This window comes from Aegilops tauschii, chromosome 3 (assembly GCF_002575655.3).
Source record: "Aegilops tauschii subsp. strangulata cultivar AL8/78 chromosome 3, Aet v6.0, whole genome shotgun sequence".
NCBI classification, from domain to species: domain Eukaryota; kingdom Viridiplantae; phylum Streptophyta; class Magnoliopsida; order Poales; family Poaceae; genus Aegilops; species Aegilops tauschii.
Genome location: NC_053037.3, coordinates 57,818,883 through 57,890,971, shown reverse-complemented (window position 1 = coordinate 57,890,971; position 72,089 = coordinate 57,818,883). Strand labels below are relative to the sequence as shown.

Genomic DNA, 72,089 nt, shown 5'->3' with positions numbered 1-72,089 from the left:
AAGCAAGCACAATATGATATAAGTAAGTGCTAAGAGACAAGTAACCACAAGTAGAGAGTTAGGGTTAGGAATAACCGCAACTCCGGGAGACGAGGATGTATGCCAATGTTCACTTCCTTGGAGGGAAGCTACATCACCGTTAGAGAGGTGGATGTTACCACGAAGGCACACCAACGCCACGAAGCCTCACCCTATTCTCCCTTTGAGACAACACCACGGAGGCGTTTCTCAACCACTAGTGGTAGACCTTGTGGTGGTCTCCAAACCCTCACAAACACTTCCGGGGGTAATCACAATGGTCGATTCCTCTCCGAAAGACTCCTACCGCCTAGGAGTCTCCAACCTCCAAGAGTAACAAGAACGATGGGTAAAAGCTCAAGACTTGCTCAAATCACAAATTCCTTTGGTGCAAAGAAGGGGAAGGAGTGGATCTATCACTTGATTGGAGAACTTCTCTCAAATGTTCCCAAATCCTTGGGGATCTAGGATTTTGTGTAGGGAAACAAGAGCGGGAATGAGATGTGTTCTTAGAATGCTCAAAGTGAATGGTCAACCTTATCCCGTGGGGGGAAGAAGGCTATATATAGTGGACGTGGAAAAGTAACCGTTTGAGCCACTTAAGTGCACTGTAGAGGTCGGACGTCCGGACAGGACCGGACGTCCGGTGGCACAGATAGGTCCGGATGTCCGACATCCATCGGTCATACGGTCGCTGGAGATCCATAGGCCACGAAACAGCACACATCCATCGGACGTCCGGAACGTGCCGGTCGTCCGGGGACCGGACGTCCGGAAAAGACCGGAAATCCGTAAATAATGTTCTGTTGAGAAAGTGTCGGACCTCCGGAGGAAAACGGACGTCCGGCGACCGGACGTCCGGAGAAGCTCAGATATCCGTAAATATCGTTCTGTGAAGAAACGTCGGACGACCGTGAAGAGCCGGAAGTCCGGGAAGCTGCGAGGGATCGGACGTCCGTAGAGTACCGGACGTCCGGTGAAAAATGGAGTTGGTGGGTTTTGAGCAAATATTTCACTAGATCCAACAATCCCCTCTTAATAGTGCAGGATCCCTATACTCAAGAAACAAAGTCGTAAAGGAAGAAAAGCTAAAGCTATTTTCTTGTAACTCTGATCTTGAATGATATGCATTTGTCCCTAGTTATGATCCACACACGCCCTTGAGACTTAATCCTGAGATATACTTGATAAACATGATTAGTCCCTTGTATGCATGTTGTCATCAACATCAAAATAAGATTAAGGACATGATTGCACTTTCAACCCCGCCGTCAGACCGCCCCATATTTGGGCTGGAAAAAAAATTCATCTAACATTATAAAAATATTTGGAAAAAATGAAGGAAGGAGGTGGCGCCGCGCTAAGCGTCCAAAGTCCTAAGTTTATATCGCGAATATTCACGCTAGCGCACAAGCTATTTTACGTGTATGGTGTACATGTAGCATAACTCTTGCCTACCACCTCAACTAAGTGGACCATCAGAGGTGCCCTTATATGTTGGTGCAAATCATTGTCCACGGGCGGTATGGGACTAAACTTGCACTTGCTCTTCCGTCTGAATTGATGAGCGGTCCCAGACCATCCACCAGAGTAGTACTACAACTTTCCAACGTATCAAATGGGCAAAGCCTTTTTCACTCTTTTCCGTCTAGGTGGGTATACGCACGATGCACCTTTGTTGCTGTAGTACCGTATGGTGATTTCATTTTCACCATGTTGTGGTAACATTATGTCAGCACTCTCATTTTCAAATGTATTTCCATCTTATTTCAACATGTTTCCTAGTATTTCTTTGAATGTCTTGTTGCAAACTTTCACTCAGGAAACCCCAGTTAGTGGAGGGATCCCTTCTAGGGCTGCAAAAAAAGCTCAAGCCTCATGAACCGCACAAGATCGACCTGTCTTTTGCCTTGACTCGAGATCGACTCGGAAAGAAATGTGTTGAGTATGAGATGTAACTTGATCAAGATTTTTTTGATCTCAAGCCAACACTGGCTCACTCAATTTTGGCTCAATGTAATATAATTATATTAAATTATACTAATATATATTAAAAGAAATAGGATGATTTGTTAGCATTTATGTTGTGTACTATTTTTCTCTAATTTATATACTACTCCCTCCGTCAGAAAAAAATGTCCCAAGTTTGTACCTCAAATGGATGTATCTAGCGCTAACTTGGTGCTAGATACATCCATTTGTACCTTTTTGTAGCATGGACATTTGGACTTTTAGATGATTCAAAGCAATAGTCTATATTTTGGCATGAAGACTTCAATACTCAAGCATATCAACAAGCAACCATGTCTTTCAAAATATCAACACTAAAGAAAGTTATCCCTGCCCATCATGCTCAATCCTTGATCCATTCATGAAACACACTCGAATATTAGCTACATCCAATTCACAATATGATCATAGTGATCCCTAGTTGGTGCTTTATAAGGGAAGATGAAGACTCAAATAATAAATAAAAAATTTGCATAAAGTAAATAGATAGGCCCTTCGCAGAGGGAAGCAGAGATTTGTAGAGGTGCCAGAGATCAAAGCTTAAATTGAGAAATAAAAATATTTTGAGAGGCATACTTTTCCCGTCAACGAAAACGACCGAGTAATTCTCAATACTTTCCATGCTAGATAATCATAGGCGGTTCCCAAACATACAATAAAGTTTATTCATTTTCCACCATTCTTTCACAATCCATGGCTAGCTGTATCCGCAGGTGCCTTCCATACCAACACTTTCCAAGGAATTTATTATTTGACAACATAAATTAAATTTCTTTTTCATTTCGGGACTGGGCATCTGTTGGGGATATAACTACTGGTGTAACCCGCCCAGGAGGGGCCGGGTTACGCTATAACAATTCATTATATGAAGCCCAATATCAAGCTTGAAGATGGCGGTTCAATAAAGGGCCTAAAGCCTGTAGGTTACTTAAGGCCCGTAGTGATAAACCGCCATAATGGCATGACTTGTGTTGTAACGCAAGATTAACTAGTTACCGAGCCGGATACTATTTATAAGCCGGGCGGGAATCTGTAGGTCGCGGGGCGTCAACCCGTGTATATAAGGGGATGACCCGCCGGCGGCTTAAGAGAGGTAACATCAAATCGGTAGCCAGGCATAGCGGATTCGCTCCCTGGTCATCGAAACCCTAGTAATTCCACCTCAACTGGATTAGGCTTTTACCTTCACCGTAAGGGGCCGAACCAGTATAACCCTCGTGTCCTTTGTCCCGCTTTAACCCCTTTAAGCTTCCTAGTTGCGATGGCTCCACGACTATGTCCTTTCACAAGGGCATCTGCCGTGACTATTCCACGACAGTTGGCACCCACCGTGGGGCCAGCGCACGGTGGATTTGAGTTCTTGAAGGGCATCTTCGAAGGGCTCAAGGGATACGCTGTGGGCCGGATGACCAAAAGTCGTCGCGGCAAGCTCTACATCGACGACGCAGGCTGGGGCCCCGACACCGGCTCAATCGAGTACGGGTACCGGGTCCCCTTCGGCGGAGTCCACGTTTTCATTGGCAAGATCGGCGAGCCGGGCCCTGAGCCGGACATCTGCACCGACCTCATCGAGACGGTTCAGCGTCCGAGACCCGCCCGGACTCTGCCCGCCTTGAAGCGTGCTTTCGTGGGATGCATCCACGGAGGACTCTTTGAAGGATCTAGATCTAGTGATGAGACGGCCATCAGCTCTGATGATGAATCATCCACAGGTGAGACGACTCGTTGTATCAACTTTGAGACGGCAGACTCGGGGGTTGTTCCGATGGCGACAGTATTCCGGATCCTTTTGAGCCGCCAAGCCGGGTTGGAATCTTCAAGGCCGGCACGCAACCTGTTCAAAACTCCGCCGCTTGGGTAGGAGGCCCTGTGCACTCGCCGGCTCAGGTGCTGATGGATCTCACGGATAAGATGATTGCCCTGTTAACCTCCACGGTCCTCCCAGCGGATCAAGCTCAACATGATGCAGAGGTGGCACAGTTAAAGCTGGATATAGCACGAGCCAAGGAAGATCTGGCAGCGGAAGGAATCAGGATGGCTGCAGAACGGGCGGCTTTGGACGCCTAGACTCAGCTGATTCAGGTGCAGTCTTTCCGGCTCACGATGGATCAGAACGCATCCAATGAGGTCATGAGAAGGAGGCATCAGAAGGCTCAATCTCGGCTCCCTCCGGTTTATGATCCTCGAAACCTCTTCAACACGCCCGGTGCAGGGCCTAGTAACCCGCCAGAAATCACGGCACCCGGGGCTGGAACGCCGGTTCAGCCACAAGTGATGGGGCCTCCCCGTGTGAATACTGCCCCACCTCAATACGTGCCAATACCACCGGGTCATTATTCTAATCCGTTGGAAAACATGATCGCTGCAGCAGCACGACTGGCGGCTCTCCCAGTCGAGGGTGACTCTCCAACGGCGGTCGAAACCCGCAGGGTCAGAGAACTTCTTCAGACGACTTTGGCACAACAGGAGGCATATTCATATAGCCAGGACAGGATTCATTCAACCCCTCGTCCAACCTGGAGCCCAAGTTATAGTAGACACATGGTTTCAGCGGCCGACTCAAGCAACGTCCGATGTCGTGACTTGCCAGCTGGCCATGGCCCGGCACATAATGGAGCCTTTAACGCGGTAGACCAAGACAGAGCACGTCAAGAGGCGGAGTAGGCGGCTCAGCTGACAGCTTACGAGCCCTTCCCGATTTATCCGACGGCTTCTATCGAGGCAGGCATAGCTACGAGGACCGGAGGTGTCCCTTGTCTGGTGCCGGCTCTCCGTAACGAACGTCTGCCCAAAGATTTCAAAGGACCTAGGAAGGTACCTAATTACACGGTTGATTTACAGCCCGGAGCATGGATTGAAAGCTACGAGATGGCTATGGAGTTGTTGGAGGTCAGCGAAGCGGCGATGGCCAAATACTTCACCATGATGTTGGATGGGAGTGCCCGCACTTGGTTGAAGGGACTGCCACCTAATTCCATCGGGTCATGGGTAGAGCTGAAAGCCCGGTTCATCCAAAACTTCAAAGATACATGTAGGCAATCTATGTCAATTGTGGATTTGACTAACTGCAAGCAGCAAGAAGGCGAGTCTACAACCCATTGGGTACGCCGGGTCAAGGAAATAATACATTCGTCTGATAATATGGATGCCGGCTCTGCGGTCTTAATGTTGGAGCAAAATTGTCGTTTTGCGCCCCTGAAGATGAAGCTTGGGCGGCTCAAGCACGATTGCAACGATATGGGTACGCTGATGGCTGCTCTGGTCATGTACGCCGACTCTGATAGTACCAAGGATCCCGCGTCCGATGAGGAAAAGACAGGGAAGGGAAAGAAGAATGGCAACGGCAAGGGCCCTCAGCATAACCCGGCGAGTCAAGGAGGTAATAAGCGTAAGGCTGATGATGGTACGGAGTTTGTGGCCAACACCAACACGCAGGGTAACAATCACCGACGTAAGGGGAGACCGCCTCCCCGGTCTGGCGGGTCAGGCCCGACGCTTGAGCAGTTATTAAATGAGCCCTGCCCAAGGCATGGCTCTAGGGAGAAGCCGGCCACCCATCTATGGAAAGACTGCGCGATCATGAAAGCTTTCAAGAATTCCAACATGTTCAGCGGTAACAATGGGCAGGGCGGCGGCTCAGGTGGCGGCGGCTTTCATGGCCCGGGCGGCGGTTCAAATTCCAATTTTCAAAATTCTCAAGGTAATCAAGGTGGTTTTAACTAGCAATCTGGCCAGGGTAATCAGCAGCAGCAGCAGGGGGGATACCGGACCCATCCAAAGCAGCTCAACAGTGGACAGTATCATGTATTTACTACCAATTTGTGCAAGCGAGACCAGAAGCTTCATAAGAGGGTTGTGAACGCTGTTGAGCCGGCAGTTCCACGTTACTTGCGATGGTCTGAGCAGCCGATTGTATGGAGTAGGGAAGATCACCCTCCCCGGGTTGATAATCCGGGTCACCTGGCCTTGGTGGTGGCTCCTCAAGTTGGTGGGTATAAATTCACTAAGGTACTCATGGATGGAGGTAGTAGCATCAACATCCTCTATTATGAGACCTTCCGTCGTATGGGATTAACTGATAAAAGCCTCAACCAGTCCAATACTGTTTTCCATGGTGTGGTGCCCGGTAAGTCGGCGTATCCAGTTGGTAAGATCGAGCTGGAAGTAGCCTTTGGAGATGAGTACAACTACAGGGCGGAAAAACTGACTTTTGAGGTGGTCAAAATCAGAAGCCCGCAGAATGCTTTATTTGGGCGGCCGGCTTACGCCAAGTTCATGGCACGGCCGTGTTACGTATATTTGCAGCTCAAGATGCCGGGTCACAATGGGACCATTACGGTGCATGGCAGCCGAAAGATAGCCTTGGAGTGCGAGGAAGGTGACGCTGCTTACGCTAAATCTGCTTGTGCGACAGAGAAATTAAAGTTTTACAAGGATAATGTTGACTCGGCAGATATGATGTCTTTGAAAAAGCCGACCACGGAGCATGAGCCGGTAATGAAATTTAAGTCGGCCGATGAGACTAAGCTTATTGACTTTGTGCCAGGCGACTCATCTAAGCAGTTCAGCATCAGTGCCAATCTGGATCCTCAATAGGAAAGCGCGCTCATTGAGTTCATCCGTGAGAACCGGGACATCTTTGCATGGAAACCTTCTGACATGCCGGGTGTACCGAGAGAACTCACTGAGCACACTCTTAATATTGATCCAAAATTTAAGCCAATCAAGCAATTTCTCCGGCGATTTAATGAGGAGAGGCGGAAAGCCATTGGTGAGGAAGTAGCCCGGCTCTTGGCGGCCGGGTTCATCGTTGAAGTCTTTCATCCAGAATGGCTAGCTAACCCGGTGTTCGTGCTCAAGAAGAACGGCACCTGGCGTATGTGTGTGGATTATACGGATTTAAACAAGGCTTGTCCGGCTGATCCTTTTTCTCTCCCCCGTATTGATCAAATTATTGATGCTACGGCGGGTTGTGAGCATTTGAGTTTTTTGGATGCTTACTCTGGATACCATCAGATCAAAATGGCAGTTAAGGACCAAGAGAAGACGGCGTTCATTACCCCTTTTGGAGCCTTCTGTTATGTGTCTATGCCTTTTGGGCTCAAGAGCGCCCAGGCGACTTACCAGCGGTGCGTACAGAATTGTCTTCATAATCAGATTGGGCGCAACGTTCATGCCTATGTGGATGATATTGTGGTAAAATCCAGAGAGAAGGAGACCTTGATAGACGATCTGAGGGAGACCTTTGGTAATCTCCGGGTCTACAAGATGATGCTTAACCCGGCCAAGTGTGTTTTTGGTGTTCCTGCAGGCAAGCTCTTGGGTTTTCTGGTTTCTCATAGAGGCATTGAAGCTAACCCGGAGAAGATCAAGGCAATCACCTCTCTGGCTAAGCCGGCGCGTATAAATGACGTCCAGAGTTTGGCTGGCCGGATCGCTGCTTTAAGTCGATTTATAAGCCGGTTGGGTGAAAAGGCCATACCGCTGTATCAGATGATGAAGAAAACAGATGATTTTGTCTGGAGTGATGCTGCCAACACCGCCTTTGAGGATTTGAAAAGACAGTTAGCTGAACCGCCAGTTCTTGCTGCTCCTGTTGATAAGGAGCCCTTATTATTGTATGTAGCCGCTAACACACGAGCCGTCAGTGTGGCCATCGTGGTGGAGCGCAAGGAGGCGGGTAAGGAACATCCGGTTCAGCGGCCGGTTTACTACGTCAGCGAAGTACTTATTGAGTCCAAGCAACGGTATCCACATTGGCAGAAGCTTGTTTATGGGGTATTCATGGCAAGCTGGAAGCTTAAGCAATATTTCTAGGGCCACGCTATCACTGTGGTTAGTTCTTCTCCTTTAGGAGATATCATCCAAAACTGAGAAGCCACAGGAAGAGTCGCTAAGTGGGCCATTGAACTTGGGCCTCATGGTCTAAAGTATGTGGCACGCACATCTATCAAATCACAAGCATTGGTAGATTTCATCAACGATTGGACAGAGCTGCAGATGTCTGAAGAGAAACCGGATAACACATACTGGACTATTCACTTCGACGGGTCCAGGCAAAGAGGGCTCGGGGGCTGGAGTCGTGTTAGCTTCCCCTCGAGGTGACAAATTTTGTTATGTACTACGGTTGATGTTTCCCTGTACTAACAATGCAGCTGAGTACGAGGCCTTGCTCCATGGTCTTCGGATGGCTAAGGAGATGAGCTTAAGCCGGGTAAGGTGCTTTGGCGACTCAGATTTGGTGGCCCAACAAGTATCAGGCAAGTGGGATTCCAAGGACCCCCTCATGGCGGCTTATCACCGTGAAGTTGATGCCATTGCCGGACATTTTCAGGGTTACCAAGTAGAGCACATTGACCGCAGAAAGAACGAGGCGGCTGATGCCTTAAGCCGGCTAGGCTCTCAGCGAAAGCCGGTGCCGCCTAATACTTTCTTGGATATTCTGCATAACCCTTCTGTCAAGTTACCTACAGAGGAAGACTTGGCTGTTCCGGACCCTGAAGCACAGTTGGTGGCGGCTCTTCATGTTATCCCAGATTGGACAGTGCCATACTTGGCTTACATGACCCGGGGAGAATTGCCTGAGGATGAAATTTTGGCCAGACAAATAACCCGCGGTCTAAGTCAAAGATAATTGCCAATGGCGAGTTGCATCATCGCAGTGTCACTGGGGCTTTTCAGCGTTGTGTTTCCCCTGAGGAAGGGCAAGAAATTTTACGAGAGATTCACGAGGGGGATTGTGGCCATCATGCCGGCTCAAAATCCCTTGTGGCCAAAGCTTTTCGTCACAGTTTTTATTGGCTGACGGCTCATGCTAATGCAGAGGACTTAGTTAGTAAATGTGACGGTTGTCAGAAGTTCTCAAGACGTGCTCACGTGCCGGCTCAAGAGTTGAGGATGATTCCAATCACTTGGCCGTTTGCAGTCTGGGGGCTTGATATGGTTGGACCTTTCAAAAGGTCCAAGGATAAGAAGACCCACCTCTTGGTGGCGGTTGACAAGTTCACAAAGTGGGTTGAGGCAGAGCCAGTTAGTAAGTGTGATGGAGCCACGGCGGTTCAGTTCATGAAAAAGCTGATATTTCGCTTTGGTTTTCCACACAGCATCATAACTGACAATGGTACCAATTTGTCTAAAGGCGCCATGGAAGAATTTTGTCAACGAGAGCATATTCGACTTGATGTTTCATCAGTGGCTCACCCACAATCCAATGGTCAAGCTGAAAGAGCCAATCAGGAAATCTTGAAAGGCATCAAGCCCCGGCTTTTGGTCCCTTTGCAGTGGACGCCGGGTTGTTGGGTGGAGGAGTTACCCTCTGTGATATGGAGCATCAATACTACTCCTAATAGGTCTATGGGTTATACGCCTTTCTTCATGGTTTACGGAGCCGAGGCGGTTCTCCCTAGCGACATCCGTCATGACTCGCCTCGTGTGGCGGCTTATGTTGAGACGGACAATGAACAAGCGCGTCAGGATGCTCTTGACTTGTTGGATGAACAGTGTGATATAGCAGCAGCTCGCTCGGCGATTTACCAACAAGACCTGCGCCGCTATCACAGCCGCCGGGTTAAGTCCAGAACCTTTCAGGAAGGTGACTTGGTGCTCCGGCTGATCCAGGATCAAACAGATGCACACAGTTATCCCCACCTTGGGAAGGGCCCTTTGTGGTCAGCAAGAACTTGCACAACGGGTCATACTACCTCATCGATGTTCGAGAGCACAAAGATTCACGTAAGTCGGAGGAGGAGACCCGCTGGCCGTGGAATATAGCTCAGCTTCGTCCTTATTACACTTGAGCCACCGGCTCTCATAATGTACATACTTCCGTGCCAATGTATATATTATGATAAATAATAAAGCAGGACCTCTGTCCTTTTTACCCTCAAAGGTAAATGTGTCATTGTTATTTTCATTATGATCTCACATGGTCACTTGGGGGCTGATCCGGCTTATGATCGTATTCGAATCTAGCCGCTAAAAATTATGATCACTAGGGGGCTTCCTGTTCAAACATAGGTCGTATTCGAACCAAAGAGAACATAGCTGTCGATACCCTTTTGATCGGCACACTGCCGAGCTCATTGGGGAGTTTCTTGGTCATATTTGAACCATAGCTCAACCCCCTTTGAGAACCGACGTGGATCGTATTCGAATCAGCGTCGTTAAACAACTCTCAAGGTCATTTGGGGGCTTCCTGTTCAAACATAGGTCATATTCGAACCAAAGAACATAGTTGTCGGTACCCTCTTGATCGGCAATGCCAAAGCCATTGGGGGCTATATGACCGTATTCGAATCTTAGCTTAACCCCTTTGGGATGGTTTTCTGGTCGTATTCGAATCAGAAGCCTCCAAGTTTTTTGAAGTCTTTTCTTGTAAACAATTTTTGGATTCCATTTGAAGTTCTTTTGATCATGTCTAAAGTGTTCAAGGGTGGTTCCTATTCCACCGGCTTAACCTTGATCAATAAAGATGATCGCATATAATAGACATCGTATTACAGAGTTGGGTTCTCACCCTCATTGTTCGGGTCACATAAACTGGAAGCATAATCGAAGGGTCACAGGTATGCTGTTGTGGTTGTCTCGAAGATATAATTGAGAACCGGCTTTTTATGATTTTGACTCCGGGTTATATGTAAAATATATGACCCTCTATGCGGTAAGCCGCCAAGGGACTTGTAATTTGTTCTCTATGCAGGACAGTTAAAGGCAGCCCTTTAAACATAAGGAAGAAGAGGCTCAGCATAAAACAGGGGAATATAAGATGGCGGCTTAAACAGTGTTGAGCGCCACACAGGTGCGCGACGGCACGACAAAAATAAGTGTTTTCCTACTCTATTACATGACTCCCCGAGTCCAAATAGTGAAGCATTGTTTTTTGTCAAGACATAAATATGAGCCGCTTGAGGAATCAAAGGTGTTGTTGGGCTGACGCTTCCGGTTCATCCCTTTCCACTCCTCCGGCTGTTTCCCTGTCCTGGAAAGTTGATGATTTCCAGTCAATGACACTCAAGGCTTCAAATTCAGCTTCATCATCAATTAACCCGGCCGGATCAACTTCAGGGGCGAAAGTATGCTTACGAGGGGGAGGGATCAGAGTGATTGCCTCACAATGTGGTGTTGGAATTCTCTGATTATCGGCGTCATAACCCGGTTGGTATTTGCTAAGATCCGTATCATTACTGATCAGAGTGGCCACAGGACGTACGTCCTTCACGCAAGCGGCGAAATCCTTCTGGTCAAATGGGGTGCCGTCCTCCTTCAAACTGGGATACCCAAGGGCGATGTCGGCCGGGTCTAGCTCCGGTAGCCATGCCTTGGCCCGGCTTAAAGCAGCTATGGCTCCGGCTCTCGCAGAAGCTCGTCTCAATTCCTGGAATCGTTGAGGTACCACGGCAAGCCGCCTTAGCACATCCGCCAGATGAGTGGGAACTTCATTTGACAGAGCCACGACGGCTAAGGCGCGTTGTGACCCGGTGTAGAGTTGTTCCACCAGGGTATAAACGGCCTTCAGTTTTGTCAGCATGTTCTGGTTGAGACTGGCACTCCTGGAACCTGCATTACAAGGTCAGGTGAGCTGAGGACAATTGAGATGTTTGTTGAAAAAGATTCAAGCTAGCTAACACTTACAGAATAACTTACCAAAGATTGCTGAGACCATCTGAGATATATGGTGTTTTAAGCCGGATAGCTCGGCGGTTGTTTCTGCAAGAGTGGCCTCCGCTTGTTCAGCCCGGTTGAGTAAAGCGGTCTTTTCATCCGCCCAGGCCTTTCTTTCTGCCTCAAACTTCTTTTTCAATTTCTCTTGTGCGGATATACTGACTTCAAACTTGGAATTTGCCTTTTGGGTTTCAATTTCTTGAGTTTTCAGGAGATTCTTCAAGTCGGAGATCTCCGATTCAAATTGCTTAATGGCGGCCTGTATAAATTCTGAGTTACAGTTAGGATTATCATAATGCAACATTAAGTCCCAAGCACTTTGCAAGCAAAGATACTTGGCACTTGGGGGCTAATGTATGCTAAAGAGCTCTAATTACAGTGGCGGTTCATGGAGATAAAGTCCCAAGCACTTTGCAAGCAAAGATACTTGGCACTTGGGGGCTAATGCATATTGCTGTTCAAGTACTTGGTCAAAATACGATGAAGACCGGTTCAACTATGTTGTCTAAGCCGGCCCTTGGGTTCTAACGGATAAGCCGGTTTTCTTACAGTGATTATTAAGCTGATGACAAGTCTATAACATATTTCATCATAAGTAATAGACTTGGGGGCTGGCCTAGTAAGGATAACTAAGGAACAAGCAACAAGAGTTATACCTCAGATTTTTGGTGTATTTGTTTCACCATATCAACTTCCAGATCCCGGTTGTTGTGCACCTGGTTTACATAACCAGAGACGATTTCTCCAATACTCAGATGAGCATAATCAGTGACATCCAGCCGGGTTTTGCGACGTTCCAGAAGTTCTTCTTTGGCAGAGCACTTGGCCAGCGCGGTGGGTCTTCCCGGTTCAACGAAGTCAGTCCGGTTGATTTCGACGTCCGGGTCATCCGCCTTGGCCGGGCTAGGGTTCTCCGGATCTTCAGAACCTTCCGTGGCTTGTTCGACGAGCGGATCAGTGGTGAGAGTTGGAGTGTCATGGGCTAGTTCAGGCGATGGCTCATGAGCGGAAGTATCAGGCGCAGCCGCTTTGAGCTCCGGTTCAGCAAAGACTGGCTCTTCGGCCGGCTTACTTTTCTTCGTCCTCTTGCTGGGCTTTACTTGTACACTGAAAATTAAAGGGTTAGTACAAAAAACATGAGTAAGATAAGCACAAGATAAGCAGATTATCATTACCCTGGAGCGGTTTTGAAAGCCGGCATGCTGGACTGCATTGATTCGTCGGAGGAAGGTGAAGTTCCCTGATAGTTTGAGTCAGAAGAATTGAGTGGTTGACGAGTGAAACCTGCCAAAGGATACAAAGAATATAAATCAGAGATAACCTCAGCCCGGCGTTTTCTTGTTGCATCGGGTAAGCCGGAGGAGAGGTCCGCATCTTTACTGGTCCGGGTCTGCCTCCGACTCTCGTGAATCTGTTGCTTCAAAAGAAATTGAGGATCTTGATAAGCTAAAGGATGTGAAAATCTTACTTTCCGGGTTACCCTTCGGACTCTCTGTCTCGGCAAAGGCTCGAAGTCGGAGGAAATTATAGTTACCTCTTCAGTTACTGCATGACTTGCTCCTGTATCCTCCTGCTGATAATCAGTGTCAATAAGATTGTTAAAGAAGGAGCCTAAAGAGTCAAGAGTTACCTCTGACTCGGAGGTATCGTCCAGATGAAACATATCCGAGGCGCTAGGTTTGTTCCCCTTCTTACGGGCAGTGGCTTTTCTGGCGGCTTTCTTGGCTTTTCTGGCCTTCTTTGCAGCCTCATGGTCATACTTGACCTTCCAGAATTTATCACCAGCCTGTAAAATATAGCAAGAGTTTTTGAGTAAAGATGAAATTGTCAAAGTGGAAAGTAAGATGCTCAAGTTAATGGTTTACCGCTGGAGCCGGGTTAGCCTTGCAGAAAGGACTTAAGCCCGCTTCCGCAATCTGCCAGGCTCTCGTTCAGAAGAGACTTGGTCATGTCATCAATGATATCCTCAGGTAAGTCGTCAGGAATGTGCCGTAGAGGATCATTTTTCTGGCCTGTGTAATCGCACATCAAGCCGGGGCGGCAGCTCAAGGGAATCACCCGCCAGGCAATCCAAACCCGGACCAAGTCAATGCCGTTTAGGCCGTTCCCCAGAAGAGCTTTGATCTTGTTGATGGTGGGGGCAAGTGTTTGACGTTCAGCCGGAGATAATTTATCTGGTAAAGGGTGAGTTGACTCCAGGCGCAGGGCGCGAAAGCCGGGCAAGGGGTTCTCATCAGCCGGAGAAGTGTCCTGACAGTAGAACCAAGTCTGGTTCCAATCTTTAGGGATACTCGGCGGCTCGGCATAAGGGAAGAGGCAGTCTCTACGTCGCTGGATTGAGATCCCGCCAAGTTCCAAACTGGGCCCGTGGGCACATTCGTTTTGACGGTTCAGATAAAATAACTCTCTAAAGAGTAGTATGTTGGGTTCTTCTCCAAGGTACACCTCACAAAATACTTGGAAATTGCAGATGTTTGACACGGAATTGGGTCCGATGTCTTGAGGCCGCAGGTCAAAAAAGTGCAAGACATCTCTGAAAATTTTTGAGCCGGGTGGAGCAAAGCCCCGGCTCATGTGATCAGTAAAAATGACAACTTCCCCATCATTGGGTTGAGGTTTTTCTTCTGACGGGTCAGGAGCACGATAAGACAAGATCTCTTTCTTCGGCAGATGACCACTCTTCACAAAACCGTCTAAGATGCTATCAGTGACGGTAGATTTAACCCAGTTGCATGTGATGGGTGCTTTGGGAGCCTTGGGCGGCATTATGAAGGATGGAAGCCTATGACAAAATAAAAATTTCCGGCTCAAATTTAAGCCGGAGAAAGTACTTCAATTCATATTCAAGATGGCGGCTTATGAAGGGGCCTAATGATATATGGCTAATTGTGTCAGATTGTTTAAGCCGCCATGGGAAACAGTAGCAATTAAATTATTTAAATCCACTATGAGTGATCAGAATCATTCACTGAGCATTGCCTCGTTAAGCCGGCGGTAAGAGCCGCCATGGATAATGGATACAGTTTTTTGCCTAAGTATCGCATAAACAGGTCTCACAGGTTGCAGGTGCTATTTTGGATCAAACGGTGGTTCAGAAAAGAAAATATTCTAGACCTAAAAACTAGTACAGATGAGTTCGTGAGCTCTAATGAGGTATTTTTACAAGCAAAAGGGATCTGCTAGTATTGAAAATGGATGTGAAGCAACTACCGCATGAGTTCCATACTACTTTTGGATCAAATGAAGCCGCGGTGGAGGAACTACGAAGAAACTGTGTTGAACCATGAAGAACACGGAAGAACTTGAAAACCCTAAATGCAGATCTGAAGTGCAGGAAGGTGAAGACTTACGGCTGTAGATCTGCTGCGGAGGATCGCCGCCGTTCTCTGGTCGATTCAGGTTGATGCAGCGGCCAAGATCGACGGAGATGAGGTGCTCTGCTGTGGCGGCGGCGGCGGAGCTCGAGCAGCAGCGGAGTCGCGAGAGGAAGAAGATGACAGAAAGGGGGAGAATGAAGAAAGACCTAAAGGTCGTGCTTATTTATAAGGAAAGACTGACAGAGAGGGCGCGAGAAACGAGGAGGCCAGACATGGATATCCAGCTACTCCGACGCCTCGATTTTCGGGATGGTCATTAAGATAAAGATCCGTTGAGATATGACAGAATAAAATTAAGTTAATGGAAGATGACGTCATGGCGGGTTATCATGAATCCAGAAGATGACGTCATGGCGGGTTATAACTTTGCACAGACAGAAGCCAGAAGGTTTTTCTTAAAGTATTGAAGATTGATTTGAACCGGTTCATGTCAATCTGGGGCCTAATATTGGGGATATAACTACTGGTGTAACCCGCCCAGGAGGGGCCGGGTTACGCTATAACAATTCATTATATGAAGCCCAATATCAAGCTTGAAGATGGCGGTTCAATAAAGGGCCTAAAGCCCGTAGGTGACTTAAGGCCCGTAGTGATAAACCGCCGTAATGGCATGACTTGTGTTGTAAGGCAAGATTAACTAGTTACCGAGCCGGATACTGTTTATAAGCCGGCCGGGACTCTGTAGGCCGCGGGGCGTCAACCCGTGTATATAAGGGGATGACCCGCCGGCGGCTTAAGAGAGGTAACATCAAATCGGTAACCAGGCATAGCGGATTCGCTCCCTGGTCATCGAAACCCTAGTAATTCCACCTCAACTGGAGTAGGCTTTTACCTTCACCGTAAGGGGCCGAACCAGTATAACCCTCGTGTCCTTTGTCCCGCTTTAACCCCTTTAAGCTTCCTAGTTGCGATGGCTCCACGACTAAGTCCTTTCACAAGGGCATCTGTCGTGACTATTCCACGACAGCATCCCTATTATCGCCACACTCTCATGCAATGACAAGTGAATAAACACTCATCTTAAGAATAGCACATCTAGCATGGAAAAATATTGGCCACCCCTTGTTGTTCATGAGCGGTACGGGCACACAAAAAGGAAATTCATTTTGAAAATTAGAGTTGGCACATACAAATTTACTTGGAACGGCACGGAAATACCGCATATGGGTAGGTATGGTGGATTCATATGGCAAAACTGGGTTTAAGGATTTTGGATGCACAAGTAGTATTCCTACTTAGTACAAGGGAAGACTAGCAAATAGATTGAGAAGCAACCAACCAAGAAACAAAAATTCTCATAAACGACTACTAAGCATAACAAACACCGAATAATGCACCGCAAGTAGGATGTAATTTCATTGCATAACTATTGACTTTTGTATTTGCATGGGGAATCACAAACCTTAACACCAATATTCTTACTAAAGCATAATTACTCACCAACATGACTCACATATTACTATCATCATATCTCAAAACTATTACAAAGAATCAAGTTTATGATGTCCAATGATCTTCATTAAAGTTTTTATTATATCCCTCTTGGATATGTATCACTTTGGGACTAGTTTCATATATTACCATTGCTTATAACAAGCTCTCAAACAAATTTAGGTGAAGAACATGAGCATAATTATTTTTCATCATCTCTCAAAAAAATATAAGTGAAGCACTTCAAAAATTTACTAACTCTCAAATTAATCTAAGTGAAGCATGAGAGTATATTTCTTCAAAAGTAAAACACCACTGTGCTCAAAATGATATGAGTGAAGCACTAGAGCAATTCCATAGCTCAAAAAATTTAAGTGAAGCACATAGAGCAATCCTAACAAATCATGGCATCATGATGGCTCTTTCAAATAGGTGTGTCCAACAAGGATAATTGCGACAAACTAAAAAGCAAAATAAGCAAAGACTCATATAATACAAGACGCTCCAAGCAAAACTCATGATATGTGACGAATAAAAATATAGGTCCGAGTAAAATTACCGATGGTTGTTAGAAGAAAGATGGGATGCCTTAGGGGGCATCCCCAAGCTTAGTTGCTTGGTTCTCCTTGAATATTATCTTGGGGTGCCATGGGAATCCCCAAGCTTAAGCTCTTTTCACTCCTTATTCCTTTATCCATCGTGTCTCACCCAAAACTTGAAAACTTTAATCACACAAAACTTAACAAAACCTTCGTGAGATCCTTTAGTATAATAAATCAAATCACCACTTTTAAGTACTATTGAAAACCAATTCATATTTTATTATTGCATTATATCTACTGTACTCCAACTTTACTATGGCTTATACCCTCCAATACAATCCATAAATTCATCAAAATAAGCACACAATGCAACGAAAAACAGAACAGTCTGTAGTAATCTGGACTTTGGCCATACTTCTGTTACTCTAAAACTTCTGATAAATTAGGACAATATAGAAAATTTGTATATCAATCTTGTGTAAAAAAATCAGAAAGTTTAGTCACTTCTGTCATTTTAAAAAATTCTACTACTGGACGCAAAAGTTTCTGTTTTTTCAATAGGATCAAATCAACTATCACCCAACATAATCCCAAAGGCTTTACTTGGCACAAAAACTAATTAAAACATAAAAACACAATCATAACAGTAGCATAATCGTGTGAACACACAAGAACAGAAAGAAAAAGACAAAAAAAATTATTCATTGGGTTGCCTCCCAACAAGCGCTATCGTTTTATGCCCCTAGCTAGGCATATATTCAAGTATTGCCATCTTTGGTTTTTGAACCATAGGTTGCCCTCATGATTGATTCATATGGTGACTTAATTCTTGTTCTAGGGAAGTGTTCCATACCCTTTCTTAATGGAACTTGAAATTTAATATTCCCTTCTTTCATATCTATCACGGCTCGTAAAAACAGTCTACCAAGTATAATTGGACAAGCGGATTGCAATTAATGTCAAGAACAATAAAATATATGGGCACATAGTTCCTATTTGCAAGAATAAGAACATTATTAATCCTTCCCAAAGGCCTTTTGATAGTAGAATCCACCAGGTGTAAATTAAGAGAACATTCTTCAATATTGGTAAGACCAAGCACATCACATAGAGATTTCGGAATTGTGGAAACACTAGCACCTAAATCACATAAAGCAAAGCACTCATAATTTTTTATCTTGACTTTAATGGTAGGTTCCCATTCATCATGTAATTTTCTAGGAATTGAAATCTCTAACTCCAACATTTCTTCTAAAGCTTTTAGCATGGCATGTACGATATGTGTAGTAAAGGCTTTATTCTTTTCATAGGCATTGGGTGAATTTATCATGGCTTGCAACAAAGAAATACACTCAATCAAAGAACAACTATCATAATTAAAGTCTTTGTAATCCAAAAGAGTGGGCACATCAGTATTTAAAGTTTTGACCTCTCCAAACACACTTTTATCAAAAATTTCAACAAGATTTTCACCCTCCGAATTATGAAGACGCCCTCTAGCTAAAGTTGACTCTTATTCAGTCCACTTTTCATCAAGTTTAATATTACTAAACAAGGAATCAATAGAAGAAACACCAATCAATTTAAGATCTTCATCATTACTATGAAAGCAATCGGTAGAAAATGCTCTTTCTAAAAATTCTCTTTTAGCTCTAAGTACATACGGACCTGAATGTAGCAGATCCGTTGACTAAACCTCTCCATAGGGCAAAACATGATCAACACCAGGACGCAATGGGTGTTCGATTCATCACAATGTAACTAGATTATTGACTCTAGTGCAAGTGGGAGACTGTTGGAAATATGCCCTAGAGGCAATAATAAATGGTTATTATTATATTTCTTTGTTCATGATAATTGTCTATTATTCATGCTATAATTGTATTGTCCGGAAATCGTAATACATGTGTGAATACATAGACCACAACGTGTCCCTAGTAAGCCTCTAGTTGACTAGCTCGTTGATCAACAGATAGTCATGGTTTCCTGACTATGGACATTGGATGTCATTGATAACGGGATCACATCATTAGGAGAATGATGTGATGGACAAGACCCAATCCTAAGCATAGCATAAAAGATCGTGTAGTTTCGTTTGCTAGAGCTTTTCCAATGTCAAGTATCTTTTCCTTAGACCATGAGATCGTGCAACTCCCGGATACCGTAGGAGTGCTTTGGGTGTGCCAAACGTCACAACGTAACTGGGTGACTATAAAGGTGCACTACAGGTATCTCCGAAAGTGTCTGTTGGGTTGGCACGGATCGAGACTGGGATTTGTCACTCCGTGTGACGGAGAGGTATCTCTGGGCCCACTCGGTAATGCATCATCATAATGAGCTCAATGTGACTAAGGCGTTAGTCACGGGATCATGCATTGCGGTACGAGTAAAGAGACTTGCCGGTAACGAGATTGAACAAGGTATTGGGATACCGACGATCGAATCTCGGGCAAGTAACATACCGATTGACAAAGGGAATTGTATACGGGATTGATTGAATCCTCGACACCGTGGTTCATCCGATGAGATCATCGTGGAACATGTGGGAGCCAACATGGGTATCCAGATCCTGCTGTTGGTTATTGACCGGAGAGGCGTCTCGGTCATGTCTGCATGTCTCCCGAACCCGTAGGGTCTACACACTTAAGGTCCGGTGACGCTAGGGTTGTAGAGATATATGTATGCGGAAACCCGAAAGTTGTTCGGAGTCCCGGATGAGATCCCGGACGTCACGAGAGGTTCCGGAATGGTCCGGAGGTGAAGAATTATATATAGGAAGTCCAGTTTCGGCCACCGGGAAAGTTTCGGGGGTTACCGGTATTGTACCGGGACCACCGGAAGGGTCCCCGGGGTCCACCGGGTAGGGCCACCTATCCCGGAGGGCCCTGTGGGCTGAAAGTGGAAGGGAACCAGCCCTTAGTGGGCTGGGGCGCCCCCCTTGGGCCTCCCCCCATGCGCCTAGGGTTGGGAACCCTAGGGGGAGTTCCCCCTTGCCTTGGGGGGCAAGGCAACCCCTTTCCCCCTTGTGGCCGCCGCCCCCCCTTGAGATCCCATCTCTTGGGGACGGCGCCCCCCCAGGGGCCTATATAAAGGGGGGGAGGGAGGGAAGCATACAACAGCCTTGGGCGCCTCCCTCCTCCCCTGCAACACCTCTCTCTCTCTCGCAGAAGCTTAGCAAAGCCCTGCCGAGACCCGTTACATCCACCACCATGCCGTCGTGCTGTTGGATCTCCATCAACCTCTCCTTCCCCCTTGCTGGATCAAGACGGAGGAGACGTCGCTGCACCGTACGTGTGTTGAACGCGGAGGTGCCGTCCGTTCGGCACTCGGTCATCGGTGATTTGGATCACGGCGAGTACGACTCCGTCATCCACGTTCATTGGAACGCTTCCGCTCGTGATCTACAAGGGTATGTAGATGCACTCCCTTCCCCTCGTTGCTAGTATACTCCATAGATGCATCTTGGTGAACGTAGGAAAATTTTAAAATTATGCTACGATTCCCAACAAGGAATTGCCATAATTATTAGAGAAATTTCCAGGAAAAAGCCAAGGATTAAAATTACCTCTATAAGCATTGTTATTAAAATTGTTTCGCAAGACAAAATTCACATCAACGAAATCACTATTTTGCTCAATCAAAGTAGATAAAGGCACATCATTAAGATCTATAGAAGCATTTTTACTCCGTTTGGTATTGATTTTCTATACAAGTCAAAAACAAGAAAGAAAAAAACAACAACTGGCACTAGGTTAATAGGTTAGTCCCAAAAAATGATATAAAATAGCGTATAAATACATATAAAACATCCAAGATAGATAATATAATAGCATGGAACAATCAAAATTATAGATACGTTGGAGACGTATCATTTAACATCCCCGGAAACATTTTCCACCTATATATAATTAATCGGTAATACTCGGTATTACCCGATATTCACTGAAACCCTTCCGGTGACCACGAAACGCTTTTGGAACCTCTCGGAACTATTCCGGATATTAATAAAACAATTCCAAAAATATATTCTCATCACTCCCGTCCTACTAACACTCAGCAGATCATGATTATCTTAAGCTTGTGATGTCGTAGGTTCGATAAACTATAGACATGAATGAAACCCCTTCGTTCAATGACCGATAGTGGAACCTTGGACATCCATATTGGTCCCTATGATTACACGAATGATATTCAAGTGAACCTTTGGTAATCATGTGATGTTCCCTTTGCTTCGTAATACTTTACGAGACCCAGTGTGCATCAGTATCCTCTTGAGTCATCACCATGCTCACTATACCGTTGCTCCCGCTATCGGTTTTGTTTTTCTTTCTCGTTGACGTGTTTCGGTATCCATGTGATGTAGTCACCAGTGTCTGGCCAGACGATGATGGATGTCGTCACACCGAGAGGGCCCTAAGAATATCTCTCCATCGTCGAAGGAGCAAATCCCACTCTTGAGCTACCTGATTACTTTTTAAACTTTCCGGTGAGCCTGAAAGTTGTCGTTATGATCACCTTGTTACAGACGATGTTTGAGCAACCCCAAAGCCCACCGTCTGGTAGGAAGTGACCGAGACACTCTCATGGTCCGAGGAATTAAAACACATGGTAACACTCCGTGTTATAACTGATGATTTCAGATGATATAATCACAAAGTATAACACACAAGTATTGGGATCGATTCAATATGATTGTTCTTCTAACGTCATACTTTCAATGTTGTTTTAGGACTATCGTTACACTTAACGATATCCTAAAATCCGGAAAACGTGATCACCAACAACATTTGAGCCAGTCTTAGAGGCGAGACCGGGAACCTATTGTTTATCGTTTATCTTTTCACACGTGCATATGAGTTTTTCACTAAATCGCATATTCCAGGATCATTGTAGTTATAGCCTGAAATATAAACTCTTAATTATGAATAATGAAAATATAATAATACAATATCATTGCCTCTAGGGCATATTTCCAACATAATAACGTGTGGATTAGTCCCACCCACAACATGTCTTAAGATTTTGCAACATCCTCCATGTTTTTGAAATATGGGGAATGTTGCAGTAGGAACACGACGGTGTGATGATAGTGTCAAAAAATAAATCTGAATATAGAGGTTCAATTAGTTCCGATCACTTTCTTAACTTCTCATTTTCTCTTAAGAGTTAAGAGCATCTACAATGGAAGATGTAAATGCAAAAATATCTAACTTTTGCATCTCCAAGCCCAAAACCCCATCTGCAACAAATGATGTAAATGCAAAAAAATTACATCTCCGCCTATTGGAGATGTAAAATACAACACATCGCGATACAAATATATATCTCCACATACAGGAGATGAAAAACGGCGGTCACGCGCCAATTGCCCAACAACCTTCATTCGGCTTCCCCTCGGCCGACCTCCGGCCGCCCGCCGCCGGTCGATTTTGCCCAAAAACGGTGCTGCCGGCGCCCGCCGCCTACCTTGTCGGAGTAGCAACTACTGTCCCCCGCAGCCGCTGATTCAATTTTGGCCGCTGCTTCGAATCGGAGCTTCGCCGGAGGTCCGACTTCCGTAATGGCTTCCACGGCACGGTCTGGACGGGCTGGGCTTGTTCCTAGCCTCGACCCACTGCCAGATGTAGGGGCTGCGCGCCACGCCGCCCGCCAGACGGTCGCCCGCCTCTGTCATTTTTCCCGTCGCGCGAAGCCGGCCGCCCGCAGCGTCGAGCTCCCGCCGCCCCTATGCCGCTCCTCCTCCTCTCTCCGCCTGGAATCGCCGCTCCTCTGCCGTTGCACCGCCGTCGTCCTGATTCACCACCCCGCCGCCACTCCGACGCTCCTCCGTCGCCCTCACGCACAGCCGCCGTCGCCCCGCCGCAGGCCGGACGCCGCCGTCCCGAATCGCCCCGCGCTGCCGCCATCCCCACTGCCACCGCCCCGATTCGGCCACCGCCCACTAGTTTTTACATCTCCATTTTGCATCATCTATTGGATTTACTCTTTTACATCTCCAATATACATCGTTTGTTAAAGTTGCCTCTTTTTTGAGATGTAAAAAACACTTGTTAAAGATGTAAATTTTTACATCTTTTATTTTACATCACCAAATTAGCATAGAGATGCTCCTGCAGCCAGCGTTGAAAATCCCGCAAGCCCGCAAGCCCGCAAGAAAGAAAAGAAAAGACAAACGGAGTACTACTACTAGTTTGACCCGGTCGTCCAATAGACATGACGTGTATGTTCGTATGTTGGTCGTCAGTGATTGAACCTCTGAAGCATGCAGCAGCAAAAACCAATCTGGTCCGCTGTCCGTCTGAGTCGACTCTGCCGGCTAATTTGGCAACAACGACCATGCATGCATGGTCAAAACACTAGTAGTAGGATACTACACCTGAGGAAAACATGCAGAAATAAAAAACAGAACGATTGAGAAAAGTATGCACAGACTCAGTCACGTTATCCTTGGATCAATAATCATCGACTCCTATAACTGGGACACGTCAGCTGTGAGGGACCTCCACTAAATTTATTTATTTATAAAAGTGCCAATCACAAAAGTCTGAAAAGTGAAAAAATGCCACAAAAGTTGCCATGTTCTTAGTCACCATCAAAAAAACTTGTGTGCAAAAAAAAAAGTGGCAGTAATAAAAAAATGTCATCTCCCAAATAAAAAATGCCATGCTTTTAAAATGATAGAAATGCCATCCTCACAATAATAAAAATGCCAATCCTATTATAGAAAAAATATCATGCTCTTATTAATAAAATTTCCATCCTCTAATAATAAAAATGCCATCCTCTTATAACGAAAATGCCATCTCTTATCTTATAAAAAATGCCATCCTCTTATAATAAAAAATGCCATCCTCTTATAATAAAAATGTAACCCTCACAATAATAAAAAATGTCTCCCTATTATAACATACAAAATGCCACGCTCTTATAAATAAAACTGCTATCCTCTAACAATAAAAATGGCATGCTCTTAATAATAAAACTGCAATCCTCTTATTTATAAAACAGTATTTTATTGATTATTAAAATGTCATTCTCTTAGTAATAAAAATGCCATGTGAGAAAGTAAAATTGCCATGTTTTGGAAGACAAAAATGTGATGTTTAAAATAGAAAAAGAAATTGCCATCGTACATATAATAAAAATGCACATGGCAAGTTTAGAAGAAAAAAACCTGCAAAAATAGGATTTTTTTCATAAAATGATAAAAATAAATGTTTTCTAGAAATATTTTGGCTAAAACGAATTTAAAAGAACCATAAAGGTATATGTAGCAAACTTTACTGCATTTTATAACAATAGGACAGCCTGATTTAGTTGTAGAAGCCCATCTTAGTCTATAAGGAGGTCGCGGGCTTGACCCCGCGCCACCCGGTTTCCCTTTTGTTGGGAAGAAATGAAAAGGGTGTTTGCCAGCCAGCCGTTCGTAGCGAACTAGTAGGGGAAACTGACGTGGCACCATCGTTGTGCCATGATTTGTGCGAAAGCAATCTGTGGCTGGATGTGTGTTGACTAGTTCCTGGCTCCTAGTTGACGTATGCCAGGTAACATTTTTGATAATCATTCATATGATCCCTACCTCATTTCGTACATTTATAATACTCCCTATGTTTACTAATATAAGACATTTTAGCTTTTTCTTGATTCATATATATCTAGACACAATTTTGTATTTATGTTCACTTATTTTAGTATGAATCTCCACTACTATTAAACAATCAAACAAGAATTTTCTTATGTGCACCCAGCAATTAGTCCCACAAAACATACAAACCAATCAAGGCCGCACAATTAGTCCCACAAATATCAATCTAACGGCCATCCTTGATCTAATATCTCTATGGTGTGCACTTAGCAAATTCCCATGACTGACCGTACTCCACCACCGGAGGAATATTCCAACTACCAGCCCACGTCCCCTGCAATCACGCAATCGTGATCGCAAACTAATAAGGGAACTCAACTAAATCAGCTCCCCTCGCCCTTGACCCCAACGCCTCCCTCCAACCCCATCTCCTGCCTGCACCGCTGCATCGCTCAGTCGCTTCCCTGCACGATCGCCACCGCCGATTGTTGCCACTCACAGCGATCCGTCAGCGAGATAGCGGGCGCCCACGACCCTGCCCTCGCAGCGTGGCCCGTCCGCGAGATAGCTAGTGCCCAGGAGCCTGTCGCACGCGCTGCACATCCCCTGAACCAGCCGGCCACACGAAGCTGTAATTCTTCCCTGCCCTTCTTCAGGTTCAACTTCTTCCTTTGACCTGTTGCGGCATTATACATGATTAGAATTTTCAGAATAGAGTTCTAAAAAAAGGTATGTCTGTAAGAAGCAAGATAACAGTCGGTCATTACATAATCAGAAATAAATATTACTTTTATATTACCAGATTCATGATGTAGTGGACATAGAAAATCCATGAAGGAAAACAGCCCCAGCTAAAAAATATCATAAGTGCACTAAATCACAAAGGTCCTCTTGAGAAATTAATTCTCTAGCTATCAAGCAACAGGTTTATGAAATCAAAGCATTACCCTTGCCAAGATCATCATCAGCATCACCATGGACATCAAACAGCAGGCCAACAACTGAATGTGGTCCAGTAAGGGGATCTACCATTCAAAATTGTTATTAATGTCAAGGTAGAATTCTGCTGAAACACAATATCAATACAACGGATAGTGCACTATGTTTGCATCTGATGGTGGTGTTCATGATTAATTTCCACAATTTCCATGCTTCTCAAAATTTAGTGGCATGAATATTCACATGAAGGCAAAGGTATGTCATCTCCCAATAGTGCGGGGGCGCGCACCCCATTTTATGATATAAGCAACAACCAATCATTGGGTAACTATCATCAACCAGTTCCTACTTTGCGCTACTGTTTTTGCTGTTGCTTATGTGCTAACTTGCGGTATGTATTTATACAGACCCTGAATAATTGAAGAGGCAGAGGAAAAAGAGTATTCTGCACGCGATAAAGATGATATTCTTAAAAGACGTCGTGAAGCCCGTGAGAAGAAACGGGCTTCAACAACACTGCTTAATGACGAGCAAAATGTACCATATACACCCCTGGCCATGTCCCAAGGTAAAAGTGCCCTTGTACTGCAAGCTTATTTATTATTCAGATAACTGATGAGATGCCATGTACCAAGGTAAAAATGCCCTTCTACTGGATGCTTATGTATTATTCAGATAACTGGTGAGATGCTAAACTAACTAGAATGTATCATATATGTAGACCCTAAGGACCTAAAGAGGCAAATGGAGAGGGAAACGGTAATTAATAGTTTTCTATGTGGAAAATGGTTAGTGTTTTGGGTACTGCAATTTTGTAACTGACTGAATCATGCACTCTATCTCCTCGGACTGGTGTCAGAAAAGTTGGCTTCAGAATTTACGAAGGTGACTTGAGTTGTTGCAGAACACCCGAGATATTGAATTTAGCTTAGCGAATTACAAAGGTGCCAATGGTATTAATGTAAGAACACATCAGAGGGCGACCAAATTAATCATAATTAGTTTCAGCTCGGGGATGTTACAACGAATTGTATAGATCTGTATAAACCCACATTTTGCACACATGATGATTGAGAATGTGCATAATTATTTAAAACTGAAAACATCTGAAGTACACCCGATCCATTCTAAACACTAAAGAAGTTGCACTTCCTACTTTCAGAGTGTAAAATGGTGCATTTGAATGTCTGTTTGTTGGAACTATGTAGTTTGATTTAGTAAACAAATATGCATATCACATGAAGGAATGTTCCACAGACAACTCCATTCTTTGAGAAATAAAAATACTGTGCAATGCAACTCAGAATCAAGACATACTCTTCGAATTATACTTTTTGCTCCCATCCACATTCGGCACCTCCTTCTCCTACCTTGGGAAATCTGAACCATTAAGGGCCTTATCATCAACATATCCACCAACAAAGTGGATGATTTCTCATATAACAATCTTGAAAGGGAACATTGTAACAAAAAACTCACTTTCTAAAGATTAAACCAGACACTCATTCATGGTAACCACCATGACAAGCTTAATAGTTTTACAAAAAGAATTGCCATTTTTGCGCTTCTTGTTCCATTTTAGCTCTTGAGGAAACACATGACACTGAATTCCTCTTCAATAATAGTTCTCAAACTTCCTTTCTTTCATGAAGATAATCTATCATCTATTGAAAAGGTACTGTATCATGTTAACTCTTGGATCCACTCACAACCAGAAGGTGCAGCAATCTAGAGCAGAATAATACTCAGTTAAATCAGCTTTTCTAACAAAGCCCTATGACAGTTAAATTATACAAAGTCTTGAGAACATTCATGGTGATTTCTCAATAGGTGGAGCAGGTGGCGGGGTTGGAGAGAGGGACTTACCTGGACCCGGACGACCGCACGAGAGAGGGTGGAGAGGCTCATGGCGGCGACGGCAACGACGACGACATCAGGAGGAGGGAGGGGCCTGGCGTCGCCGTCGAGCATGCCGACCTCAAGCGCCTTCTCGAGCACTTCAGCGAACGGATTCGGGGAATTGTTGGGGAACGCAGTAATTTCAAAGAAATTCCTACGCACACACAAGATCCATCTAGGTGATGCATAGGAACGAGAGGGGAGAGTGTTGTCTATGTACCCTCGTAGACCGAAAGCGGAAGCGTTATGACAACGCGGTTGATGTAGTCGCACGTCTTCACGATCCGACCGATCATAGTACCGAAAGTACGACACCTCCGTGATCTGCACACGTTCAGCTCGGTGACGTCCCACGAACTCTAGATCCAGCTGAGTGTCGAGGGAGAGCTTCGTCAGCACGACGACGTGATGACGGTGATGATGAAGCTACTGGCGCAGGGCTTCGCCTAAGCACTACGACGATATAACCGAGGTGGATTATGGTGGAGGGGGCCACCGCACACGGCTAAGACAATGATCAACTTGTGTGTCTATGGGGTGCCCCCCTCCCCCGTATGTAAAGGAGTGGCGGAGGGGGAGGGCCGGCCCTCTCTATGGTGTGCCCTAGGAGAGTCCTACTCCCACCGGGAGTAGGATTCCCCCCTTTCCAAGTAGGAGTAGGAGAGGAAGGAAGGAGGAGAGAGGGAGGAAGGAAAGGGGGGCCGGCCCCCCTCCCAATTTGGATTGGGCTTGGGGGGGGCGCCCCCTCCTAGGCCGCCTCCTCCTCTCTCCCACTAAGGCCCATACACTCCCCGGGGGGTTCAGGTAACCTCCCGGTACTCCGGTAAATGCCCGAACTCACCCGGAACCATCCCGATGTCCAAACATAGTCATCCAATATATCGATCTTTATGTCTCGACCATTTCGAGACACCTCGTCATGTCTGTGATCATATCCGAGACTCCGAACTACCTTCGGTACATCAAAACACATAAACTCATAATACCGATTGTCACCGAACGTTAAGCGTGCTGACCCTACGGGTTCGAGAACTATGTAGACATGATCGAGACACGTCTCCGGTCAATAACCAATAGCGGAACCTGGATGTTCATATTGGCCCCCACATATTCTACGAAGATCTTTATCGGTCAAACCGCATAACAACATACTTTGTTCCCTTTGTCATCCGTATGTTACTTGCCCGAGATTCGATCGTCGGTATCCCAATACCTAGTTCAATCTCGTTACCGGCATGTCTCTTTACTCGTTCTGTAATGCATCATCCTGCAACTAACTCATTAGTCACATGGCTTGCAAGGCTTATAGTGATGTGCATTACCGAGAGGGCCCAGAGATACCTCTCCGACAATCGGAGTGACAAATCCTAATCTCGATCTATGCCAACTCAACAAACACCATCGGAGACACCATTAGAGCACCTTTATAATCACCCAGTTACGTTGTGACGTTTGATAGCACACTAAGTGTTCCTCCGGTATTCGGGAGTTGCATAATCTCATAGTCATAGGAACATGTATGAGTCATGAAGAAAGCAATAGCAACAAACTAAACGATCATCGTGCTAAGCTAACGGATGGGTCAAGTCAATCACATCATTCTCTAAGGATGTGATCCCGTTTAATCAAATGAAAATACATGTCTATGGCTAGGAAACATAACCATCTTTGATTAACGAGCTAGTCAAAGTAGAGGCATACTAGTGACACTATGTTTGTCTATGTATTCACACATGTATTAAGTTTCCGGTAAATACAATTCTAGCATGAATAATAAACATTTATCATGAAATAAGGAAATAAATAATAACTTTATTATTGCCTCTAGGGCATATTTCCTTCAGTCTCCCACTTGCACTAGAGTCAATAATCTAGATCACACCACCATGTGATTAACACTAATAGTTCACATCACCATGTGATTAACACCCACAGTTCACATCGCCATGTGACCAACACCCAAAGGGTTTACTAGAGTCAATAATCTAGTTCACATAGCTATGTGATTAACACCCCAAGAGTACTTAGGTGTGATCATGTTTTGCTTGTGAGAGAAGTATAGCCAATGGGTCTGTCACATTCAGAGCCGAATGTATTTTGCAAATTTTTTATGTCTACAATGCTCTGCATGGAGCTACTCTAGCTAATTGCTCCCACTTACAATATGTATCCAGATTGTGACTTAGAGTCATCCGGATCGGTGTAAAAGCTTGCATCGACGTAACTCTTTATGACGAACTCTTTTATCACCTACATAACCGAGAAATATTTCCTTAGTCCTTTAAGTATAATTTTGACCGCTGTACAGTGATCTACTCCTAGATCAAAATTGTACTCCCTTACCAAACTCAGGGTAGGGTATACAATAGGTCTGGTACACAGCATGGCATACTTTATAGAACCTATGGCTGAGGCATAGGGAATGACTTTCATTCTCTCTCTATCTTCTGCTGTGGTCAGGCTTTGAGTCTTACTCACCTTCACACCTTGCAACACAAGCAAGAACTCTTTTTTTGACTGTTCCATTTTGAACTACTTCAAAATCTTGTCAATGTATGTTCTCATTGAAATTTTTTATCAAGCGTCTTGATCTATCTCTATAGATCTTGATGCTCAATATGTAAGCAGCTTCACCGAGGTCTTTCTTTGAAAAACTCCTTTCAAACACTCCTTTATGCTTTCCAGAAAATTCTACATTATTTCCGATCAACAATATGTCATTCACATATACTTATCAGAAAGGTTGTAGTGCTCCCACTCACTTTCTTGTAAATACACACTTCACCGTAAGTCTGCATAAAACTATATGCTTTGATAAACTTATCAAAGCGTATATTCCAACTCCGAGATGCTTGCACCAATCCATAGATGGATCGCTGGAGCTTGCATATTTTGTTAGCACCTTTAGGATTGACAAAAACTTTTGGTTGCATCATATATAACTCTTCTTTAATAAATCCATTAAGGAATACAGTTTTGTTATTCATTTGCCAGATTTCATAAAATGCGGCAATTGCTAACATGATTCGGACAGACTTAAGCATCGCTACGAGTGAGAAAATCTCATCGTAGTCAACACCTTGAACTTGACGAAAACCTTTCGCGACAAGTCGAGCTTTGTAGATAGTAACACTACCATCAGCGTCCGTCTTCCTCTTGAAGATCCATTTATTCTCAATGGCTTGCAGATCATCGGGCAATTCCACCAAAGTCCATACTTTGTTTTCATACATGGATCCTATCTCAGATTTCATGGCCTTAAACCATTTTGCGGAATCTGGGCTCACCATCGCTTCCTCATAGTTCCTAGGTTCGTCATGGTCTAGTAACATGACTTCCAGAACCGGATTACCGTACCACTCTAGTGCGGAACGTACTCTGGTTGACCCACGAGCTTCGGTAGTAGCTTGATCTGAAGTTTCATGATCATCATCATTAACTACCTCACTAATTGGTGTAGGCATCACTGGAACTGATTTCTGTGATGAACTACTTTCCAATTCGGGAGAAGGTACAATTACCACATCAAGTTCTACTTTCCTCCCACTCACTTCTTTCGAGAGAAACTCCTTCTCTAGAAAGTATCCATTTTTAGCAACGAATATCTTGCCTTCGGATTTGTGATAGAAGGTGTACCCGACAGTTTCCTTTGGGTATCGTATGAAGACACATTTCCCCGATTTGGGTTCGAGCTTATCAGGTTGATACTTTTTCACATAAGCATCGCCGCCCCAAACTTTAAGAAACGACAGCTTAGGTTTCTTGCCAAACCACAGTTCATATGGTGTCGTCTCAACGGATTTAGATGGTGCCCTATTTAACATGAATGCAATTGTCTCTAATGCATAACCCCAAAACTATAGCGGTAAATCAGTAAGAGACATCACAGATCGCACCATATCTAATAAAGTGCGGTTACGACGTTCGGACACACCATTACGCTGTGGTGTTCCGGGTGGCGTGAGTTGCGAAACTATTCTGCATTGTTTCAAATGAAGACCAAACTCGTAACTCAAATATTCTCCTCCACGATCAGATCATAGAAACTTTATTTTCTTGTTACGATGATTTTCTACTTCAGTATGAAATTCTTTGAACTTTTCAAATGTTTCAGACTTATGTTTCATTAAGTAGATATACCCATATCTGCTCAAATCATCTGTGAAGGTCAGAAAATAACGATACCCGCCGCGAGCCTCAACACTCATCGGACCGCATACATCAGTATGTATTATTTCCAATAAGTCAGTTGCTCGCTCCATTGTTCCGGAGAACGGAGTTTCAGTCATCTTGCCCATGAGGCATGGTTCGCAAGCATCAAGTGATTCATAATCAAGTGATTCCAAAAGCCCATCAGCATGGAGTTTCTTCATACGCTTTACACCAATATGACCTAAACGGCAGTGCCACAAATAAGTTGCACTATCATTATTAACTTTGCATCTTTTGGCTTCAATATTTATGAATATGTGTATCACTACGATCAAGATCCAACAAACCATTTTCATTGGGTGTATGACCATAGAAGGTTTTATTCATGTAAACAGAACAACAATTATTCTCTAACTTAAATGAATAACCGTATTGCAATAAACATGACCAAATCATATTCATGCTCAACGCAAACACCAAATAATATTTATTTAGGTTCAACACTAATCCCGAAAGTATAGGGAGTGTGCGATGATGATCATATCAATCTTGGAACTACTTGCAACACACATCGTCACTTCACCCTTAACTAGTTTCTGTTCATTCTGCAACTCCCGTTTCAAGTTACTACTCTTAGCAACTGAACCAGTATCAAATGCCGAGGCGTTGATATAAACACTAGTAAAGTACACATAAATAACATGTATATCAAATATACCTTTGTTCACTTTGCCATCCTTCTTATCCGCCAAGTATCTAGGGTAGTTCCACTTCCAGTGACCAGTCCCTTTGCAGTAGAAGCACTTAGTCTCAGGCTTAGGTCACTTGCTTGCCGTTCTTCTTGAAGTTCCCCTTCTTTCCTTTGCCCCTTTTCTTGGAACTAGTGGTCTTGTCAACCATCAACACTTGTTGCTTTTCTTGATTTCTACCTTCGCCGATTTTAGCATCGCGAAGAGCTTGGGAATTGTTTTCGTCATCCCTTGCATATTATAGTTCATCACGAAGTTCTAGTAACTTGGTGATAGTGACTAGAGAACTTTGTCAATCACTATCTTATCTGAAAGATTAACTCCCACTTGATTCAAGCAATTGTACTACTCAGACATTCTGAGCACATGCTCACTGGTTGAGCTATTCTCCTTCATCTTGTAGGCAAAATACTTGTCAGAGGTCTCATACCTCTCGACTCGGGCATGAGTCTGAAATACAAATTTCAGCTCTTGGAACATCTTATATGCTTCGTGTCGTTCAAAACGTTTTTGAAGTCCCAGTTCTAAGACGTAAAGCATGGTGCACTAAACTATCAAGTAGTCGTCATACTGAGCTTTTTGTTAAAACGTTCATAATGTCTGCATCTGCTCATGCAATAGGTCTGTCACCTAGCGGTGCATCAAGGACATAATTCTTCTGTGCAGCAATGAGGAAAATCCTCAGATCACGGACCAAGTCCGCATCATTGCTACTATCATCTTTCAACTTATATTTCTCTAGGAACATATAAAAAATAAACGGGGAGCTACATCGCGAGCTACTGATCTACAACATAGATATGCTAATACTACCAAGAATAAGTTCATGATAAATTAAAGTTCATTTAATCATACTACTTAAGAACTCCCACTTAGATCGACATCCCTCTAGTCATCTAAATGATCACGTGATCCAAATCAACTAAACCATGTCTGATCATCACGTGAGATGGAGTAGTCTTCAATGGTGAACATCTCTATGTTGATCATATCTACTATATGATTCACGCTCGACCTTTCGGTCTCAGTGTTCCGAGGCCATATTTGTATATGCTAGGCTCGTCAAGTTTAACCCGAGTATTCTGCGTGTGCAAAACTGGCTTGCACCCGTTGTATGTGAACGTAGAGCTTATCACACCCGATCATCACGTGGTGTCTCGGCACGACGAACTTTCGCAACGGTGCATACTCTGGGAGAACACTTGTACCTTGAAATTTAGTGAGAGATCATCTTATAATGCTACCGCCGAACTAGGCAAAATAAGATGCATAAAGGATAAATATCACATGCAATCAATATAAGTGATATGATACGGCCATCATCATCTTGTGCCTTTGATGTCCATCTCCAAAGCACCGTCATGATCACCATTGTCACCGGCTTGACACCTTTATCTCTATCGTCTTGATCTCTATCAACGTGTCGTCATATGGCCATCATCATCTTGCCAACTATTGCTTTTGCAACTATTGCTATCGCACAGCGATAAAGTAAAGCAATTACATGGCGCTTGCATCTTATGCAATAAAGATACAACAATAAGGCTCCTGCCAGTTGCCGTTAATTTCAAAAACGTGATCATCTCATACAAAAATTTATATATCATCACGTCTTGACCTTATCACATCACAACATGCCCTGCAAAAACAAGTTAGACATTCTCTACTTTGTTGTTGCAAGTTTTACATGGCTGTTATGGGCTTACCAAGAACTGTTCTTACCTACGCATCAAAAACCACAACGATTTTTCGTCAAGTGTGTTGTCTTAACCTTCAACAAGGACCGGGCGTAATCACACTCGATTCAACTAAAGTTGAAGAAACAGACACCCACTAGCCATCTGTGTGCAAAGCACGTCGGTAGAACCAGTCTCGCGTAAGCGTACGCGTAATGTCGGTCTGAGCCGCTTCATCCAACAATACCGCCGAATCAAAGTATGACATGCTGGTAAGCAGTATGACTATTATCGCCCACAACTCTTTGTGTTCTACTCATGCATATAACATCTACGCCTAAACCTGGCTCTGATGCCACTGTTGGGGAACGCAGTAATTTTAAAAAAATTCATACGCACACGCAAGATCCATCTAGGTGATGCATAGCAACGAGAGGGGAGAGTGTTGTCTACGTACCCTCGTAGACCGAAAGCGGAAGCGTTATGACAAAGCGGTTGATGTAGTCGTACGTCTTCACGATCCGACCGATCCTAGTACCGAAAGTACGGCACCTCCGCGATCTGCACACATTCAGCTCAGTGACGTCCCACGAACTCTAGATCCAGCTAGGTGTCGAGGGAGAGCTTCATCAGCACGACGGCGTGATGACGGTGATGATGAAGCTACCAGCGCAGGGCTTCGCCTAAGCACTACGACGATATGACCGAGGTGGATTATGGTGGAGGGGGGCACCGCACACGGCTAAGACAATGATCAACCTGTGTGTCTATGGGGTGCCCCCTCCCCCGTATATAAAGGAGTGGAGGAGGGGGAGGGCCGGCCCTCTCTATGGCGCGCCCTAGCGGAGTCCTACTCCTACCGGGAGTAGGATTCCCCCCTTTCCAAGTAGGAGTAGGAGAGGAAGGAAGGAAGGAGGAGAGAGGGAGGAAGGAAAGGGGGGCCGACCCCCCCTCCCAATTCGGATTGGGCTTGGGGGCGGGGCGCCCCCTCCTAGGATGCCTCCTCCTCTCTCCCACTAAGGCCCAATAAGGCCCATACACTCCCCGGGGGGTTCCGGTAACCTCCCGGTACTCCGGTAAATGCCCGAGCTCACCCTGAACCATTCCGATGTCCAAACATAGTCATCCAATATATCGATCTTTATGTCTCGACCATTTTGAGACTCCTCGTCATGTCCGTGATCATATCCGGGACTCCGAACTACCTTCGGTACATCAAAACACATAAACTCATAATACCGATCGTCACCAAACGTTAAGCGTGCGGACCCTACGGGTTGAAGAACTATGTAGACATGACCGAGACACGTCTCCGGTTAATAACCAATAGCGGAACCTGGATGTTCATATTGGCTCCCACATATTCTACGAAGATCTTTATCGGTCAAACCGCATAACAACATACGTTGTTCCCTTTGTCATCAGTATGTTACTTGCCCGAGATTCGATCGTCGGTATCTCAATACCTAGTTCAATGTCATTACCAGCAAGTCTCTTTACTCGTTCCGTAATGCATCATCCCGCAACTAACTCATTAGTCACATTGCTTGCAAGGCTTATAGTGATGTGCATTACCGAGAGGGCCCAGAGATACCTCTCCGACAATCGGAGTGACAAATCCTAATCTCGATCTATGCCAACTCAACAAACACCATCGAAGACACCTGTAGAGCACCTTTATAATCACCTAGTTACGTTGTGAAGTTTGATAGCACACTAAGTGTTCCTCCGGTATTCGGGAGTTGCATAATCTCATAGTCATAGGAACATGTATGAGTCATGAAGAAAGCAATAGCAACAAACTAAACGATCAACGTGCTAAGCTAACGGATGGGTCAAGTCAATCACATCATTCTCTAATGATGTGATCTCGTTTAATCAAATGACAGCACATGTTTTATGGCTAGGAAACTTAACCATCTTTGATTAACGAGCTAGTCAAAGTAGAGGCATACTAGTGACACTATGTTTGTCTATGTATTCACACATGTATTAAGTTTCCGGTTAATACAATTCTAGCATGAATAATAAACATTTATCATGAAATAAGGAAATAAATAATAACTTAATTATTGCCTCTAGGGCTTATTTCCTTCAACAAGGTGCAAGTAGAGCTGGCGCGTGCGAGTGCCACACCTCCGCATCCACCTCCGCCGGCGCCTAGCGCTGGGGCGAGCATGCCGAGCTCGAGGGCCTCCTCGGCCACTTCTGCGAGCGATTCGACATGAAGGGGAGGAAGAGCAGCGGCTGCGAAGGGGAGCCGCGGCCTGACCATTAAGCACCTACGGTAGTGACCAAGGTGAGCGGTGGCCAGACCAGGGAGCGCCGGCGTTGGTGACGAAGAGGGCCGGCCGTGGAGTGAGGGGTGTGGCCACCATGGGAGAATGGGGAATGGGGAGAGAAATGTGAGGGACTAAGGGGGCGGTGGGGAGGATAACTAACGTTTTTAGAAATAAAATTAGGCAGTGACCAGAGAGAGATTGTGACTGTGCGGCTTGTCCAAATCATTTTTTTATCTTCTAAAAAGACCCATTCTTTTTTATCTGATTCGCCTGCATGCCTGCCATCTTTTTTATCTTCTAAATATCATCAGGGCTGTTTACACTCATTTTTGTTTGATGATTTTAAATTTTTTATATGAATCTCTATAAAAGTTGATATTTTTTATTGAATATGTTTAAGTTCTGTAATCATGCAGGTCATCTTCTGGTCTATGGATATTAAATTTTGTGAAGTACTTCACATAAGATATTTTTCTGACACTCCTACACAGGTATTCTCCGCCGCATATCATTATATTTACCCTATGTTGTACCACTATTTCGAAACTAAGTCTGGTTACTACTTTATTGGCTCATACGACAGATTGTAGAACAAAACTAGCTGACATTTTAGCGGACTTGAATTATGATCATTATACTTATCCTATGTTGTACCACTATTTCGAAACTAAGTCTTCTAAAAATGATGCTACATGTGCGATCATGTTGTTTGGTATATAACACATTTAAATGCTTCGGTAGAAATAGCTTGCTAAAAGAGAAACTATATTCAAAATAAATGTTTTGTAAGAGATTATGGTACGTGCGTTGCACGTGCACGCTTACTAGTGTAGTTAATATTGTTGAAATAGCTAAAAGGTCTTACACTAGTGAGCGGAGGGAGTATGATTTTGGAAAATTGCTCACCGTACATTTTTTGGATTATTTTTTATATTCATTTTTCTTGTTTCCTACCCTTATATACTGCAAGAGACATTCTTTTCTAGCTCATTTTGTCCTTCCACTTCGCATAGCAACATCCAGCCGCTCATCATTCATCATCCACTTTGCATCGTAAACTTGTTGCCTGTAAATTAAAAATCCGGCCCGGCTGCTATCATCCCTTCAAGTAGGACCAAAACAAAAGTAATTGTCAGCATGCACGCGACCAAGAGGGACGTAATCGCTTGCGTCGGTACCACAGGCGCGTTCGCCGTGGCTGGTCGACGAGGCCGTGCTCGCTAGCTTATAAATACTCCGTATCCACAGTATCCATATCCATATCCAGCGCGATTTGATTTGCACCAACCAAACTAACGAGTACTCTACACAAAAAAGCATAAGAATCCCACAGCCCTCTTTCCCATTTCGGAGAAGGAACCAAAACCATCCATCAAAGGCCGCGGAGATGACACCCCAACCCCACGCCGTGTGCCTGCCGTACCCGGCGCAGGGGCACATCGCCCCCATGCTCAGCGTCGCCAGGCTGCTCCACGCCCGCGGCTTCCACGTCACCTTCGTCAACTCCGAGTACAACCACGCCCGCCTAGTCCGGACGCGGGGCACCGCTGCCATGGCCGGCGGCGCGGGCTTCCGCTTCGCCACCATCCCGGACGGCATGCAGGGGCCGTCTGATGGTGTCGACGACGACGTCACGCAAGACATCCCGTCGCTCTGCAAGTCCACCACGGAGACCTGCCTCGGGCCCTTCCGCCGCCTCCTCGCCGAGCTCAACGCGGCGGGGGACCGCCCTCCCGTCACCTGCGTCGTCTCCGACCTCATCATGGGTTTCTCCATGGACGCGGCCAAGGAGCTAGGCCTCCCCTACGTCCAGCTCTGGACCGCCAGCGCCGTCAGCTACCTCGGGTACCGACACTACCGCCTCCTCATCGACCGCGGCATCGCCCCATTGAAACGTGCGTATCGAATATCGATCAAACATATTCCTACTTACACCCACTGTGACCTCTCTGCTCTGGCAATAATATTCTCTAATCTCTACGTACATGCATGGGCCATAGATATAAAACAGTTGACGGACGGATACCTCGACATGCTGGTGGAGGACGTCCCGGGGCTGAGGAGCATGAGGCTCAGGGACTTCCCGACTTTCATACGCAGCATGGACCCGGATGAGTTCATGGTGGGGTACGCCATCAAGGAGACGGAGCGCGCGGCCGGCGCATCGGCTGTGATCCTCAACACATTCGGCGACCTGGAGGGCGAGGCAGTGGAGGCCATGGAAGCGCTCCTCGGCAACGGCGACAGCAAACCCAAGGTGTACACAGTCGGCCCGCTGACTCTACTCGCGCCGTCCTCCACGAGCAGTACCATCAGCAACCTCAGCCTGTGGAAGGAGCAGGAGGAGTGCCTCCAGTGGCTCCAAGGCAAGGAGCCGGCCTCCGTCGTTTACGTCAACTTTGGGAGCATCGTCGTCATGACCAACGAACAGCTGGTGGAGTTCGCGTGGGGGCTGGCCAACAGCGGCCGGCACTTCATGTGGGTCATTCGCCGCGACCTCGTCAGGGGCGACGCCGCCGTGCTGCCCCCGGAGTTCTTGGCGGAGACGGCGGAGCGCGGGCTCATGGCCTCCTGGTGCCCACAACAGGAGGTGCTGAACCACCCTGCGGTGGGCGCGTTCCTGACACACAGTGGCTGGAACTCGACACTCGAGAGCATGTGCGGCGGCGTGCCCGTTATCAGTTGGCCCTTCTTCGCCGATCAGCAGACCAACTGTAGGTACCAGTGCAACGAGTGGGGCGTCGGCATGGAGATTGACAGTAACGTCCAGCGCGAGGCTGTCGCGGGCCTCATCACGGAGCTCATGGACGGAGAGAAGGGCAAGCAGATGAGGAAGAGGGCGGAGGAGTGGCGGGAGAAGGCCATCATGGCGGCCAAACCCGGCGGTTCGACATACGGCAATTTTGACGAGTTGGTCCGGGATGTACTCCTCCTGCCCAAGAATGGTGAATCAAACGACGCACACGGTGTTGCGCTGGATTAATACTACATGGGGAACGGAACGTTGGCGCTGTAAAATTACTGTATTTTTAAAAATGTGTCTCTTATTAAAGGACGGTTATCAGTGACGTCTCAGTTTGCAAACTGCAACTATTTCTATTTCGCTTGGTCTGTTTCCAAACGATCGCAAATGAAATAAGCACATTTTAGTGGACATTTGACTAGCTCATATGTTTTTTAGAATGAAGGCTTAAGAAGACCAGTTTTTTTGTTTTTGTTTTCTGTTGATTCATCCCCGTATCAGGGTGCATCGATCATGCTGGCCCTGAGCCCTCAACAAGGCCGGTAAATTACTCTACCACGGCCCTGTTTCAGTCTGCTACGTATATGCCTACAAGGACGTCGACCGCAAACCACGGCATTGCGAGTAACACACGAGGCGCCAAGCCGGTCAACAGCAGAACCGTGTGGCTGGCGTCTTCGTCTCCAGAGTCCACACTAGACCGGGGGTCGTTGCTTTGGCCCGAGACGGGCTGAGAGGTCGCTGCGTCCATCATTGCTCCTCTGTAGAAAGGAGTAGTACGGTTTTTTTTTGAAACGAGGCAAAAGACTTGCCATTTTCATTGATTAAGAAGGAATGAGAATTGCCCGGTTAATTGAAGGAAAACCGAGCTAAAACCGATACAATCCAACCCATATAACATGGGTACCACCGGCCAACCTGGCCACCGACATGGGATCACAGAGCTACAACAGCTGCACCAAAACCATGACGGCACATGCCAACAGAAGGCCACACGCGCGAACAACTGACAGCTCCGACTCTGACGACGATCATCACAAGGGAATATGCAGGACTTGCGCCGACCATGCCCGCCAACCAACGGGCACCTCGGACACGCCGGGAAGATCCAACTACCGAAGCCCAAGCCGCGACCAAAGCTCCTCTCGACGCCAGCATCGTTGCCAAACAGAAATCAGCGCCCCGAAATGGCCGCCTCAGCAAACTACACGGCGAAGATGTCGCAAACCACGCGGCAAAGATGCCGCAACCCACGCGGCGAAGATGCCGCCATCCACTGGTCTCCAGGTTGTGGCCGGCTCCGAGACGATGCCCCCAAGGAGGAAGAAGACGTGAAGGCGTCTTCATCGCCCGATCTCGAAGATCTGAGGTTTCCCTCCAGAGCCAAGGCCGCGGGAAGGGGGGAGGAGCACCACACAACAACAACGCTTCCAAGAAAGAGCATGACGCCCACGGGCATCGCGGTCGCCAGATCCGGCAGAGGCCGGACATAGGATTTCTCCCGGAGATGCTCAACCACCACCTGCCCGCATCAACGCAGCCAACGAACCCCATCCTGCCGAGGCCGACCTTGAACTGGCCGTGGGATCCCGAGACCCACCACGCCCAGATGCGCGCACCACCCCCCAGGCGAAGCCGCTTCCACCAAATCCAGGGCCGCCGCCCCGGCAGCCGCCACCACGCCGGGCTAGCAAACTGGCCAGCTCCTTAGCACCAAGCCGGGAGGAGGGGCCGCCACCCCGCCCCAATCCGCCGAGCAGGGCTGCTGGGCCGAAGCCGGAGCAACCCACTGCAGCCGCAGCACCGCCGGGAGGAGCCTCGTCCAGCAGCCAGGAGCCGCCGTCCGCATCCCCACTCGCCGGATCCACGCACCAGGAGCCGCCGGAGCGCCGCCAATCGCCATGCCGTCCCCGCCAGATCCCGTCGAGGGGCATCAAGGCCGCACCCGAAGCACGCGCCACCACGCCCCTCGCCGCGCCAGCACCACCTGGCCGCGCCCGCCTGCGCACCGCTCGCCACCACCCCGCGCTGCCTCGCCGCGCCGCCCCGAGCGCCAGCGCGCCCGAGCTCCCTCTGGAGCGGCCGACCCGCGCCGCACCATCTCGAGCGGGAGGAGGAAAAAGGAACCCCGCCGCCGCCGAGCCGCGCGGGCTTCGCCCGGGACTCCTGCCGGCGGCGGCGAGGGGAGGGGGGCGGCAGGGTGTGGCTAGTGGCGGCGGCGGCTAGGGTTCGCTCCTGGCCGCCCGCGGGAGCGACCGAGGAGCGACCTTTTTTACCTTGAGTAGTACGGTTCACGTTCCAGTTGGGAGGCAGGAAGGGAACACTTCTTCTCCGCCTGGCAGTTGGTAGGTATCTGAGTATGTGACTTGTTTGTACTACATAGCATAACATAGGCTCAAGCACAGCTGCTCTAGTAAAAAACAGTTAAAAAAAAATGAAGGGCCTGCTCAGGCAAATTAAATCCACTCAATCAAGCGGCCAGGTTATGGTTTTTGTATCCTGAACACACAACTATGGAGCAAGGAATCATCATCCGTCCCCGGATTCTTAAAGACACCCCACTAAACTGCGTACAGGTCAAAATAATATGCTCAGGGTTAATAGCTTCAAAGGCAAGTACAATTAAGGATCTGCCTCTCTGGAGCAAATTGACACACACAGAGACCAATTATCTTGGAGAGCAAGGGCGACCTCCAAATTTTCAACTTGTATACCCTAAAACTCAGACACACTTTCTACTAACTTAATCAACTTCAGCTCATCAAGAGAGCTTCCTAATCAAACTAACAATGTAGCTCTCCTGTTGTAGATTCTCGCCGAAGGAGACACGCTATTGCACTAGCCCAGCTTGCAACGGGCCTACGGTCAACTGGACCTTGACGCATGAGAGGTACCAAGTCGTTCTCTGAACTTTGAATTAAGTCGCATGAGTCAAGTCTCTGCAAGGCAACGAAAAACGTAGCTGCCAGTACGGCATCCATAATGACGCTGCAGCAATTGCACGGGAAATGACGTTGGCCACATAATTTCCTGCTTGGACTGCTTGCCATGTTAGGTGTTCTCTTAGACTGAATGTTTTGCCGGTTGTGCATGGCGTTATGCCCAAACTTTTGAGTTTTAGGTTCGCTCTGGTCTAACTTGCCCGTAGTGTCCCTTCTAGTTTATCTTTGAGGTAATAGCACCGCAGGTCCAAGAACTTGTCTAGGATGTGATGAATTGGTCCTAGAACTTGCAAAAGGCAACAAACTCATCCTACAACTTGCAGTCAATGTGCAAGTTTGGTCCTGGGCCAATTAGGAGCTACCAACTAGAGCCAGCTGAACCGGGCCGGTCAGCTCTGGTCTATTTGCAAAAAAAAAAACCCTACCTTTCATCTAAATTAACCCGCAGGGGTCGAGACCGTCCCTGGTTCCTCCAACCACAAACCGGTCACCCCCATCCCTCCCTACCCCACCGCCACCGCCGCCGCCAATGCGCCTGGACCTGTAGCGGCACACGCGCCACCGCCCTTCCTCCTCCTCCTGCTGGCCGTCTTCGTCGGCGGCGAGGTGGCCACGACGGCGACAGTCCACCCGGGGGACCTGACGGTCCTCGAGGACCTGCGCCGGTCCTCGAGGATGGGGGTGACCGGTTTGTGGTTGGAGGAACCAGGAACGGTCTCGACCCCTGCGGGTTAATTTGGATGAAAGGCAGGGTCTTTTATGCAAATAGACGAAAGTTGACCAGCCCGCTCCAGCTGGCTCCAGTTGGCAGCTCCTGATTGGCCCAGGACCAAACTTGCACATTTGCTGCGAGTTGTAGGATGAGTTTGTCGTCTTGTGCAAGTTCTAAGACCAATTCATCACATCCTTGATAAGTTCTAGGACCCGTGGTGCTATTACCTCTTTATCTTTGGTAGATGTTTATAAAGAGATCATGGTTTTAATTAAATAAAGTCGGAGAGGAAGCCCTCTTTATCAAGAGAGAGAAACTTTTAAGCCTGAATTGTCGCCCACGAATCGACGGCGGCCGTGTGTCGGAAAACTTGAGCAAGCGGACCACTATTGCTGCAAACCGAAAACAAGCTACGCAACGCCAGCCAGTATTGCTGCAAGGTAGGTCGGGTGCCAGTGTTGCAGGCAGGGTGTTGATGACACAAGACGGACCGGCGTTCGGCGCTACAAGTTTGCTTGAGCGCGCTCCTATGAATGTTGCAAGTTTGAACATAGGGTAGCGGTTTTGGAATTCTGATGCCTAAGACGAATGCTCCCACCGTTTCATAATGTAGTGCATATGCATTATTTAGAAAGTTAAACTTCATCAACTTTGATCGAGTTTTTTGAGAAAAGTATCTACATATATAATATCAAATTCATATCACTACATAAAACACAAGATGTACTTTCATATTATATTAGCCTTATGTTATTGTTGTTCATATTTTCCTCAATAAACTTGATCAAACTTTGTGATCTTTGACTTCAAAAAAAAAACTATGCGCACTACATTGTGGAATGGAGGGAGTATTAAATAGCCCCCACACGAGCGTGTAACACACGGTGTAGAATCGTACATGGAGTGTTACGACGTTCTGTTGTCAAGGCCAACGAAAATAAATTATGGAACAGTACGTTCGCAGATTGCAAAAGTGAATCGAGAAAGACGAATTGTCGTGGCCTCCACTCCAACCCGTAGGTAAGCACGCGCAGTTTATGTTGGGGAGTCTGTTTGCTGTGTGATCCGATGGATCGATGGAGTGGCTAGCCAGCCCACTGACCCCTCCTTCCCGCGGATCAGCCGGGTGACGCCGCTCTGCCTAATTAGAACATTGCGCTGCTAGCCCTGCTACAACCTGCATCTCATCTGAGTTTCCTCTTTACTTGTATGGACGTACAGATTTACAATGCATCTAGGAGAGAACTCATTAACGTCCAACTCGATGCGGACTACAGATTTACACGACCAATGATCCGCATTTCAGACTCAAAAACAAGGCTAGAAAAATACTACTACTGTAAAACACTACTTGACAATCTCTGCAGCTGTTGATTCAGCCCCGTCTTCGCGTGCATCATGTTGGCCACGAGGCCCTGACAAGTGCCCCGGTAAGGTAAGGAACCGCGTGGCCTCGTCCACCATGGTCAGCTGTGCACTTGAGAGTTTTGGACCGCATGCACTTGACGATGGGTCGTCGGCCGTGAAATGTATGCCTTCACGTTCATCATCGTTGTTCCGACTTCCGACTTCCAAGCTCCTCACCGACGCGGCAGGTAGTTGGGCGGTCCCTTTTACATGCATATTTCCGCCTTCACATCACATGTACCGCGGGAGGAGGGTTTGGCCAGTGCTCCAGGCCCCTCGTCTGTCGTCTCAAATGCCTCTTGCCATCCACCGCCAACCACGAGCATTGCGAGTAAGCCGGTCCAATTTACAACAGCAGAACCGCGTGGCTGGCGTCTTCGCCTGCGGACCGGGGGTCGTTGCTTTGCCGCGAGACGAGCTGAAGTCGCTCCGTCCATCATTTGCTCGTCTGCAGAAGGTAGTACGGTTCACGTTCCAGTTGGCAGGCAGGAAGGGGAATGGCACTATATATTACCACCCTGAGCACCGGCTTCAAGTTGTAAAGGAGATAAGCAGTAGAAAAGATGAGCACTACTAGGCGCCCACAGCTTCACTTCACCCTGCTACTCCTCGCATACTACTGCTCCACCCACATTGCTGCCAACGGCGGCAATGGAACCACAGTCCAGTGCCTCCCTGATCAGGCTGCGTCTCTGCTCCAGCTGAAACGCTCCTTCTACAACCCCAACCTTTCCTCGTGGCAGCATGGTACAGATTGTTGCCGCTGGGAGGGTGTTGGCTGCAACAGGGCCTCTGGTCAGGTGATCACTTTGGACCTTGGTGATCGTAACCTTCAGAGCATCAGTGGTCTCAGCCCAGCACTATTCAACCTCACCTCTCTCAGAAATCTCAGCCTCTCTGGTAATGACTTTGGCTTGACCAGCCTTCCTAGATTCAGGTTTGAGCGGCTGATCGAGCTCCTCAGCCTCAACCTGTCTGATACCAACTTGGCTGGTCAGATACCCATAGGAATTTCCCACCTCAAGAATTTGCGCACGCTTGATTCTTCCTACAACATTGAACTGTATTTCAATGACCCCAGTTTTCAAATGGTTGTAGGAAATTTGAGCAATTTGAGCAATCTGAAGGATTGGAGTATCACCAAAGAGCTAGCTATGGACAGGGGTGCGTGGAAGCTTGCTATCCATGTGCCAGAGCCATGAGTTGGTTGCGAGATCTTATGGGTTTCACCTCTAGGCTACCCCAACTTGTTTGGGACTAAAGGCTTTGTTGTTGCTGTTGTTGTTGAGGGAGCTCAAGCTTAATGGTGTGGATATCTCCCGCGACCAACAAAATTGGTCCAAATCTTTAGCAAACTCTGTCCCTCAACTACAATTCCTTAGTTTGGATGCATGTGGACTATCAGGTCATATACATAGTTCTTTCTCGAGGCTTCGGTACCTAGAGAAGATCATACTTTCAGAGAATAGTATTTCTGGCAATGTTCCCCAGTTCCTTACCGACTTCTCTTCCTTGAGCACTCTTGACCTGCGTTATAATGACTTTGAAGGACAGTTTCCCACAAAGATATTCCATCTTGAAAAGTTAAGGTCGATTGACTTGTCTTGGAACCCTAGGCTTTCCGGTCACCTACCAATTTTCCCAGAAGAAAATAGTTTGGAGTTACTTCATCTAATAGACACTAACTTCACCGTCTGAATACCAAACTCGTTTGTCAACCTCAAATTCTTGGCATCCTTGGCACTAAGCATGGGAGAAGTTGTCGATGGCACTATCGCTTTAATATCCAAGCTTCCTAGCTTGCAGTCCTTGACCCTCCATGGGTCAGGCTCAGAGAAGCCAAATTTCTCTTGGATTGGCAATCTTGAGCGTTTAAGATACTTGGACCTGGAACACTACAACTTGTCCAGTCCGATACCTTCTTGGGTTCGCAACCTTACAAGTTTGACAAGTTTGTTGCTTCGAGATTGCAGCTTATATGGGAGGATACCCATCTGGATCAACAACTTAACAAATCTTTCTCGGCTATATCTTACCAGAAATAACCTTCAAGGTGAGATCCTAAATTCCTAGGGTTTTTTCCTGTACCTACAGTGAGAACTTTGTTCGTGGGAGATTTTTCTTAATGAAAGGGGATTGAACCCCGGTTTAATAAACGAAAAGTTATATAGTCTAGCCATAAAAGAAAAGGGTTCCTGCAAAAAAGCATAAAAGAAAGCGCACTTACATATTGCTGAGTTGGACTTGGTGCTCAACAATAATAAGGGGAAAGTGTTAAACAAACGCCACCATCCTAGTGTTTTATTACATCCTAAAATGAAAATCAATGCAATTTGTGAGAAGATCTATCATAAAAGAAATCATACGAGCTGCCGACTTGCCCATGCACAACCTTTCGATATGTTAAATACTTGCTCCGCCACTCGCCATAGACTTGTGGCCCCTTGGTCTGCACATTTCTTCCTGAGCTTCATGCACTAGCTAACACAACCAAAAGTCCGAACTTATGAAAAGAAAAACGTCTTATATTAAGTTACGGAGGGAGTATGTGATATGTTAAAAGTTTTATCCATTCAGCGCCATGTTATTTTTGTTCACATGCGTTTCTATTTCAGTTTAGAAGCATATATATCAGTAAATTACTACCCTTTGAATTGATTGATTTTATCTCTGTGTGCAGGTGACATTCCAAAATGTCTGTTAAATCATCCAAATTTGGAAGAACTGAACTTAGGATCAAATCAACTTTCTGGTCACCTTGAAGATGTTTCTGCACCACGATCTTCACCTTTATATTATGTTGTGTTAGGTTTTAATCAGCTAAGTGGCCACATACCCAAATCATTCTTCAGTTGACAAAACTCCAAGGTATACTGCTTAAGTCAAATAAATTGGAGGGCACTGTAGAGCTTGACCTTCTGTCAGGACTGAAATATCTGAAATTGTTGAGCCTTTCTGACAACATGCTATCAGTAATAGATGGAGAATATCCATTCCCTTCCCTGCCTAGCATGCAATACCTATACCTTGCGTCTTGCAACCTTACCAAAATACCAAGTATGTTGAGGCATCAATATGAGATGGAGGATGTTGACCTTTCAAGCAATAGTATAGATGGAGTTATACCATGTTGGTTGTGGGAGAATGGGAAGAATAGCATCCGGTTCAACCTTTCACACAACATGTTCACTACCCTGGAGAAGTGTACACCACTTAATCCTATCATAAGGAGCTTGGGTTTTCTTGATCTTAGTTCCAACAGACTTGAAGGGAATTTACGGATACCACTCATATCCAGAATATTCGGTGGAGTTTTGTTAGTTTACTCCAACAATAGCTTCTCTTCAATTACACCGGCCGTGGATATACCTATCAACGGCTCCATCAAGCTTGATTTGTCCAAGAATAAACTAAATGGTCATATACCAACTTCAATTTGTGGTGCAAACCATGAAATGCTTGAGTTGTCATATAACAACCTTACTGGCCCGGTTCCATCCTGCTTGATTCAACATGGCTATGTGAAAATGTTAAAGTTGAGAAACAACCAATTAGATGGGATGCTGCCTGGAAATATTGGAGAAGGCTGTATGCTTCAGACAATAGATTTGAACAGCAACCGAATTGAAGGAAAAATACCCAGATCTCTCTCTAACTGCAGAAGCTTAGAGGTCCTTGATATAGGTAACAATCATATTGTTGATTCTTTCCCAACCTGGTTGGGAGTCCTTTCCAGTCTTCGAGTTCTCATCTTAAGATCCAACCAATTCTATGGTTCAATTGGGAGCCTTACAAAAGGTGTTGCTGCCAGAATTTTTTTCTCAAGAATGCAAATTATTGATTTAGCCTCAAATAACTTTTCTGGGAATTTGCATCCGGAATGGTTCGAGAAACTAGAAACTATGATGTCAAATTCTACAAGCGAGGGTGATGTTCTGGCCTTTCAGCGGATTGGATCATCTAATAAATTATACCAAGATAGTATGGTCGTCACATTTAAAGGGAGTGATCTTACATTTACCAAGATCCTAACCACTTTCAAGATGCTTGATTTCTCAAACAACGCATTTGATGGTCCCATCCCAGACTCAGTTGGGAATCTTATTGCTCTACATGGTCTGAACATTTTCACATAACGCCTTCACTGGAAGAATCCCATCAAAGCTTGGTGACTTGGCACAGCTTGAGTCACTGGACCTCTCTCAGAACAAGCTCTCAGGGGTGATCCCGCGGGATCTAACCAGTCTAACATATCTCGCGGTGCTGAATCTCTCCTACAACAATTTGACCGGAATGATACCACAAGGGCAGCAGTTCTCGTCGTTTACCAACAGCTCATTCGAAGGCAATGAAGGACTCTGTGGGAAGCCACTTTCCAAAGAGTGCAACAGTTCAGGTACTGGAACCCTCAACTCATCAGTGTCTTCGCAAGACAGTGTTGGGACCATAGTGTTGTTTGTGTTTGTCGGATCCGGTTTCGGAGTTGGCTTTGCGGTGGCAGTTGTGTTGTCAGTGGTTTGGCAGGCCAAACGTTGGACCTGCAACAGTTTCCCATTCCACCAGTGATGACGCTATGACTTGGGGTGTGTCAGCGTGTTTGTGTATCATGTATTCATATGAGCTTGTACGAACCTAGTACTTGTTTGAGGTTAATGCACCTTTTCTCCTTTTCATATTTAATTAAACTGTAAAGGGAGCAGAATCTTGTGGGCTGTACAAACCTGCTTGTTTATCAGCGCAGAGCCAGTGGGAAACCTTGATCCCCATCTCTCTTGTTGACTGAGGTCACCTGAAAAGGTAACAAAAGGCAGCATTGATGTTAAACTCTAGAATTACGGTTCCTAGTGTTCAAGCAAACCTGTATTTCACTCACCAATGTGAAATAAACTAAAATGAGATGAGCAGATTTTGCTCCCACCTGTAAGATGGAGCCGTGCCACAGACACATTCCATCGAACACCTTTAGCGCGACGAAGAACCCCATGCTTCCCCGAATGATGACAGATCGAAAAAATGACACAGATAGAGTCAGCAAATTGGGAGGCCTTCCTGCTCCGACGAGGCGCGTTCCTTCCTGGGTCTCATCTCTCCTGCGAGCTCCAAGTAGAGGCAGAGATTGTGAGGAGTTGGAGTGGGGCGAGGCGGAGAGATAGACAATGAACGTACAGGATGCCACGCCCTAGATGCGACGGTTCCATCGGTGAGGGCGCCGTGCGCGTCGGCGATGGAGGTCGAGAGCGCCGCACCACTTTGGTGCATGAGCTGCAGCCGCCTGTGGACGCCGACGTTGCCGTGGGAGAGCCCCCTGCTTCACTTGCAAACGTTGATCGGTTGGTGCTTGGAGGAACACATACATCCCTGTAGCTTTTACACAACCCTACACAGGGAAACTACTCTTCTTTGCCTGCCTGCAGTGTATACACGATGTTTCATCCGTTCGTCAGAATAAATCAAGGTCGAAATAATAAGCACCTGGTGACAGCTTAACAGAGGACTATGTAGGAAATTCCTGCGTCAGTGAGAGCTTCTTCATCATGACAAAGATCTTAATTCTCCTCTTTTTTAAAAGGTCTTACATTTGATGTGATTTTTAACAAGATTTTAATTATCCTATGAGCCGGCGATAAACCTCATTTTGCAAACTTTTAGTTGAGTGCTATGGAGCAAGGAGCCATCATTCATCCCCAGCTTCACAAAGACACATCGCTATCCAAGCATCGGAATATTAATAATGTTTTAAATAGCGGGCTATGGAAAATAGCGGTGGACCTCCAAACCAGCTATAGCGGGTTATTTGTAAAGACAACCATTTAGCGCCACCCTGCTGAAAAGGCTATAGCGGGCTATAGATTACCGAAAAAGGGTCCCCCGCTTTGTATTACAAAGCAACCAACGCCGATAACATAGCAAGCTCGGGCGAGAAGCACAACAAGCCCAAAAGAAAAAAAAAGAAGAAAGAAGAAAGAAATGCCAACAACGGCAGCTCGACAAAGCGCGGATGACCCGCCACCGCTGCGCCCTCCGGACTCGACCCACCACATACCAAGGCTCCGATCCGCCGCGTACCAAGCAGCACCTCCAAGAAGGGATGCGACGCCAACGACGCTGCTGCCTGGACGTGTCCTAGGGTTTCCCCCGGCACGCGGAAGGGAGTGGGGGATGGATACCTCCGACACCCTCCAGGAAGGAATGGTGGCACCCGCAGGTGTCACCGCAGTGGAGCCAAAAAAGCCGGCAAGGGATTTCTCCCGAAGTCCAAACCCCACCGCCCAACCAGGCCGGAGCCAACCAGCCACCTCGCTGCCCACCAGCATGCGCCACCGCAGTCTTGACGCCACCCACGCCGCCTCACTGAGATCACCACCACGAGACCAAGAAGATGGAGAGAGACGCACGAGGCGACGGGAGCAGCAGCACCGGTGCCACGCGGGAGGGAACTTGTGACACCCAAAATTTTATTTGGCTTTTTCAAAAAAAATTATTTGACTTGAGGGAGGTGATTTAAATTTTTCTTCAACAGAACCCTCCCTCTCAAAATAATTTTTTCTTTATGGCAAGTGCTTTGTTTTGGATTCACCCAAGGCTTGGTTCTTGGTCTGTTTTCCTTTTATTTGGACTCAAAACCAAAATGCTTTTCACTTGGAAAAAAAATGTCTTTTGAAAATTCCTTTGAAAAGCCCTATAGCTTTTGGAATGATCCTTTTCCACTTTCAACAAATCTCTCTTGCCATGACCTTAGTGCAAATCCTCTCCCATAAACCTTTCCCCACCTTTGGATCATGATGTACCTCAACTACAGCAAGTTGAACCTCTCCATATATTTATTTTCCATTTATTTCTCATCAAAAACAATTTCTGCCTTCTATCTTGATCCTTGGAGGTTTTCAAAGGAGCTACTCTTTCTGCTTTGAATTTTACCTCCAAACCAATTTCCCCAGCTAGTCCTTTGAACCCTCAACCAAGATCCATGAAGATCCACTGGTCTTCAGTTCAAATTTTTCAAACTACACTTGCTGCAAGTTTGGACCAGATTTGCCAAATTTGATGAAATTCATTCAAATCCTTCTCCTAAAAATCTAAGAAAAATCAGGCAGCCTCTGGGTGCTTTGAGAAGTCACCTCACCAAGTCCCAGCTCCAGGAAAAATTTTCTTCTTGCCAAATCATTTCATCGAACACCTGCTGGACACTGTTTCTATAAGGTTCAGTCAAGTTCAGTTAACAGTGACTGAAACTACTGTCGTTTCTTCAGTGTCTGTTGTCGATCTCGCCAGTGCCCCGGCGTCGCCGTGTTTCCTGTCCCCTCCCCCTTGTCCTCTGCACCGCACGAGTGCCTGGAAGGTTGCGGGCGTCGGCGACGAGCAGGAGGAGGTGCGCCGCTCCGTGACCGACGCCAGCGGCGGCTTTGCGGCCGCCAGAGAGAGGCGCAGCGCAGACGGCGCCGTCCAGCGCCGCCCAAACCACCGGAGACCGCCGCGTGGCCCTCCACTCCCCCGTGCGCGCTGCCACCCTCGTCGTGAACCGCTGGGCGCGGAGCGCGCTCTCTGCCGCCGTCGTGCCCGTACGGCCACCCCGCCGTGGACCGGCGCCATTACGCCAAGACCGACCGAGTTTAGCAGTGGAACGGCACCAGTACACCTCACTGATACTGCCTGGCCACTTAAACCCACTGACCATCCACTGCCTCGCCGTAATTGCTCGCCGGAGCGATCCCGTTCACGGCCACCCCCTCGAACCACCTATAAATAGAGGCCCCGAGCTCCAACTAGAACCCACACCACCTCTGCACACCTCCAACACCGTGCCTAGCCACTGGAAGAGCCCCGAGGGAGCCTTCTTCCTCGACTCCGGCCGCCGTGACCCGCCACGGGATCCAGCTCGATTCGCTCCCGTGCGTGCATCCCTAACCCCTAGCTCTTGCCAGTAGCTCTCTAGTGCATCCATCCTTCTGACCCGCGCTTCAATTCGGAGTTTGCAGCACACCACCGGAGTTCTCCACCATCGCCCGAGCCGCCGTCCGCCGGAGAAAGTGTCGCCGTCGACGTGGTGCTCTCCGACGACCAAGTCCACCACCCACCGACGCGGAAGGACACGCTGAACCTCTTGGTACACTCCGATCTCCCTAACTCACCGTGGTTCGACGCCGGCGACCCCCGCAGCCTTCGGGTGCCGGCGAGGTTTTCAAACCTGACATGTGGACCCCCCACGTCAGCCTCTCTTTCTCCCCGCGAACCGTTTTCTGTTGGCGCCTTCGGGCAGAGTACGTTTTCTCTTTGGGCTGACGTCTTTTACTCCGAACCGTTTTCTGCTTTCTCAGTTGAGTCCCTGGATATTTTCTGTTTCATCACACATTAGTCCCTGGACTAAAACTCTTATAACTTTTTAATAAAAAGTGATTCTTGAGTGATTCTTTTTCTGACAGCCTTATATTTTTGTCTAGTTTTTTATAGGATTTATTTGGAAAATTTTTGAGACAACTTTTATGCACGCGTTGGTTTTCACGTTAGTATGCATTTTCGCTATACCGTAGGTTCCGGAAGAGGTGACGGAGCCGCGAACTTCGCCGAGCTAGACTCCGACTTCTCCGAACCAGGCAAGCATGTTTGAACTTTTGATATGATAGGTGTTTTGCATGTTTGCGTAAATGGTTGTGCATGGCATATGAGTATCGGCGAGTATCCCGTTGCATGTACAGCAACTACCCGTGTGTTCCGAAGTTACTGTGATCTCTGATGAGAGATGGCCTAGTCATGTGGTGACATGAAGGGCAGTAAGGTGGTACTGTTGTAGCATGCCAGCCTAACGTCATCCGATAAATCCCGACGTTAACGTGGACGGAGTCACGTTATCGTTCTTTCCCCTTCCGTGCTACCACATGTTTTCTGCCAGAATGCGGTTTAGTAAGTTGGTAACCTCTTTCCGTGTACACACCAAATAGAGGGGCCGGGATGAGGGTTCCATGGCCCTGGATTAAAGCCAGTCATCCGGTCAGGGGGCATGGGTGTTTCCGGTTGGGACCGAGAGGGGGGCACCCCTTAGAGCGCGCGCATAGAAATTTGATCCCATGCTACGCGAGGTTGTAGCCTCCCCGTCTCAAGGTTTTTCTTGAACGTTGCCGAGGGTGATTCCTGGCTTCGGAATGTTGAATGGGTGTGTACTGGTTAGATGTGTTTCTTCCAAAACACCGTAAACGGAACTAGTCCCCGTGACTACTGAAATCCGTTGGCTGTGGTTAAAGTACAAACTCTGCAGAGTCAAATCCTTCCGAGTCATCGTATCCATGGTCAAGTATCGTGATCAGTGTATCCATATCTATGTCAAGTCCTCGTGCTATTATCCCCGGTAAAAAAACTTGAGTGGTAGACTTGGTTAAACATTATTCCTGTGGATGGACTAACCCTGTTGTTTATCTCATACTTAATCATTCTCTCGATATGATTTAAATTCCTGAGCTACTAAGTTATCAATATAAGCCATTTATGTGATGTCGCTCAGACGTCCGACTGTGGCATGTTTGCCTTTTACTTTCAATATAAGCCCTTTATGTGATGTCGCTCAGACGTCCGACTGTGGCATGTTTGTTTTTACTTTCAATATAAGCCCTTTATGTGATGTCGCTCAAACGTCCGACTGTGGCATGTTTGCCTTTTACTTTCAATATAAGCCCTTTATGTGATGTCGCTCAGATGTCCGACTGTGGCACGCACTGTCATTTATTTTCTATTATAAGCCCTTTATGTGGTGTCGCCTTTGACGCCCGACTGCGGCATTGTTATTCTTGCATTTCCCTCTCGAGGAGTCATTCAGACACTCGTTTGGCCCTCAGTATTTACTTTGGGATTTCGGGAGGACTACCGCCCGACTTCTCTTTTATTTCCCATGCATTATTATCTCTATGTCTGATTGCACTTGTTAATCTGTTCATATGCATCATGTTTACATTTGTTATATCTTAAGTCCGAACTGTCTTGCGAGTACTTTCATAGTACTCACCCGGCTTGTTGATTTGGCCAGATGTTGACGAAGGCGATCTCATGGATGAAGAGTTTGATAGTGAGTCCGACGCCTAGAGGAGTCCCAGTCAGTCCCGTGCGATCCTGGATATTGGTCACTTGTATTATATACGCTTCCGCCACCCGCAATAAGTCTCCTCGAGCCTCACTCCGACGCTCGAAGAGTTGTTAGTTTTCAGGAGTCACATCACCCTCATCGCTGTGATTTTTCCACCATTGTTATCGTGAGTTAGTAGTTATGCCACCCTATCCGCCATTATGTTTTAATGGCGTGCATGTAATAAATTGTTGGGCAGTCTCCGCTCAACCTTGTATTATATTCAGTACTCCTGGTATTTTCTTCTGCGACCAAGATATTGTCTACCAATGAGAAGGAATTCTTCTTTACTGGTCCGTAAAAGGGATCGGTCTCTCAATAAATATTTTTATTGGAAAACCGGTCGTGACAGAACTACCTCCACCGCCATCGTGCGGGAGGCCCGAGTCTCCGGCACCGTCACGGTCGCTGTCCGGACGCAACAGCAGGGCATACCAGGCCACCCCTAGCCCGGCGAGACCCAAATCGGGCACGTAAAGCCCCGCCGGCCACGCTGCAGCAGGGCGGCACCTGCGCCGCCAGTGTGACGCCCCCGATTCAATTGTACACTAATCATACACGCAAACGTGTACGATCAAGATCAGGGACTCACAGGAAGATATCACAACACAACTCTAAAAATAAAATAAGTCATACAAGCATCATAATACAAGCCAGGGGCCTCGAGAGCTCGAATACAAGTGCTCGATCATAGACGAGTCAGCGAAAGCAACAATATCTGAGTACAGACATAAGTTAAACAAGTTTGCCTTAAGAAGGCTAGCACAAACTAGGATACAGATCGAAAGAGGCGCAGACCTCCTGCCTGGGATCCTCCTAAACTACTCCTGGTCGTCAGCGGTGGCCTGCACGTAGTACTAGGCACCTCCGGTGTAGTAGGAGTCGTCGTCGACGGTGGCGTCTGGCTCTTGGGCTCCAGCATCTGGTTGCGACAACCAGGTAGAATGCAAAGGGGGAAAAGAGGGAGAAAAGCAACCGTGAGTACTCATCCAAATTACTCGCAAGCAAGGATCTACACTACATATGCATGGGTATCTGTGTAAAGGGGCAATATCGGTGGACTGAACTGCGGAATGCCAGAATAAGAGGGGGATAGCTAGTCCTGTCGAAGACTACGCTTCTGGCAGCCTCCATCTTGCAGCATGTAGAAGAGAGTAGATGGTAAGTTCACCAAGTATCATCGCATAGCATAATCCTACCCGGCGATCCTCTCCTCGTCGCCCTGTGTGAGAGCGATCACTGGGTTATATCTGGCACTTGGAAGGGTGTGTTTTATTAAGTATCTGGTTCTAGTTGTCATAAGATCAAGGTACAACTCCAAGTCGTCCTGTTACGAAGATCACGGCTATTCGAATAGATAAACTTCCCTGCAGGGGTGCACCACATTACCCAACACGCTCGATCCCCTTTGGCCGGACACACTTTCCTGGGTCATACCCGGCCTCGGAAGATCAACACGTCGCAGCCCTACCTAGGCACAACAGAGAGGTCAGCACGCCGGTCTAAATCCTATGTGCGCAGGGTGATACGTCTCCAACGTATCTATAATTTATGAAGTATTCATGCTATTATATTATTCATCTTGGATGTTTTATGGGCTTTACTATACACTTTTATATTATTTTTGGGACTAACCTATTAACCCAGAGCCCAGTGTCAGTTCCTGTTTTTTTCCCTTGTTTTAGTGTTTCACAGAAAAGGAATATCAAACATAGTCCAAACGGAATGAAACCTTCGGGAAAGTTATTTTTGGAAAGAAAGCAATCCGGGAGACTTGGAGTGCACGTCAGAGGATCAACGAGGAAGGCACGAGGCAGGGGGGTGCGCCCACCCCCCTGGGCGCGCCCTCCACCCTCGTGGCTCCCCTGACGTATTTCTTCCTCCTATATATACCAATATACCCTAAAACCATCGGGGAACAGAATAGATCGGGAGTTTCACCGCCGCAAGCCTCTATAGCCACCAAAAACCAATCGGGACCCTGTTCCGGCACCCTGCCGGAGGGGGGAACCTTCACCGGTGGCCATCTTCATCATCCCGGCGCTCTCCATGACGAGGAGGGAGTAGTTCACCCTCGGGGCTGAGGGTATGTACCAGTAGCTATGTGTTTGATCTCTCTCTCTCTCTCGTGTTCATGATTTGGCATGATCTTGATGTATCGCGAGCTTTGCTATTATAGTTGGATCTTATGGTGTTTCTCCCCCTCTACTCTCTTGTAATGGATTGAGTTTTCCCTTTGAAGTTATCTTATAGGATTGAGTCTTTAATGATTTGAGAACACTTGATGTATGTCTTGCGTGGGATAACCGTGGTGACAATGGGTTATTCTATTGATTCACTTGATGTATGTTTTGGTGATCAACTTGCGGGTTCCGCCCATGAGCCTATGCATAGGGGTTGGCACACGTTTTCGTCTTGACTCTCCGGTAGAAACTTTGGGGCGCCCTTTGAGGTTCTATGTGTTGGTTGAATAGATGAATCTGAGATTGTGTGATGCATATCGTATAATCATACCCACGGATACTTGAGGTGATATTGGAGTATCTAGGTGACATTAGGGTTTTGGTTGATGTGTGTCTTAAGGTGTTATTTTACTACGAACTCTAGGGCTGTTTGTGACACTTATAGGAATAGCCCAATGGATTGATCGGAAAGAATAACTTTGAGGTGGTTTCGTACCCTACCATAATCTCTTTGTTTGTTCTCCGCTATTAGTGACTTTGGAGTGACTCTTTGTCGCATGTTGAGGGATAGTTATATGATCCAATTATGTTATTATTGTTGAGAGAACTTGCACTAGTGAAAGTATCACTACAAAAAAATACACTTCCGTGATGATACGTGTTTGTCACAGTAGGTCATGTTTTTTGTCATGCATGTACATCCATGACAATTTTATGACAGAATCAAGATAGTTATACCTGTGTTGTCGTTCAAGTGTTCCATGACATTACCAAAATTATCATCACGGAAGTGTGCACTTCCATGACGATAAATCGTGCGTCACAGAAGTGCTTTCGTCAAGGGTGACCGACACGTGGCATCCACCGTAACGGAACGCCGTTAAGCTATCGGGTCGGGTTTTGGATCCGATAACCCGTTAACAGCCCCAACCAATGGGGATTTTCCACGTGTAAAATCATCATTGGCTGGAGGAAACACGTGTCGGCTCATCGTTGGGACAGATGTCATCCACTCATTGGACAGAAGGCGCCTATGATACGTCGACACGTGGCACGGCCCAACAGAGGCCCATTCCTGTGAAAAGGTCGGCCCATTTGACTTGGTCAAAAGGTGGCGGGCCGGCCCATGGAAAGCCTGTTAACGGCCTGTTCGCATATAGCCCATTTACAACCCGCTAACCCAAGGCCCGTTACGCCCTATCCGAATTAGGCCCAGTAGCGTCATCTGGACCATCCAATATGATTCCAGCCCGTTTTCACTTCTGGCCCATGTATGGCCCATGACGTCTTTCGGCCCATATGAGGCCCTATGTAACTCTTGGCCTATTAACGGCCCGTGGTGAAACTGGCCCGTAATGAACAGTGTATCACTTTACACCCATTAACGGCCCGTGGTGAAACTGGCCCGTAATGAACAGTGTATCACTTTATACCCATTAACGGCCCATTATTCCGTTGGGCCGTTTCCAGCCCATGTTATCTTTCGGCCTTCTCAGAACCCATTTATTCTTGGGCTCGTTTCCAGCATTCGTTTACTTATGGCTCGTTACTGTAATTTTCTGCTTGTGGGCCAAATTCAGCCCGTGGTTACAGTCGGCCCGTTTGTGGTCCGTTAATACGTTGGGCCGTTTTCCTAGCATCATCAAATACGGCCTATTAACGATGGCCTGTTATGGTCGGCCCATGAACGGACGATTCCAACTCTAGCCCGTTTACGGCCATAATGCGGTCTGTTTGGCCCATGTTTGGCCAATCGATCATACGGCCCGTATAAGGCCCATTGATGATACGACCCGCAGAAGGCCCATTGTTTCTACGGCCTGCAGAAGGCCCATTGTTTCTACGGCCCGTAGAAGGCCCACTGTTTCTACGGCCAGTAGGAGGCCCAGTGTCACTACAGTAAATATTAGCCCATGGTTATTGTGGCCTAGTTTTAAATAGGGTTTTTATCAGTTTTGCCATTGGCTGTCTAACGCTACTCAGTTTTGCCACTAAATGTTTTCACTAATAAAAAATGCCATTGTTCCGTTAGACACAAACTCAGAAATACCATTTTTCATCGTTACCGTCTGGTCAATGCATGTTGACTGGAGGTAGATGACGAAACTACCCCTGTCCCATTTGTAAGGGGCGCATGAGAAAAAGATAATTAAATTTGGGAGGATGGGGGATCGAACCGGAGACCACAGGCTGCACAACGCGCGAGCTAACCAACTGACCCAGGGAAGCGCTTTGTTTTGTTAGGAGATATATGTTTCATATACAGATATCCGAACCTAACTAAACAGAACCCTTATCTAATCTTTTACCCGATCTGTTCGTGGCAGTTTCCCCAGCCGGAACCAAATATCCCCAGCCACCGCCGCCGCCTGCCAAACTCCTCAGCTGGCACCGCCGGTCGCCGGGCTGCCCGCCCAGCTCCGGCGCGCCCCCACTCGCCGCAGCTGCGGCGCCTCCCGCCGAGTGCCGCCACCCACCGCAGCTTCGACTCTTCCTCCCGCCGGGCACCGCCACCGGAGGCAAGCAGCTCCGGCGCTTCTCCTGCCATACTCCGCAGCTCCTCCCGAGTCTTGAAGTGCAGTTGTTCCACGGCAATGGCGATGAACAGCAGGACCGAATCGGAGGGTTGCCTCGGCCACAGGACGCCCCAGCATGACATAGGCTCTGAAATTCCTGCATTGTGAGTGTACTAATTCTCAGTGTGGGTGTGTGGTTCAATAGAACTTGTAGAGGTCGAAATTTGTACGTATAATATGTAGTAGCTGACTTTGCCTTACTGATAATCGCGTGCAATTTGGTACTTGTGTTCCTGATGGTCAGGATGGATGCAGATACTGCTTGTATGCTAACAGTTAGGATGGAAACAAGCCGTGATAATAGCGATGGTCTCAAGCGATATGTTGGCGGCTTTGATTTTCATCTACTCGTAAAACCTAGTATCACACACAAAACATTGCTGCACAAACTGTGTGATACCTATCCATGGGGGTGGCGTGATTACGTTGAGTTGAAGTACTATGACAGGGAGCAGAATAAATGGGTTGCTGTTGTATGTGATGATGATGCAGTCTTGATGTTTGGAAAACATCAAGATTCAAAGAAAATATCTATGCAAATTGAGGTTCTTCAAAAATCCCAAATTCCTAGCACACCTAGCCATAATCCACCTACACAACCTTGTTACAGTGAGAGTCAACATACAGGGAGTCAGGCAGTTGATGTTGATACAGTCAACATACAGGGAGTCAGGCAGTCTAATAGTGTTGACGATGCTAATAGAGACATAACCGATGATGCTATACCTGATGATGCTATTCTCTCGGATAATGATGATGAGCGGCAGTATCTAGACTTAGTCAAGAAGTCTACCAAAGAAGATGATTCAGCAGATATGGAAGAGGAAGATAATCCTCCAGCATATGAATCCACTGACACTGAAGAGGAAGAAGAGAATAGAGACATGGGTTTAGTTGATGAAGAGGAAGAGGAGGAGGAGGACAGACCTGTTGTAGTATATAACAAGGAGAATCCATTATTTGAAGAAGGCTCGGTATTCCCCTCTTTGTTGGACTGCAAGAATGCACTTTCTACTTTTGCAATTAAACGTGAATTTGACTATACAGTCGAAAAGAGTGATTCTAAGAGGTTGAGAGCAAGTTGTGCATATAAGAGGTGTAAGTGGAGAATTCATGGCTCTTATATGAGGAATAGCACAATATTTCAGGTATAACTTGCTAACATCTAATTGATTTGTTTATTGTACCCTTTATTTTGTGGAACTGGTAACTATACAAATGTGGCAAGTTTAACATACTAGCAACATACTAACTGATTTTGTTGTTTCCTACAGATCAAGGTGTGTCCTTTCTCTCATACAAGCCCAACTATGCTGAGAAGTGAGAAGTTCAAGCCGGCAAAGAGCAGGTGGGTTGCTGATGTTGTGCTGGAGTGGGTGAGAAAGAACCCATATATTGGCCCTACTGCTCTTCAAGAGAAGATCCATGAGAAGTACCACTTCACGATGCCATACATGCGTGTATCTCGTGGTAAGGACAAAGCAATGGATATGATTAGTGGAAAATGGGAAGATAGCTTCCATCGTCTCTATAGTTTCAAGGCTGAGGTGGAGAAGTGTTCTCCTGGTAGTGTAGTGGAAATAGACAAAGAAACTGTGCAGTACAAGATCAAAGGAAAAGCGAGGGAGAAGGAATGCTTTAGGAGGGTGTTTGTTTCATTCAAGGCATGTTGGCAAGGCTTTTTAAATGGATGTCGACCATACTTGGCCGTAGACTCAACTGCACTAAATGGGAGATTCAAAGGGCAACTAGCTTCTGCTTGTGCCATTGATGGCCGTAATTGGCTTTACCCAGTTGCATATGGGGTGCTAGAGACAGAATCATCTGAAAGTTGGGCTTGGTTTGTTCAAAATCTGCGTGGGTTATTGGGCATCCTGAAGGACTAGTCATACACACTGACGCTTGCAAAGGTTTAGAGACAGCAGTAGAACAAGTGTGGCCTGGAGTGGAGCATAGGGAGTGTATGAGGCATCTTGCTGCAAATTTTTGAAAAAAATTCAAGGGCAAGGTCTATGATGATAATATTTGGGCTGCAAGCTTAACTTTCAGCTCTAGAAAGCACAACTGGCATATGAACAGATCCTTGCTAAGAAGAGTGTCCAAAAATATATGGCTGAACACCACACAAAGATATGGTATAGAAGCAAGTTCAATGAAATATGCAAGGTTGACTATGTCAATAACAACCTCGTAGAGTCATTTAATAGCAAAGTCAGAAAAGTTAAGTCTCTTCTTATTGTCGACATGTTGGACAAGATTAGGCAGATGATAATGGAGAAGTTTGATCTGCGGATGAGGATAGCATTAGAAAAATGTCTTGGCCATCTCATAATACCAAGTGTGATAAAGGCACTGCATGCCAAATCCAAAGGTAAATATCTTGTACTCTTTCAATTGATTAATTTCATAACAACTCAATTCAATAATTAATGTTTTGTGTTCTTTTCAGGGCTGAAGATGATGGTAATTAGACGCAGTGATGTTGAGGCAGAAATTACTACAGTGGACAAAGAGAATAGGGAATGGAGGTACCCTGTTGACATCGCAAAGGAAACATGTAGCTGCAGGCAATGGCAGGTCAAGGGTTTGCCATGTATCCATGCCATGTACTTTATTACTTCACTACGAGGTCCAGTATCATAAATTGAACCATATGTACATGAGTTCTACTCCGTTGCAAAATTTAAGGCTGCGTATGCGGACAACATACCTGCAATGGTAGGCAAGCAACAATGGGGCATTGTTGACCCTGGCTTCAAACTACATGCTCCAGTGTTGAGGAGGCCAAAAGGCCGACCAAGGAAGACTAGAATTAGATCTAGTGCTGAAGGTGCTGGCGTGGGCGCTAGGAAAAGGAAGTGCAAGCGATGCGGAGGCTTCGGGCACATTGCCAGATTGTGCACAAATCTAGTTGACCCAACATTTGGAGAAGACGAGGCTGACCTCCAAGCTAGGGAAGCCCCTTTTATGGCAGGAGAAGGCGACCCTGGACTATCAATGGTTGCAAGTTCTGCTAGGTAACATCAAAAGAACATGTGCTTTTCTATATGTATTTTCAACATCTATTTTCATTCTTTTTTGCAACATGACTAACTTCTGTACAGCTCAAAGAAAAGTGTGAAGAAAACAAGTGTGAAGAACACTAGGAAAAGGAAGGGCATGCAAAATGAAGTTTGTACCACAACCGATGGACCTGCAAGTGGATTTGTTTCGTCTCCCATGCATATTCGGATTGCAAATGCGGAACCACCAGACAGTCCTGCTAAAAACACAAGAAGCAAAAAGAAGCTACATATGTGAAGTTTGTGTGATCGTGACCTTTTGCTTGTGAACCTGGACATGTTTCCTTTCAACCTTATGCATGTTTGAGAATTTGGACCTTTATATTTCGACCAACAAGTGGCTGTTATTGAACCTTATTTATGTTTGTGAACCTAATTTGTGTGTGCTGAAAAAACAACAAGTTGATATTTTGAATCTTATTTATGTCTGTGAACCACTTTGTGTTTGTGTCGTTTTCAGAAAAATGGGCAGCAACCATGCTGAAATTTTCAGAGAAATATAGAATACCATGTGATCGTGCTGTCATATGTGTTGTTTCTGTCAATTAGTGTGTGGCCATCAAAAAATTTGGGCGTGGCGGTCTGCCTCATTTGTTTATGTCTACTAGTACCAGACAGTTTCTTCTAGCCGGCCAGCCGCTCGTGCAGATCTGTTGTCCATACGAACTTTCAAACCGAAGTTCAACTATCTAGCAACAGGAAAATATACGAGACGTTGCTGTGTTGGAATATTATTCCATATAACATATAATGGATATATCTCCTTTTGCGTCATAACATCTCCTTAGCTCAGTTGGTTTGCTCGCTCCTCACTGGAGGTTGTGGTCTTGGGTTCGAAACCCCAAGATGACAATTTTTATTCTATTTTCATGCGCCCCTTACAAATGGTCCCACAAGTCAACACAGAGAGACAGGGGGTTCATAAACGGGATAGGGGTATTTTTGTCATCTACCTCCAGTCAACGTGCATTGACCAGACGGTAACGGTGAAAAATGGCATTTTTGAGTTTGTGTCTAATGGAACAGTGGCATTTGATTAGTGAAAACATTTAGTGGCAAAACTGAGTAGCGTTAGACAACTGATGGCAAAACTGATAAAAACCCTTTTAAAAAAATAGGTTATTGCAGCCACTAGCTAACCGCGGAAAAAGAACTGCAATGGCTACAAGCAAACAAATAAACAAGACAACAAGGAATTAAATAAGCAAGCAACTAACGCTAGGCTATCACGGCTATTACACATATTACATCCACTGGGCATCAAAGTTTGCCACCAGTGCAAATATAGGGAACAAAGCAGCATATCATATACACTGGTTGTCAAAGTTGGCGACCAGCGCAAATAAACGCCGTAGCAAAACAAATCCAGAACTGAAACCACTTCAGAAGATCTCAAGAAACAATATCCTGGGTACCCATAATGCTGGCAAGATGCTTAGCAAGCTTATTAACTTTCTCTTGTTTGGCGCTTAAATCCTCCAGCGCTTGCTGTTGCACCAGAAAATATGCATCTGAATTCTGCAGGGACTTCCTCAGTCCTTCAGCTTCCTGTCGCAGCACATCTGATCGATGTCTTTCAACTTGAAGTTGAGACTCAAGAAGACGAACTGATTCAGGCAGCGAGTTCGAAGAGCTTGTGCCAGCAGTAGTGGCCAGTAACTCGAACACTACATCAAGACAGGACTTTTGGGTTCCCTCACTGTCGTCAAGATAGTTTTTATCAGCTTTCTTGGAGACCAACAGGGATGTCTCACTATCTTGAACCTTATCTGCATTACTTCCTTTACCATTGGATAACGCGGTACTGTTCTCCAATATTTTGTCCGCATTCTAAAAGAGAAACAAGCAGACACATCACATGTTTACCATGTTGTATATGAAACTCATTTTGGTAAATGAGTTCAGTAGTAAAGTGGACAGGATAACAGCATGAAACAAACATATATCTATGTACCATGGTCACTTTATGGTCTATATCATTCTAGTTTTGTTGCCAAATCAAGATAGAGACACAGTTCAAATAATATTTGTTCAAGACAAAGCAGAATAGACAGAATATAAGTGTGGGTAACTATAGAGCAATAACAACACTTGTAATGTGCATGACATGAGAACATAACTGTTTATTCAATTGAAACTGAAATCAACATAGAGCAGGTTACAACAGCAAACCAGTTAAAGAAACAGGTTTAAAACATACCTGTTGCGCCATTGGAGTTTCAATTCCATCCTTCAAATTTGAAAATAGTTGGTATGAGTAAATACAGTAATGTAAGAGCAAAGGAGTATGAACCATAGCTACAGAACCTGACCTGAGAACAAATCTTCTTCTCCTTTCAGCGTTGAGTTGGGATTCGGAGTGGTGGTCCTCGTGCTTTGGGCACTGCAGTTCCCTTACTAACTGCTTGTGTTTGAGTGCTCTGTGGTGGAGATGGTGCTGTGTCAACTGGAACTGGGTTACTATCTGCCGGGGTTGGGGTTAGAAGGGGTGTAGCTAGTTCTCTGTCCAACTGGGTAGGGGTACAATCTGCGAGAGTCTGGGTTATGTGTGGTGGATCTGGTCCTTGGGCAAGTACAACCGTGGTTCTATCTGCATCAACTGGTAGCACTATCTTTTCTGAAGACCGTGTTGTTACTCCCTTAGATACTTCCATCACGCTCTCCAATTCAAATGGCTGATAAACAAGAAAAGTAATTGAAAGTATAGACATTGTATGATAGACAGGTGCAATGGACAGTGGGGAATAAAAGAGGGCATGAAATAATTCATATTTATGTTGTCTAACCAAACAGGATAGCATGACACAATTTCACATATATGATGGCTAACTAAACAGGATAGCATGACACAATTTCACATTATGATGGCTAACTAAAAAATATGGAAAGACATAGTTCAAAATATGAGACTATGTAAACAGGATGACATGACATAACTATATAATGTGTTTATTAAATAGGTTGGCATGCCATAATTCACATACATTCACGGATAGAATGCCATAATTCAAAATATGATGACTGTAAACACTAAACAGGATGAGATGATATAACTATATGATGTCTTTATTAAATGGGTTGCCATGCCATAATTCAGATAGATGATGTGTATGTACTATGTAAACATGATGGCATGATATAATTCAAATATATGATTTATATAGTAAGCAAGTAAGCAGATGACAATCCATATATGGTGTAAAAACTAAGCAATGCAAGACAACATGCATGACATGGGTAATATAACCCTGCCAAGTTTGAGCATAGACCTCAGGGGGGAAATAGGACTGGTCATCAGTCTCTGAATCCTCCTCTGAGGAGCTCTCTGTAACCAGCAAGATGTCTGCTTCAGCAGGTAGCATTGTCTGCTCTGAATACCTTGTTTTCACTCCAGATACTTCCATCACCGCTTCAAATGGCTGATGCACAGGAAGAGTAGTTGAATATACAAACGTTGTCGACAAATGGAACACGTAATACAAAAAAACGATAGCATGATATAATTCACATACATGATGATTGGCTAAACAGCATGACATTGCATAATTCACATATATAATGCCTTTGCAACAAGATAGCATTGTATAATTCACATATATAATGTCTTGCAACAAGATGGCAATGCATAATTCACATATATGGTAATTAGACACTGAACAGGTGGCATTCACACAAAGCATGTCTAAACTAATAAAATGACATAGCAATGCGAGACACCATACGCACGATATGAGCAACATAACCCTGCCAAGTTAGAGCATACACCTCGGGGGGGAATAGGACTGGTCATCTGTCTCTGAATCCTCCTCTGAGGAGCTATTCATAACCAGCGAGATATGCGCTTCGTCAGATAGCATAGTCTGCTCTGAAGACCTTGTTTTCACTCCAGAATTTGCCATCACCGTGTCAAATGGCTGATGCACACGAAGAGCAGTTGAATGTACTAACATTGTTGACAAATGTAATATGTAACGGAAAAAAAGGATGGCCTGATATAATTTACATATAAGATGACTGGCTAAGCAGGATGGCATTGCAAAATTCACATATATGATGCCTGGCTAAACAAGATGGCGTTGCATAATTCACATAAACGATGAATAAACTAAACAGATGGCATTCGCACAAAGGATGTCTAAACTAAGCAGATGACATATTTGATGTATAAAGTAAGCAATGCAAGACACCATATGCATGATATAACCAACATCAGCATGCCAAGTTAGAGCGAAGACCTCAGGGGGTAAATAGGAGTTGTCTTCTCCTTCTGAATCCCCCTCGGAACAGATATCTTCCTCTCAATTACAATCCGAAATGCGTGGAGGGGGGCTGCCTTTGCACCTACCATGGAGCGACGTCTGCATGAAACTTTATTGCCACGCAAGGCTCGTCTCTTTTGCTCTACATGTTCAGTTCCATTGTTTACAATAACTATCATGCATAGGAATAAAACATAGTGAGATTATGTAAGGAGTGCATGCAGAAATCCAGAGTGATGGTAGCAACCTGTGGATAGACCCAAAACCAATAATAGCAGGCAGATAATGGCTTCAGTTAAAAAATACAGATAATGGCTTCTTTACTGTTTGTTTCCCACCCAACATGAAACTCATAGTAGACACCGGAGATTAACCAGATAGTAGATAGATACTATTGATAGCGGCCCCGATATGTACCCCACAACCATTTAAAAACTCAAGTTTGACCATTAGTTTGGAGCTGACTCAGAGTCTAATCGGTGAACAGGACGATAAAGTAGCATGTAATATTAAGCGATGCATAACGTAAGCAGACACGAAAGAGTGCGACCTCTCTTGCGGACCCGTGTAGTCCTCGAGGTCATCTGCTCGGTTGATGATGGTAATGCAGTTTTCATGGCTGCCAGGGGCGGGGAAGAAGATCTGAGGCAGCGAAAGATAGTCTGGAGGCTGGATCCCTGCTGTGCTGGACCCTTCTGTCATTGGAGCAGCTGAGCTGGGGTGGACGACGACGTAGCAGGAGCGGGACAAACCACGCAAGGTTTTCTTTGACAACTATCTGTAAGAGAAGTAATTCTGTAAGGGCTCGTTTGAATTGGAGGATTCCAACAATGCAGGGATAGGAAATAGACAGGAATAGGATAGGAATGCACGTGCAAAACAGAGAATTTAAAAACCCAGGATTTCTGCCAATCTGGGTGTTTGATTCACAACAATTGGAAGATCACAGGATGCAAAGAAGCATGGTGAGATTAAGTCAAACCACAAGAAAATGTACGGTTATAATGCTATTATGCTACTATCTCTTAGTCTTGTGCTTCATGAATAGGAATTTGAAAAGGAGGACAAGTGAAAATTAAAATTCCTACGTTTTTTCTTTCAAGGAGACACTAAAGGAACAAATTCGTGTGCTCAGTGGACAATATATATAACATGTAGAGTAAAAAAGAGATGCAACAAGTGTACAACCTCTTTGGCGAAGCCATGTCGATCTCAGCGTGATTGGGTTGGCCGGTGAGGATGCTCCGGCTGACTTTGCTGTCGGAGGAGGGGAAGAAGATCTTAGGCGTCTGGAGATGGAGCCCGAGGTACTGCTCAGCTGTGATGGAGGGTTTCGTCGTTGGAGCAGCTCCGGTGAGTTGTACGACGCCGAGGCTGAAGCAGGACAAGAGAGACAACGAACAACGTTAACCTGAGTGGAATTCTAATAGCATCTCCAATACATGACGTAAAATACATAACCACAAAGTGCTAGATGTAAAATACATCAGCCGCTCATCTCTGAACTTAACTGTCGAAACTGAACTTAACTGTCGAAACTGAACATAACTGTCGAAACTGAACTTAACTGTTGAAACTGAATTTTGCTGTCAAAACTGAATTTTGCCGTCGAAACTGAACACACTAGCAAGGTGAGGCTACACGTCGGTCGACTGACTTTTTCATCTCTAGTCAGTCGATTTTGCAGCCGTTGGATACGAAATCAAGGGCCTGCGGTTCATCTTCAACCTCCACCCCCCTGAGCCGCCAGCCACCACCGGCCAAACAGCAGCCCCCCACTGCCCGCGGTCGGCGGTGCGCCGCCCCGCCCGCCCCAAAAACACTCCCCACCGCCGGTCCCCCGCCGCCCCGGCCATCCCTCTAGGCCCCCCTCGTGCCGAGCTTTTTCTCCGGCAATCCCCACGCCACCGCCCCGCCAACGCCCCGCCACCGCCGGCGACCACCGCCCCCATCCTGAACCCTAAGATAGATAGTGGGGTACCTCTCCGGCGAGCCCCCTCCCCGCTGCGGCTGGTTCTTCCTTCACCCCGGCGAGCCCCCCCCCTGAAAATCGACTGACCCAAAAGTTGATTCAGTCGACTGAAGTGTAGCTAAATCGGAGCAGCATCGCAAGCAAGAGCAAGAGCAAGAGCGAGAGCAGCAGCGCGAGCAAGAGCAATAGCAAGAGCAGACCAGGCAGGGGACCGAGAGCAAGAGCAGAGCAGCAGCGCGAGCGAGAGCTAAAGCAGTAGCAGCTCCTACTGATGTGGACGTCACCGCCGAGGGAGCGACGCCGTGGAGGAAGTGGCCGGCGATGCCGCCATGGATGGAGCCGCGCCGTGTCGGCTCGGGATTGAGTGCCGGCAGCACCGTGAGATCGAATCAAGAAGAAAATGCGGCGAGTAGTGTACAACCTCTTTGGTTGCGCCGATTAGGCCGCAGCTTCATCCGAGGAAACGGTGATGATGATGCTCTTCCGGTGGTGCAGGTGAAGACGGCGGTGTGGGAATGGAGGTGGCGCGAAAGACGAGGGGAACGTCGGGGCAGCTCCTTGGAAGTGGAGGACGGGGTGGCTGAACCGGCGGGACGATGAGATCGACGACGGATCCTCATCCGGTACGGTGGATGAGGGACGTCGAGGTGTTGCTGTGGACGACGTCGTCGGGGAAGAGGCTCCGGCTGGGTGGCGGATGGAGCAGGGTGTGGGGTTTCGTCGCGGGTTTTCGCGGCCTCGGTGTACGAATGGGTGGGCGGATGGGATGGCAGTGGGGAACCATGGCTTAGAGACGCGCTTGTCCGAAATGTGGGGTAAGTTACGAAAGTACCCCCACCGATTTGAGGCGGTTCTTTCGGTTCAGGGGTACCACACGCATTTCGCGTGTCGGGATTTCACAGGAGGTGGGAGTTTTCGCGCGCGTTGTAATTTCCGAATAGCAAGGCGCGGGCTGAGATGGAGGGAGTTGTCGGAGCACAACGAGACAAAGATATATCTTAAATATTTCGGGCTAACAAGGCGCGGGTTGAAATTTCCGGACAAGCCTAACATGTACTGTACCAAATCAATGCGCACTATAAATTTCATTCAAAACTTTGAATTCATGTTATGTTCAATTAAAATATTTCGCTACGTGTATAATGCATGCAACCTACTACTCAAATGAACGTTTTAGTGCATTCCAAACGTATATACTACCGCTTCAATATGAACTAAATTTGAATTCGTTTCTCTATTTGAATAAGATCTACAGTAATGATTGTTGTGAATTCAAAGCATTTGAATTCGTTTCTCTGTTTTAATAAGATCTACAATCATCATTATTGTCAAGTTAAACCATCGTTTGTGCATTATCTTCACAGCACACCACATGATTAGTCTCGAGTTACATATGAACTATTTGTACTATATGAACTCGAACTAGATTTTTTGAATCCAGTTTATTTTGATTTCAAATCACATTACATTTCTAGCTCTAGCTAGATCTTCATAATCTAAACCATGTCTCATATGTATAATGTGTTTATCACATTATGTATGGTGCCCCGCCCCCTACGCCTACAAGTATTTAGATGTGAGTTGCAAACACCACACATTACCACAAATTCAAATAAAATGTGAGAATGTTCGATATATAGTATTGTTTAGATTGCTCGATATTTAGTTGTAAGCTGCAAACGCCACACATTATCACAAATTAAAATAAAATGTGAGATTGTTTGATGTATAGTATGGTTTAGATTGTTCGGCATTTAGCTGTGAGTTGCAAACGCCATGCATTATCACATTATGGTATAACATGTGCACAACACGTGTATCACCGCTATATTCATGCATGCAATGTTTAAAACACTATGATCTCCTATTCAAATATATGAATCCGCTTTCATATCAAATTATGATCTTTGTTAGTCTCTTACACCCACACAATCCTCTAACCTTTGTAGCTACCACTAACTTTCTCTCGTGCATGCACACGCCCTCCTTGCCCTCCCCCAACCTCGGCATTCTATCCACCGGGCACATTCATTTTTTTTCTTTAGGTCGTTCTCCCAGAGTCTCCACAACTCCTTTCTGACACACACCGATCGATAAACCTCTCCAGCGATGCCTGCCTACAACATACACACACACCTTCAATCTCCTCCTTTATGCGTCCTTGCCTCGTGTCTCTCATACGGCCAGACACACGTGTAAACTCTCGCCCCTCTTTTCATCGATCTCACAACTGCACACTCCTCCCCCTATCTAGCTAGTAGTTGGGCCTCTCGCACCACCTCCTAGCTCCATTCTCTCTATCTATCCGTCTCGCTGGGCCTTATTTTCCTCTAAAAAATGGACGTACACCGACCGATCTCTCGCTATACATATAGCTAGCTAGGTCCTTATAACTCGTTTTTACCCACACGTCAATCGATCTACCTCATTAGTTGTGTCTCCCCCTTCCTCCGACAAACAACAATTGATCTACCGATCTAGTTAGGTTTGCTTACCAAACACATGGTTCCCCTTCATCATCCATGGATGCGTCCCGACAGATCTATCACGCACAGGCACACACAGAAACACATCCCCACTCTTATTGATAACATTGCAGTTCCACCCTCAATTTGTCTAGTAGGCCTCTCCCACCATCTTCGAGAAGCAACTCCATCACCCATCCAACACTCTACCCCTCTCCCTCCCTCTCCCTCCCTCTCTCTCTCCTCTCTCTCTCTGTCCCATCATATTTCCCGTCCTTCAGTTATGTATGGATGTCGACCGATCTCCCTCAAGACATAGCTGGGTCTCTCCTTCTCAACACATATACGAGTCGTTCTACCTCTATAGTTAGGCCTCTGCCTACCCCTCCCCCCACCCCCCTCCCCACACACACACCGATACATCGAGCGCTCTAGTCATGTCTCCCTGCCACACACAAACTTGACATGTGCCCTCTAACGTTCCGGTAGGCCAGTCGCCCTATATCTTTGACTTGCACACACACACAATTTCGATGGCTCTCTTCATCGATCTCGCACCCACCCACTTGATCCTCTCTTCGACTCTATCGATAGCTATGACCCCTCCCTCTCTTCTCGTGGATTGCCCGACCCTCTATGTATGATATGGATAGGCCTCCATTTCACACACATTGCATGCAAAAATTTGTTTGAGATGCCATTGACACATATTCCCACAAATAATTCACGAAATCAACCCCCCACCCCACCCCCACCCCAAAACAAAAAACACTTACGAACGCGGTTTGTATCTCTCACACACACCCACGTAGGTGGGGGACGTGCACGAAGAGAAGAGGTGCATGCACGACGCACGTACTCCCGTCTCTTTCCCAACCACACCCGCGCGGGTACACGGTGGAGCTCATTTCTGTACGAAAAAGGCAGCCCACGTGGTAATTTGGCACGTGTACTGGTTGTCCACTTGGTGGAGGGAGGATCGTCTACCACGGGTGAATAAACAAATTGCGACTTGACGTGTTATGTTAAAAAAAGAGGCAAACCATGTGGGGCCTACCTTAGAGGCAAGGCTCTATACACTGGAGTACTTTTGATGTGTCCCGTCAACTCGCAGAACGAGGAGAAGCTTGCTTAGTACGTTGTCTCCCTCGCCCACGGGCGCGGTGGCTCGCAGGATGAGGTGAAGCTTGCTCCGCCTTACGCCCGCTCCCTCGCCCATGCGCGCAGTGGCTCGCAGGACGAGGAGAAAAAATTACTACTCCCTTCGTTTACTCCTCGTCCCTACTACCTTGGTTATAGAGATTATATCATATTGTTTGGAATATATATGTCCTTTAGTA

At 46.2% G+C, this 72,089-nt stretch overlaps 1 protein-coding gene, 1 long non-coding RNA gene and 1 pseudogene across 2 annotated transcripts; 2 read left to right on the top strand and 1 right to left on the bottom strand.

Annotated features, from left to right (window-relative positions):
• The first annotated feature begins 37,575 nt into the window (after positions 1-37,575).
• Positions 37,576-39,476, top strand: LOC109739145 (7-deoxyloganetin glucosyltransferase). The gene is made up of 2 exons (XM_020298233.4): positions 37,576-38,215; positions 38,321-39,476. Exons 1-2 carry the CDS (start codon positions 37,708-37,710, stop codon positions 39,301-39,303), a joined length of 1,491 nt encoding a protein of 496 aa, XP_020153822.1. The 5' UTR covers positions 37,576-37,707; the 3' UTR covers positions 39,304-39,476.
• Positions 39,477-43,890: 4,414 nt separating this feature from the next.
• On the top strand, positions 43,891-48,838 carry LOC109739146 (receptor-like protein 7; annotated as a pseudogene).
• On the bottom strand, positions 46,241-50,043 carry LOC123497810 (uncharacterized). The gene is made up of 4 exons (XR_006671747.1): positions 49,291-50,043; positions 49,043-49,214; positions 48,846-48,913; positions 46,241-46,605 (listed from the first exon to the last, which is right to left on the bottom strand). It is a non-coding gene; the product is annotated as an uncharacterized lncRNA (long non-coding RNA).
• Between the last annotated feature and the right edge of the window lie 22,046 nt (positions 50,044-72,089).

What these genes read in the sequence shown, in the direction of transcription:
- LOC109739145 (XM_020298233.4), top strand. Translation starts at nt 37,708, where the DNA reads ATGACACCCCAACCCCACGCCGTGTGCCTGCCGTACCCGGCGCAGGGG. An exon ending in CGGCATCGCCCCATTGAAAC is followed by an intron (nt 38,216 to 38,320) that starts GTGCGTATCGAA and finishes CATGGGCCATAG; the next exon opens with ATATAAAACAGTTGACGGAC.